A 72,089-nucleotide genomic window follows, 5' to 3' on the forward strand; every position below is an offset into this window, starting at 1 on the left:
GTGGCAGATTTCCAACACTGAGACCTACGGCCCTGACCATAAGGATTGGAAACCCAGCTCAGAGCACGTGTCCTAAACCATCATCTCTTTCCTTTAGCTCATTCTATGAGCTTTTCTAACTACATTAAACAAAAAGAACCACTGCCTTTTACAGTATAATTAGCTATGTAAATTGCCTCAGAGTTGGTAAGGACTTCTTGCGTTCAGATTTGAAATAGGCCATCTGATTGTCTATGTGATTAAATGTATAATGTCATTGAACATGTGACCCTCAGCATGTATCCCTTTCTTTAGACCAAGCTTGTCATCAATGGATATAAATTAAGATCAGTATTCTAAGTACTTTTGGCAAGATATTTTCCAGCTTGGGCTCCCTTTGCCTGGGGAGTATTTAACCACCTAAACTTCTACGATGGGTGCGGTATATAAAAATAGACAGTCACTGGAACAAAGGAATCAAAATGAATATTAGTTCTAGCCTGTCCCAAAGCCAGATTTTTGAAGAAAATAGGAATCGGACAGATTTTACATATACTGTCCCAGTTCATGTGCAATGTACCATCACTTTAAAGTACATCCAAACACAGTGTGTTGAAAGGCTATGAAAATTTTATTAACAAAGAAAATCAGCATGATACACATTGCCTATAAAAACAACCACCTCAAACATATAGGAAACACTGTGTTTTCTGTTCACTGCTTCATCAGTGCCAGGAAAGTGAAACCGCAACACCAAAGTACATACCAATGTTTTTGAAGGGGATAATCATCTGAGATAATAAAGTACTAGAAAATCAGAAGAAACAAGTCAATGTATTCATTTCACAGGCTGAACCAGAGCCTTCATCCAAATGAACATTTCCACTGTGAGTCCATGTACTTGCACATCAGCTCTTTTAAACATTATCCTGAATATACGGTGTCCATCTAAAAACATGATAGAGTTATTTGAGTGTAGTGAGAACTGAGAGTCAACATGATTCATAGAAATTTATGCCTACACAGCAATAGTCCAGAGATAATTCCTACAAAGTGTCAAGGTGTACTTGAGGATAGGATGTGATTGGCTTTTCAGGATTACTTTTAAGTTCCTTTCTGATTATCTTTAAATACTGTTCACTGCTGTCCCTCAGAATTTTCTTTGTTTACCTTCTCCCCTTCCCTTTACTAAAAATCTATAAACATATTCAAGATATGCTACATACAAGAGGGGAAGTACAGGAATAATAAAAGATTCTATTGCTCTGGACATGAATAGAGAACACACATATAATGGGTTCTCGCTGTCAGAGCAGCACATTGATGTGTGAGCTGGAAACCCCTCAAGAGAGGTTGTATAGAGTTTTAATCCAAAGAAGGAGCAAAGCTAGGCCTGTTAGTTGACTACAGTTTCTAGGGCCTGGTGTAGCTATATTTTTAGGCATGGCTCCCAGGAGCTGCCTACACAAATTTGGATGGAGCCAGGGAGGCACAGATGGTGGTCACGTGAAGGCACAGGCCGAATGCGTGGGCTCAGTTACAAAGTCTGTACATTCAGGCTGCTGTATTCCTCCTATTTCAAGTACTGCCAAGTCCAGGCTGTTCCCCCTCTTTCCAAACTCTTGATTCATTTAATTCTCCTGAAGGAGGTGGGAGAAGAGGAGGATTGCACGAATCTTACTGTCTTATGGTTTAGAGGAGACAGTCACCATCTTGGCTTCTTGTCAGATTTTAAATGTAGCATTTTGCTAAGTGTAAAGCTGTGTATCTGTTCCTTTTCTGTTGCAGTTATGGTATCTTCAATATTTGCAAAACATAAACTCAAAATACTTCAAATCAAGCCCAAAGCAGTTTGTTATTCATGCGACACAGTTTTTACACATATCAATACACAGTGAGTTCACAGAACAGGAATCTTCTCTTAGCTTCTTTCTTTCTTTTTCTTTTTCTTTCTCTCTCTCTCTTTTTTTTTTTTTTTTTGGCTCTTTTTACATTTTTTCCTTTCTTTGGGGATTTAACAATGATTGGATTACACAATAGTAAAATCTCCATTTTATATATACATATATATATATTTTTTCCCTCCTGATTATTATCAAGCTTGCTGCCATATCAGTTCTTACTGGTTGCATTATTTAGAAAGGGGAAGCCCATTAGCTAAAGTAGTCTACTATTTGAAATACCCTGTGAATCACTTGTAAAGCATACAGCACCTTAGTGTTGTGTAGAGTTCTAATTTTTAAATAAAAAAATCTGTAATTTTTGCTATAAAATGTTGTTAAAGGTATTCAGGGTGTGCTTCTGGTGGTGCTGGATTCATAGTAATTAGCATTTAAATACTAGTTTTTCACTCTTTAAAGAACAGCCTACAACATTTCAGATTCTCGGTCCTTTTCTTCTTTACATAGAAAACTGTCAAAATAAAAATGGAATCAATTATTGAGAATTTTTTTTAACAGAGCACCAAGTATTTTTCAGGCCATCATCAGGATGCGTGGCATTCTGTCGGTGTAATTTTTGTGTGTGATCAAACATCTGCTCCAGGGTTTTTTCCTCGAAGCTCTCCAATGTGCCTTCCTGGCTTGAGCTACTGGTCAGAAGGCCATTTTTAAAAGGCAAGTCATACATAAAAAGGTTTTAACATCTGTTAATCAGGTGTTCTATCTGGAGGATATAAAAGATGCTTACAATCCTCCAACTAACTCATTTAACATTTTTCTTTTTATTTGGGTATTTACATTGTGTAGGAATCAACACTATTATCACAATCAGTGGAATATTTCATCTATCTTCTAAGGCAAACAAGAAAATGTTTTTTAGGATAGAATTTCATGATTAGTAAAATATATAAGCAATGTGGAAAGGTAAATTAAACTCAATTATCTTGAATTTCTGCTTTCAGCAGAGCGTACTAAGAGAAAGCTTTGACAACATTTATGCTGCACGAATTTGCATTCTGAGCTCCTTCTTTAAAACATTGATATTGTTCCAAATTCAATAATAGCAGTAAGAGAGAAGAGCCCCACCAGAGGGAACTTGTGCTTTTTTATGTCAGTTACTTAAAAACAAAACAAAACAAAAACTACCCAAGTCAATGTGCATGTGCTCAAACAAGAACCTCAAAACATTCGTTTTAGTCTCTAGGTTGACTTTGCATACAAATCAATAGTAGGATTGCATATCGAAAACAGTTTCATGAATGAAACACATTGGCATCACCTAATCTTTCTCCAAAGTATTTAGCTGCCAAGAGAATACTTTACAACATATCACAAATGTGCTATTTGTATAAACATTCCTGTTACAAATGCTCTTTGTTTTTCATTTAAATGAGTATTTTTAACCTGAGCTATTAATAAAAAAATGTTTTTTCTCCCTTGTAAAGCTTGGCTTTCAGAAGAAACAATATTTAAGCCTCTTCTCTTGTGAGAGTCATGTCTCCTAATACTGACTGTGCTACATAAGTACAACCAGGGCTCATTAAGTAGACTTCTGAGCATAATTATAATTAACAATTAGCTAGAAATTGGTTTTAATGATTTGTTTTAGATGATAGAACAGAAGCATAATGTAATTATTTTAAACCGTCTACATCATTAAGAATACCGCTATTACCAACTTTCAATTATTGAGACGCAGACAATCACCCGAAGCGTTTAGTAAGGGATCCGCTTCCAGAGCTTCCAGCCAAGGGAGCTGAGGAGGAGAGGCCGCTGCCCCAGCCCAGGTGCTCATAATTATTTACTCTTTCACAAAGTCTCTTCCTTTTCTATTCTGCTCTTTTAACTTGTTTCATGGCTTGAAGACATCTCCACCAGGGAAAAGAGAGAGTCAGCCTGGTTGTTGAGCGCTGTTGCTACTCCCTGACTTTTCCAAGACTTGGTGAGGCTGTCCTGGTGGGAGGGAGGAGGGCCTGGAAAAGCCTCTACAAAATTTAGCAAGTGGGCCTGAAATGCTCATTCACACCAGCAAACTAGACTAACAGGAAAGATTATAAAAGTAACGGATAAAATGAATATTAGGAATAAACTTCAGACTGTAAAGATAAATCTATGCTATTCATTCCCTATTTCGGGTCCTTTCCATAGCCCGAAGTCCATCTGGATCTTACTTTTCTCATAAGAATTTGTACAAAATACAATAGAAATGTGAAGAAATGTTCTTTCATGTCCTGAAAAATATAAAAATATTCATTTAGTACATTGACTATTAGTTATTGTTAGTTTTTTCTTTCTTCCTTTTCTCTTTTCTTGTCCTCCCTTCCTTTTTTTTATTTTTTATTTTTTTAACCTCAGCTAGTCAGTGTGCTGTTTTCTCTCCCACCTTTGAGGGAGAATGTTAGACCTTCTGCTGCTGGCCTTCAGACGCTGTTAGGGAGTACATCCTGTCACCCACATAAAAGACCTGGTACCTGTGTTTCCACATCACAAAGCAGGCCAACAAGCACACAAGGCCACAGACCAAATTAAGAATCATCTGGGTGAGTAAGAAGAGTTTGAAAGTGCCAGTGATGCTGGTACAGTCAGTCACATCCCGGTACACAAAGGTCCTGCTGAGGGGCTCCGAGGAGGGCAGCTTGCAGTGGCAGGAGTTGGGTGCGGTTCCACAGGTGACCTGGGCGAGCTGTGAATAGTGATGGGCAGCGAACGCTGCGGCCAGGACACAGACCATCAAGCCGAGGGCGCTCAGCAAAAAGTACAACAGCTGCAAGAAAGAAGAAGACCTGTCCAGTTACAAAGTGCGTTGAATGACTATTGAGAAAGCTAATTAATAAAAGCTGTTCTTTTTCTTCTCTCCCCAGAAGTTCCCTGGTAGAGGGCTGTCCCTCCTCAGAAAACGTAGTACCCAAGACATGGAAATGGCTCTGTGTTTATTGGTCAGCGAACAATACTTGAACATGGATCATATTTTTATTTTCCAGAGAGATGTTGGGTGCTTTTCATGACCTGAGCCAACAATATTAGCTTGATGGTGGGATGTCTGTGTATGGATGTTGTAGCAGGCAGCTTAGATAAATCCCAAATACAAGAGCCACTGTAAAAGGCATGCTGTGCTTGTTTTGATCTCAAGAACTGATGATATAAAAATTGAAAAAAGACTAGAAAGTAAAGAACACATTTCTGCAATATAAATACTGAGTCAGCCAAAACCGGCAACGAATGGTGAGCAAGAAACATAGGTTATTAAAAAATATTATATTCAACATACTGTTGCCGAACTGTGTCCATGAATGCCAAGGTCCCCGGGAAGTAGTTGCTGGAAGAAAAAAAATTATGGCTCCAGAAGGTAGGTGACTTGATGTTTACTTCATCACCTACAAGTCTCATCCTAAATCCAACTGTAACTATGTCGTTTCTGAGCATGAAAATAAACTCTAAATTGTCCCTCAGCCACCAAGTTGAACACTGTTGGCCTGCACATTAGCCTTGGGATGGAAAAGTCTTGTTAAAGTTTTAACTCTGCTGTTAAGGAAATGTGGAATCCCAGAACAATTCAAACATTTAGCGTACGCCTGAACTATTTTGATCAAAAATTGTGAGGATTCATTGACCTGCCCACAATAAAAACCATTTCATAGAACAAAAAATGTTCTTGTAATTGATCTCATTAATTGGACACATTTCTCTTAATGGTTCTGCCTACTGAGGGTCTAAATAAGGAAAAGAGTCTCTAGCTTTTGGGACTAGTATACGTAACAAGAGTGCAAGATTTATATTGCTATAGTTAAAACTTGTTCCTTACAAGGAGCAGTTCCGGTGAATGTGAACTCCCCAAAGTAAAATTAGTTCCAATCGTGTCTAGGTTCAAATTAAAGTAGCTCTAGGAATATTTTGCCCTCTCCCCACCTCTAATAATATGTAATTCAAATAAAAAACATACATATATGATTTTGTGGACAAAAGTCCTCCAAATGAGTGATTTTCCACAAGTTAACAATTTCAAGCTTTTCCAAGTCTTAACGATAGAATACTTAAACATTTATTTTTTTCTTTGAGTGGTGTGGGGGGTGTGTGTGCCTATACACACATGTGGTTGCTGGTGCCCTAAGCATGTGCCTGGTTTTGCCCACAAGTTTGACTGCACATCTGAGTGCACAGAAAGACAGTAGGTAACACCATTTTGTCTTACAATGAACGGACAACCAAGGATTGCAGGGAGTCTTTGGATCGTCTCATCAAAGCTATCTTAACCGTATACTCTATTTTTAATCTTCCAATCATTTGAGGAAATATCTCATATAACCCATGTCTTTCCACCTGTGAAACAGTTTATTGAAACATCTCATACCTCAAGGATATAACAAGAGTAACTTATACTAAGCATGTTTAGTATCCCTGGGGGAAAGGGAACGAGATAAATACAAAATTTAAGAAGGCAATATTTAATTTGTGTTATTACAAGCCATTGCCCTGGCCCTACCCCCAAGGTTTTCAGTGGCCATATTTTCTGCAAACACTGGCATGCTTAGGCTAAAAAAGTATGGGTCTATTTTGAGGGGCCGCTGGGGCAGAATATTCTAAATATTCGGGGTTGATCTGGAATACTCGGGCTTGAGGCCTGACTTCAAACTCTTGGTGCCAGAAGCCAAATTAAACTGAGCTGGCCATGCTGGTGTGTGTGCCCATCGGGGCTGCCTTTCCAAAGCCACCCACACAGAACTTGGAATTATTTGCTCTGGGAACATGGGTACATCTACAACTCCACCAGCAGGGAAGGCCCAAATTAAAGGGATAATCTCCCACCCGAGAGTCATCTACTTAGTAGAACGGTCCCAAATGGAGTTTTCTCTGCACATTTTATTGCCATCAATGGATGGAACTGGGGAGTGCATGGGTCTTGTAATAACCTTTCTACCTCCCAGACACACGCACGCATCTTTGGATAGCAGATTTCTACAGCATCCTTTGGGGCAATATCTAGAATTAACTAAAATAATCCCTCACTCTCAATCTGTAAATAATTCAAGTAGTTGCAAAAATATTATTGTCGTAATAATCATCACAAAAATTCATTTGCCAAAATGAGAAAACCGCGTCTATTTTAAAAAGATGAGCTTTGGCACAGGGGTCAAAAGATTTGCCCAAGACATATAATAACCGTATAGCAGTACTGGGGGATGGTTAAGAGCACGGACCAGAGCACCGACTTCCTGAGTTCAAATCCTGGTTCTTTCCTCACTGGCTTTGGATCTTGGGCATAGTAAGCAATCCCATGAGTATCTCTGGGTCTTCATTTGTAAACTTGGAATGATGATCATGATACAGGATTGTTATAAGGATCAAAAGAGTTGATATCTGTAAAGGGCTTAGAATAGTGTTTGATACATAGTAGCACTGTTTTAAGTATTTGCGGAAAAAATAAACAAACTAGTAGAGATGCGAAAAACTGTCCCATCTCAGGACTCAGGCTATCAGCTCCACTGGCTTTGTCTTATTCTCTGTCTTGTGGGAGTAACAATGCAAATTTAGCTTATAGAAAGGATGTAAACATTTACACAAACACGGAGATTGCTCAGTTTTAACTGGGCATCTTAAACGTGCTAGAAGCCAGGGAGAGCGCAATCAAAAGCCACGCCCCTTACCATTTTCAATGGTGCATATCTCACACATTGCAATTCTGCTTCTCCCACTCCACGAAAGCATCCGGCCAAGTAAACAGGAGGGAGCCACAGAATCAAGTTTATTATTCATTTTAAGACATAAATATGTCTTGATCCCCCAAAGTCTGTGGGCTACATCTGCAGCGCTGTAGCATTTTTCCTTCGTGGCTTTAGCTCATCTGACAGCAACGGGCTTCTGGGTTAGAATCTGTAATTTAAAATCAAGCGGCTTGTTTTACCTACCCAGCATGAATAAACTGCCAATGAAAGAGTTTACGATGACCTTGGGAATGCGAGCAAATATATCTTGATAAAAGCCTTGCTGGGCAGCGGGCGGGCGGAGGCTCGGCGGCCCCAGGCGCTTATGTAACCCAACGCCCAGGCGCCGCTGCGCGCGCTCGCTGCCTCTAATTTGTACCCGGCTGCAGCTTCAACGTTCGGTGTGACTCCGGGAGGAGGGCGGTTCGGCTTCGATTTAATTACCTTCCCGGTGGAAGGCAGGAGACGACAGCTGCAGCCTAGGGGCCTCCTGGATGAGGGAGCGAGGCAATTGCGCCTTAAATGAATGCCCTTGTGGGGAATGTGCCCCGGAGTGCTTCTGCAAGCACATGAGCCGGACACGTTTCTGAAAACCATCGAGGTGAGCCCCTAGAAAGGCGGGCCGCAGGAAAGGCAGGAGGCCCAATCCCCGGAGGGATGGCCTGCCAAGCCCAGGGGCAGAACCCCGGGAGAAAGAAGGAACGTGCTGCTGGCGTCCAGCGCCTGCCAACGCACCGGGAGGAGACTGTGCAATCTTGAGATGAAAAGACAAGCCCCCGTGGCTATTGTCTCTTAAGAAAAAGTGCGTGTTTGTGCAGGCTACAGTAAGATGTCATCATCACCTGATTGCTTGCCTTGGCGATCAGCCTCTTCAATAGCAGGAAATAAATTCTCAAAGCTGAGGCCAGGGTTTCAATTCGGGGCACTAAAATATGGTTATGCTAGTGAGAAACACCACCTGAAGATGTATTTCACTCCTTCCCCGTAAAATGGTGTGAAAAGAACAAGGCAAGTCGGCTGTAACCTGTTGTGCCTTTGGGAAACCTTGAGAATGACTGAAGTTCGTTTTCTGACTGAAGATAATATAGCGGGCATCTTAGAGAGCTGGCAGGAAGCATCACCAAAGGTCACATGCAGGAGAGAAGTGCCTCAGTGTTTGTCAATGTCTATCCCAGGTGGGGGGCGGGGGGGGGGAGGGGAAGAAAGCTAATGAGATGTTCCTGGTGGGGAATTCTCAACCTGGCTGACATTGGCAGTGACTTATTTTTTTCCCTCGCTCCTTATTTTACTGGCAGATGTTGAGGCGGCTTTTGGGGCCTCTGTGAAGCTGATGCTTTTGCCTCTTGTTCCTAGGATCATCTGAGGGAGGAAATGAAGGCCTTTCACAGACATTAATGAATCTAATTTAGAGCATTTTTCACCTGGTGAATGAAGTTGTAATTTAACAGACCATTTCGTACTTGGCTTCCTGGCCTTTTTTTTTTTTTTTAAATCATTGCCAAACTTTGCCTTAATAAAACAAACAAACAAACAACAACAAAGAATAAACATGGACTGATGTCTGCTTTATCTGGCCTTCTTTTAAGGAACACCCTCAGAAAAAGTAAAATTTCCAAATGTGGGCATATTCTTACTATCATTTTTTAAATAGCTCCTGTTAATTTTTTCTTAATTAGAAAAGTTACGTCTAACTGAATAACATCTCAAAACTAGAGAAAAAACTACAAAATGCAGCTATAATCCCATCACTCACAGATAACTATTTTTTCCTAAGTACATAGAGCTATTTTCTTTCTGTAGGATCATGCCACACATTTTTGTGTAGCCAGCTTTTTTGTTACTTAATGTAATGTGAACATTTTTATTCTAATAATTACCTTTACAACATTATATATGTATATATATTAATACTTTTCTATGTCAACAGCTTCTAGTTATACTAGAATATACTAACATCTTATTTTCTGCATCTTTGTAATTTCCAAATAATATAGTTAACTTACTTTTGTGCCTTCTGTTTTCCTGTTTTAGTGAACAAAGGACTGTCTAGTTTTTATGTCTTCTCTTGTAGAAGAAAAGTAAATGATATGAGTGGACAAAAGACAAACAAACAAACAAAAACCCCACTACAGAAAGCTTTTTGTTCTCTGCTACAGTAGTTGAAAGAAAATGTAGGAATTTGATTTCTACTAGCTCTGATTGCTAAGTTGGAGGGTGTTCATCTCCCTAAACTCTGAAAGGGTGCACCTTTGGAGTAGATTCTATGTGCAGTGGAAATGCTGTGTGCTTGAATGGGCTCCAACTGAGCACACTGTCTCTAACAGAGAAAAACTGCATGCACGTAAAAGATGCACACATGCTAAACCCCGCACATCCCAGCGCTTGCCCCCTTTGCTCTCAGACGCTTGGCACAGATCATTTGGATGCACCCAATGTACCTTTTCTGTCTCAGCGATCCCACCTACATGAGGAAATGCACTTAGACTGCTTCATTATTAAAATATGTGAAATAACCCCCAAGATATGGAAGTCGGCACTGATATAGGCATCTTTTCCCTGGCAAAGGGTTTGTTGAACTGATGAATTTTCAATATTCCTTTTAAGGACATGGAAAGACAGACTTCATATGCTTCATGCCAACCCAGTTCACAGAAATCAAGACTTTAAAAAAAAATTAGCGTTACATGTGGAGTCTGGATGAATGCCCTCCTAAAATATTTTTTGGCCTGCCTAAAAATGCAATTTCTGGGATAATCAGATATGCAGCCCCTTAAAAAAAGCACTCCTTTATTTTGTACTTGTGTTTCTTTCTATGTGGTGATAAAGGAAAAAGAAAAATGACAACTTACTTTCATAGCAAACTGGATACATGTCTTTTCGTCAACTTGATATGAGACACAAAGCATAAACAAACCGAGATAGGCCACTAAGCAGACCTGCAACGGAGAACAGGCAGGAGAGGATGTGGTCAGGGCAAGCTGAGCATTCGAATGGCATCAATCACAGTGTCTTCCTCCAGTAATACCCTTGTTATCAAGGTGCTCATTTCATTACTTATCTTTATTTGCTATTTTTCTCAGTTTTAAAAATAGTAAAAATCAAATTATTTCAATTTAGCCAGTGTTTATTAAGTCCTTTCGATGTGCCACGTGTTATACAAAATCCTTCAGAGTATCCAATGATGAATAAAAGTTCCTCAGCCTCAATAAGCGTCCAGTCCCGTCCAGGCCGAGATAAGTGCACACACTATTCTGAAGCAAGGCATTATATGTCAGGTGGTATTCAGAGGTGCTCAGAAAGAGGGGGGAAAAAGCATTAAGTTGGGCAATTAAAAAAGGTAGATTTGAAAGGGTCCTTGAAAGGAATGATGATAATAATCGTGATCACTAATGTTTACTGAATACTTACTTTGTGCTGGGGCTCTGGATTTCTTCATATAATTATCACAAACCCTTATTAAGTAGGTGCTATTATGATCTTCATAACATAAACAAAGACACAGAAGCACAAAGCTAGTAAGCAATGGAACCAGCGCTGAAACCAGGTAGCTTGAGTGAGACAGCATGAGCAGCAGTGCAAAGGCAGGGCTGCACGAATTGTGTGGAAAGAACAGCCAGTTTGTACCTGAAATTGAAATAACAAACTATAGAGCTCCCTGGAAAAAAATACTAAAATATAGAACTACCAGAAAAGCCAGGTTGAAAATGTGGCATTGTAGGAGTTACTTAGTAAGTGGAGGGGCTCTCTTGAAAATTTTTTGAGCAGGAAAATGACATGATTCAAGCCACATGCTAGGCCCTGGACCAGTAGCTCAGTTGGTTAGAGCATTGTCCTGATGCACCAAGGTTGCCGGTTAATCCCCGGTCAGGGCACATAAAAGAATCAACTAATGAAAGCATAAGTAAATGGAAAAAACCAATTGGTATTTCTCTCTCTCTTCACTCCACTCCCTCTTCTTCCCCCTCCCCCTCTCTCTCAAATCAGTAAATAAAGAAGTTTCTTCTTTTAAAAGAAAAAAGACATATAATGGTGTGGGGATTGCCAGAGGGAGTAGTGGGGGCTGGGTGGAGGGGAACAAGATAAAAAAATTGGGACAACTGTAATAGCATAAACAATAAAATATTTTTTTTTAAAGACATGTTTCAGGAAAGTAAGCCGCAGTGTCAGATGGGTTGGCAGTGAGAACATCAGGATATTATTTTACTAATCAAAGCAAGATTAACATACCAGGTGGGCCAGTGCTCAGTTGGGGGGAGGCAAAGTCAGAGAAAGAGGCAGAATGGAAAAGTGTAGCCAAAGCAGAATCTGTACATCCTGGCTGTAGCATGGTGGAAGGGAGGACGCTGGAGAGGGAGAGCTAGAAAGCGATTTCCAAGTTTTTGAGCATCAGTGATGGAAAGAGAGGGGATGTGACCAGCTGGAAGAAGGATGGAAGGAGGAATGGCAACTTTGAGGAAAAAAGACACTACGCTGGTTAGTCAAATCAGATTTTCTTCCTTTCTTCTTCTTTTTTTTAACTGTGGTGTAGAGTTTCTAATCAAAGCATATCTATTCACACTCAATTTTGGAAACCCTAAAATGTTGCTAAGTTCCACTTTAAGATAGAAAATGTAAGCAACAATGTTGCATTTTGAGATAAGTACAATTTTCTTGAAGATGTTGGAAGGGTGACTGAGGGTCATCCAGCAAGTCATTAAATGACTGGTTTGGTGATGTTCATCATTCGTGCCCGAGGCCAGCTTCAAACACAAAAGACCATCCCTGCCAGCTAGTAGAGCTTTTTACTTACAAGCAAACATAGTGTTTTAAGGTAACACCTCTATCCTATTCTCCCCTTGATTATAAAATCAGTAAGTTGCTTGTGCCCTTTTGGGTTCCCAAGTCCAGAGCTTGTCAGCTTTCTTCTGGGCCATGAAGCTGAAAGCCAAGCCTTCTTTAGGGGAGGTTATTTGCAAGGTTTTCCCTCAGGACTGCTGCACGGCCTAATAGCAATATGTAGATAGCATTCCCAGTGGAGAGGCTCAGACTGAAAAGATGTGAGCACGGCAGGGACTGGAGAAGTCTGGGTAGAAAGCAAAGCAGATAGGACACAAGGAGGCAGGTTTTCAGCAGAGGACTGGAAGATTTGGAAATAATGATACTGAAGTTGTTTGCGTAGCCCACAACCTGGCTGATGTTTCCAAGTCAGGGATGCATACTTACTCAAAACTCATTTTTAAAAGATACCTAATTGAGGTATAAGCTCGATAAGGACTATAAGGACCTACTATGTGTTCTCACATTAAGAATTTACAGAACAGAAACAATGGAAAAAAGATCTCTTTTTTGTTTATTGGCAACCAACCAGATGGAGGCTTCTAAAGCCGTTTCTATGGGGATTGTTGAACCTCTAAGCACATGCCTGTGCTCCCTGCTAGTGTCCATCTGCAGGTGCACAAGGTCAGGCTCTCTCCCATGTAATTGTCTTTGTCCCCCAAGGCTGCTGTGCTAAAGTTGACAATTGCCAAGACTTTTTTCCTTGTATTTATGAAAGATACATTCCAATTATTGGGCCTCACTGACTAACATCTTAGAAATCCGACTCTGTGCCTTGCTTGAACAAATTTTCCCACTTCAGTAGAAGCTACTCCTTTGTAGCCTTAACCTAGGCTGGTTTCCAGCAAGAAGTCGTACAGGAGCATGTGACCTCATTGTAGAGGATTTCACTTAGTCAACAGACTGAACTTTTTTGAGGACATTCAATAGCCAGACCCTGTGCACGGCTCTGGGAATTGAGAAGTGAAAAAACAGTCTGAGTCTTTGAGAAGCACTAAGTGGGGAAAGAGAGGAGACTGAAGTTACAATACTGTGTAAGTACTAGAACCCTGTTCATTGTAATATACAGAGTGGGTGATTAACCGAAGGATAACTTGGGGGACTTCCAGGAGGAAGATGGGTTGTGAAGGGTAAGAAGAAATGAGCTGGGAGAAGGAGCTGAGGAGAGTAGAGAGAGTGATAATAGATAGAAAAGCATGGAGAAAACACAGGACAAACATTCAAAGACTTCCACAGCTCCAGTTCAGAGGATGAGAGAAGAAGAAGGAAAAGATATGCTCACAGAGATGGACAGGAAGCAGGGCACAGAGGGCTTTTATTTCATTTGGAGCAGGGGGAGGGTGTGACCAACTTTGCCTTTTCAAATGGTCCTTCTGGCTGTGAAGAATGGATTGGGAAGGGAAGACCAGCTAGGAGGTTGCTCATCTATGGAGAAATGATGAGGCCCTAGGTCAGGTAGAAGTAGGGACAGAGAGTGGGTGTGCTTGAGTGGTTCTAGGGGCGGGCGAGACATGAGGGCTAAAGGAAAGGGAGGGGTCAGAAAGGTGCTAGCTACTTGACTTGAGCTGCCAAGTGGATGGTATTTACAATGAATAAGACATGAGATACAAGAGGAGGAGGAGAATTGGGAGTGGAAAAGGATGATGCCCACATGGATTCAGAGCTCAGCCACATGGGCCTAGAACTCAGGAAAGAGGCCTGTGCTGGAGAGAAGCATTCATTAGTCATCAGCATATGTGAAGCAATGGAAATCGTCGGAAAGGCTGCACCATCCAGAGAGTCTAGTGAAGACAGAAAAGGGCCAAGGAAGTTACCCAGTTATGGAGAACCTTTGACTCTTTTCAACAGAAAGCCCCTCAAACACACCTGTTATACTTTTGGTGGTACACCGTGACATGTCTAAATACTATGAAACTGATCATCCTTTTGGACTTCTGAAAGTTTCACTTCTAGGTCTTTGTGTAGGTTATTTTCTATAAAGTCTGATTAATTCAACATATTGCAATTTCTCAGCTTTCTTCTAGGGCTCTACAGGATATAGGAGTGGGTATTTCATTTTCTTACCTACAGCTTTGTGTGATAAAGCAATCCTTCTTTATCAGAGGGTTTGTTGGGGGTTGCAGGTAAGTACCTTCTAGAAGAGTAGTATTTATTGAATACTTAAAAATGAAGTCTTTATGGTCCTGGGGAGGAAATCAGATTTCTCACACCAGACTAAGGGTCTTGTTTCCTGAGATGGCTGGACTTGGATGCACGAGGAAGACAGGGTGTTCTGTCTTCCCAGGCAGGGGAGGGAGAGAGAGCTCATGGGAATGAGCCATGACATCTGCCAGGCCTATCTGGAGCAACGTTCCTGGATTCTGGGCCAGAGCTCCCATTAGGTATGGTGAGGTGAGGCCCATGGAACAGGAAAAAGGCAGTTATGTAAGGTTTCCAAGAAGGCATTTGTTGGACCAGTCCTGGGGCAGACAGGTGGTATCACTGAGCCCAAAGCCAATGTGGACTGGGTGACATTAGGAACACTAGTGCTAGAAGGGTTGCTAGCCTTTAGGAGTTTGCTAAGCTTTAAGTTCATGTACAGATGCATAATTAGGTTGCAAAGAAAAACTTGATGTGTTTTTTAATAGAAAAGAGAAAATGACAATCGCCATCATTTTTAGCCTATTTTTGGCTGCACGTTTCTGACAATTTGTTTAGTGTCAAAACCTAAGTCTCAAATTCTACGTTCTGTCTACAGATATTCTTTGTCTTCTCAGAGTGAAGATTGCATTCTCTCTAGAGTTAGAAAGTTAAACAGATTTGAAATGTTCTCTGAATGTTAAATCCATTTCTAGATGTTCAAGTTCTGAGTCTTGTCACACATTGTCTTTGTTTTCATATTTGGCCTATTGTACCTACAGTGGTGTTTTTGGGGGGTTGGTGTTATGAATAAAAGGTGAATGCTATACCAGCGTCTTGGAGATTTACTTACATATTATTTTTTCTTTTTTCATTTTGGCCAAGCTAGAAGGTATCATCCTTAAATATTTTGTGATATTTTGTGTTATTTACTTCTCTCAGTGTCATATGTATTTATATTCTGGTCTTGTGACATTCACACAACCTCCAATTTATTTGTTTTCTCCTTTTTGTTGTCAACGGAGCTGCTTGACAGGGCTATCTGGGGAATACAACCTTCCCCTGTCAAATGCCTTTCAAGGTTTCTCTCTTTCTTTCTTCACCTCCACCCCTCTCCCCTGCCGTTTCTGTACCTGTTATGTGATTCTATTTCTGTAAGTTAATGAACTTTCATCTTTGTATTTAAAGTGCTTCAATTCAGTCAATATATTAACAAGATGAACTCTCTTCTCATGTTTGCACAACCCATTGATCAACAAGAGATACAGAAGAATTCTAACTGTTTCTCTGGATATTTCTCAAGAGAATTCCTATGGATTTTCATCTATTTAATAGAATTTAAGCTAGACTCGTAGAAATCATTTTCGACAAACTGTAAGTATATTGCCAGCTGTCAGCTGAATGCAGTCTCACTCAGGAGAATTCCTGATTAACATACAGTGTGTCAGAGATTTAAACAATGCACAAAAGAATATTTCATGAGGATCTATTAAAGGCTGTTTATTGGATCAAAAATTCAGAAGGATGGGAGAGAATATTTTAGCATAACTTAAGCATTTTAGTGGATTCCCATTGCCACTGCCTTATGGCCAGACAAAGTCTAGGCCACTGGTTGATAAGCACTTGAAGGGCTTGGTAAAAACTGGCCCCATCCCCCAGAAACTCTGATCCAATAGGTCTAGGGTAGGGACCTAGAATTTGCATTACTAACAAATTCTTGGGTAATGCTGATGCTGCTTGTCCTGAGGCCACACTTTGAGAACCACTAGTCTAAGCTAAAAACAGTCTTCTAAATGCTGACGTGTGGTGTGGGGTTTATTTAAATAGTTAGGGGTCTAGATTAAAACACTGAACAGTGGAGTTTCCTATTGATGAGTTAGTTTCCCCCAAAAGAAATTCAGTCTGTGCTATTGTAGGAGTCCTTAAAATTGGGGAGAACCCTTTGTCTTCATTGTATGACCTCAGCCAAAAGCCTGTAGCCTCTGTGTGTCTGGATGGTGGTTTGGAAAGCATCTCTCAATCATCAGTGTGTGTGTGTGATGGGACACTCTGCTGCTGTTGACAGGCATTGTTCACTCCACCCCAAGCCAAAGCAAAGCAATCACTGCCAAAACTGGACCAGCTGTACAGTGGTGTGCTGGGAAATGTTTAACAGACAGATGCAGGGGCAGGAGCTAGTATTTGTAGCATGGCTGATATCAAGCTACCAACGTCAAGTCACTGAGCACAGACTTGGGAAGAGATGCTCACAATCGGCTTTCACAAACTCATCAGAGATACGGTAGCACACCCCTGCACCTCCACCACATTTTCTACCTCCTCTGAGCCCCTTCTCTTACAGAAGCATCTGGTGCCTAGTGAGATTAGGTTGTGGTTACAGCCATCCCCCCTTATCCACAGGGGATACCTTCCAAGAATCCCAGCGGATGCCTGAAACCATGGGTAGTACCAAACCCTATATATCCTATGTCTTTTCTTATACATCCTTACCTATAATAAAGTTTAATTTTTTAATTAGGTACAATAAGAAATTAATAATATCATAGAACAGTTATAACAACATACTGTAATAAAAGTTATGTGAATGTGGTCCTTCTCTCTCGGCAAACTAGCATGAATTTCTCTTTCCTTCACAATTTTATGGATAGAAGATTTCTTATCATAAATCACAGCAGCCTCAGCATACAATTTCTTTCTTTCCTTAGTAAGTAAAAAACTTACATGTTTTCACTTTGAAGGAAGCACTTTGCAGCGTCTCTTTGGCGTATCTGAATTGCCAGCATCACTGCTCTTGTGTTTTGGGCCATTATTAAGTAAAATAAGGGTCACTTGAATAACAGCAATGCAATACCACAACAGTCGATCTGATAACCCAGACAGCGACTAAGTGACTAATGGGCGGGGAGTGTCTACAGTGTGGAAATGCTGAACAAAGGGATGATTCACATCCCAGGCAGAATGGGGTGGAACGCCATGAGATTTCATCACTCCACTCAGAACTGCACCCAATTTAAAACTTATGAATTGTTTATTTTTGGAATTTCACATTTAATATTTTCAGACTGGCATTGCCCATGGGTAACTGAAACCATGGAAACTGAGACCACAGACAAGAGGACTGCTGTACGGGCCAGGCGTCAAACTAAGCATTCTATGCAGCGCCTCCTATTTGGCCTGCACGGAAGTCCTACGGGGTAATGGCTATTATTAGCCCTACTCTATAGGTGAGGAAACTAAAGCTCAGAAAGGTTTTATGCCCAAGATCACATCGCAAATAGAGGGCTGATAGCTGTACCTGTCAAAGCACAGAGTCTATCTCTTAGCCATTACATGGCCTGGCCGTCTCCCTGGTGGAGTTTTGACAGCATTGTCAGTGATGTGAGAAGTGCGGAGATTTGGAGACTCTTCCGTCATCTGTTCCTCTCCTGCGCTCAATGGCTCGAAGCACCACTCCTGAGACAGAGTGTAAAAAACAGTGTTTGAGGTCCTCACACCTGTCTAAGCTTCAGGAAGGTGACACAGTCTTTGATACTCAGTCTCATCATGTATAAAATGGAGAAAATAATACTTTGCTTATAATTTGTTTTCAGGATCATAAATAGTGGGCCTGTAATTATAGTTGGCATTATTTTTCCCATGTCATATGACCTCAGACTGTGCTAGTATAACTTACTCTGAAATTTGAGCTGAAATAAATAATGAATAAATATATATATAAAAAATAAATAAATAAATATATATTAATAAAAAATAAACGTAGGCTTCTATCACATTTTAAAAATAATCTCATTCTGTTCATTGAACAAATATTCATTGTGTACCTACCACAATGTGCCAGCTTCTATTTGAGGCTCTGTAGATACTACAGGGAACAGAAAAGGCAAAATCACTGCCTTCACAGGGCCAATGCTTTAGAGTGGAGAGGTAGACCATAAACAAGTAAGTAGATACATGTCAGTTGTTGAGAAGAGCTATGGAGAACATGGCATTTATCATCATAGCTTCTTTTTTCCACAAACATGATATATAGTAATTAGGAAAATACAAACAATTAAAATGATATGTCCCTCCTAATAAAATGAATTGGTAATGCCCAGCAGCACCTTAAAAAAAAAAGATGGTGTACTCACAGCTGTTTCTCATGAGAGCTTTGCTGGTTCTGTTATTTCAACAACACATATACACTCTAAGTTATCTAAGATCTACCTGCCCTGAGAGGGAACAGAGGGTAACAATATAAAGTTTTACAGAAAATGGGCCATGTATCAATATACAGAGACTGAGGCAATATATCTTAGCTCTGGCTCTGATAGACCTCAGTTCAAAACCCATCTCCACCACTTTTAGCTGTTGGCTTTGGACAAGTTAACCTCTTTGGGACCCCATTTCATCATGAATGGGATGATAATAACAATACCTAGTTCATATATTGCTGTGAGGATTACATAAGACAGTATGTGTAAAGGGTTTAGGATAGCACCTAGCACATATGAGGCAGTCAATACATATTTGTCAGATGAATAAATGAACCCTTTCATTCAGTGGCTTGGGCTACTTTTGCTTTCATAGCAAGGACCACTTTTCAGAAATCTTTCCAATAATGTTGACATAGTTTGCAAACACTTAAGAGTTATAAAACTTCTTTTTCTATTTCTTTTTCGTTCTGCTACAAGCCCATTTATTATCTACTACCCAGGAAATGCCAATCTTGGTAACCATGCCACGCTGTATATGTTTCTCTGATTACACTATTGTGGTTTTACAAAGACAAGCATTCAATTTCTGGAAAAAAAAAATGCTATTCAGCTGAAAATGTTTTCTGTCCGTAACAGATCCAAAATTAATATTACTTTTCCATTAAAAGCATAATTGTTTCAGCCAAACTAAGTGCACAGACATTAATTCCAAAAGTAATAGACGTGTAAATATAAAGATTCAAAATCAACCACAGAATCTATGGCAGAGCTGACCATCAAGCTAAGGGAAAAGACCAAAAATCTGTCTCTAAACTTTACAAACATTAATGTACAGGCATTAGAACCCAGGACACTAATTATAATTATTTTAAATGTTTTTATTGGTTTTTACTAAACCAAGCTCAAAGTAGTAGCTTATTTTCCACTACAAACAAAACTATAGCTAGCAATAAGTTTTTATAGCTAGCAACTTTTGCTTAGAGTTGTTTTGCTTGGCTTATCATATATCAGGAAGATCTTCATTTTGCCTAGAGCTTCACTGTTTCACTTTTTTATTTTTCTGTTACAGTAAAAATTGCCTATAGGGAGCTCTAGTGCAGAAGTGCTTTCCTCACCCAAGGACTAAGTCCCACTTGGCCAGGGCAGAGTTTGGGTAATGACACGCGCCCCATCCACGCATTTCCACATCTCTCCATGGGTGCCGGAGAGGACGATGTGTAATATTTACTTTGCAAAGATGACCTCAGAGATTTTTTTTTTAAAGCTAATAGAGATCCAGGTGAAAATATGTCAGTGAATTCTAGATGACCAATTCTAGATGATCAGTTCTGTCCCAGATAATTATTTCTTTTCAGTGTCTAAAGAGAAAAGACACATGTTCAACCACAGCTACTTTTATGACACCCATCTACAATGTCTACTCAATCTGTTTTCCCCTTTTATTATTATCACCATCATCCTTTTGCCTGAGGAGTTGATCCCTGACACTTTCCATGTCTGAATTACCATAAATATATGGGCCTTTTCACATATTTTTCACATGAGTATGCAAAGACATACAGATTGATTCAAAATAAATTATTTATGTGATATTAATTGAATTGAAAAACAAAAACAGGCATATTGTTACTTAGAACTTTGCTAAATCCAGATCTGTTTGGAAAATAAATGGTAAAAATAAAATTTCTAAGAATTCATGAGGCAATTCTTAAGGAAATTACTGCTCATGTAATTGCTGGCAATGAGAGTAGATCGACCTGCTCTGTTGCGGTAAAAGCTCTGCTTGGTTGGTAAAGTTAAGGAGCACTTACATACAAGGCTGAAATCCTTTGTGTGGGGAGACACATCCATTCTAATTCAAAGTGGCAGATTTTCTATCCCATAACCAGACATATACAGACTTCCCTCGTGCCTGCAAGGGATTAGTTCTAGGACCCTTGCAGATACCAAAATCTGTAGATGCTCAAGTCCCTTACATAAAACAGCACAGTATTTGCACATAACCTAACACATCCTCCTGTAGGCTTTAAATCATCTGTAGAATACTTGCAATACCTAACCCAATGTAAATGCTATGTAAATAGTTGTTATACTGTATTGTTTAGGGATAATGACAAGAAAAAAGTCTATACATGTTCAGGACAGAAGCAACCATCGTAGGCCTTACTCTATATACACGTCAGCAACGAAGGAATATTTTTCAAATATTTTTGATCTGGTCTATACATATATAATTTTGATTTACATATACATATTATATATTATGTATCTTTTTATATATTATATATATCTTTAATTTTCTTAACCAGTGTTGCACTGTAATTTGCATTGCCCTGTAGTTTACAAGAGCTGTTGTACAAGCACAGAAAGAGTAGGAAAGAAAATGTGCTTGTTAAGTGGCTGCGCTGTTTCTCAGCACACATTCTGCACTGCAGATGTTCACTTATATCTCATATGTTGTTTTATACGATAGTAGAGAACGGTCTTGATGGAACTGATAAAAAGAAGTTGGAACTTGTGGCCAGCAGCCAGATTAAGGAAGTGTGAATCCCCCAAATCCCATGAATACAGTGTGCTTTCCTTGATGTTCCTGCCAAAGTGAAGCTGGAAAGCCGAGGACATCTGCAAGGGATGTAGCAGCACAAACTTGCTACAATTTGTAAGTTCCAAGCCTTTGCTTGAAAATCATTGCGAATAACTCACATTTTAAAATCAATGAATCTCACAACTGTTTCTTCAACTCACAGAAAACTGAGAGGAAAATCTGACAACTATCCTAGTGTATGACTTATCATAGAGACACTCAAGAAGAATTCCTTTGGTTTGGTCTTATTTTAATACTATAACAGATTTGGATATTCATGGTAAGTATCATGTTTTATGGGAACTGCTGGGAATTATTGCAATTACACCCTCAAAAGACAATAAGCACAAACAACAGAATTGTGAAGTAATTAAGATGGTTGTGGATGAAACTGAGCTGGATAGTCATAAGACATGAATTGTGCCTTTGACCTAAAATGTCTTTTAATTCTGTATCCTTCAGTTATAGTACTCCTCCATCAATCATTTTGAAACCAGTAATATTTATTCTTCAAACCCTGCTCAAGGATCTCCTCTATGTAGGGAGACTACCTTTTATGCATTACCCCTTTGTATACAATACCCCATTTATTCCCTAAAACAATGCAAAAAGTAAAAAAATATTACCCCATTCTATAGAAAATTGTGACTCAGGTTAAGAAACTTGCAAATTGATTCAAAGATTTTTTTAAAGCATCAAGAAACTTTATTTCTGCATCATATTAAGCACCAAATGGTGTGAAACCCTTGTTTCTATAAAACAGTTTAAAATGCTCTGAGCTTCTGTAAGTGAAAAGATGGAGCTAAGACCATGGCATAAAAGGAGACCCTTCAAATGACTACACTCCTATGTAACTACAAAGCAACCCACTGGCACTGAACATCATCAAGAAAATGATTCTGTCTCAGCTGATGGTGGGGTGAAGATTTTGAGGGTTTTCTGCTAGTTAAGTAGTCCTGGAACCTCTTCAGACAAGAAAGTAGAAAGTAACATGAAAGCAATCCTGGGGAAGAAACACTGGCTTTTTTTCAACAAATAAGCTGTAGGGGAGAGAGAGGGAGGGAGCGCGAGACGGAGAATAGAAAGGATAGAGAAGGGGTAAATCTTTGAGTAAAGAGGACATAAGAAATAGATGAGCCAATTGCAGTTTTACAGATCTTATTTAGGTCCTGGTTTTGACACGCTATGAAGAAATATTCATGAGTTAATCATGGATATTTGAACACTGATTTGATCCTATTAAGAAATTGTTAACTTGTTAGATGTGATTGGGACTTTGATTACTTTTAGTCTTCATTTTTTGACTTACATAGTGAAATATCTATGGGTGAAATGATACAATATCTGAGATTAACTTCAAAATAATCCACAGTGTAATGTATGGGTATGGATGGAGTGTAGGAGCATACAAGTAAAGCAAGGTTGATCATAAGTTAATAATTATTGAGTGCTTGGTGATGAGAACATGGGGTTAATTATATTATCAACTTTTGTGTAGCTTGAAATTTCCTGAAATAAATAGATTAAGGAAAAAAAAAAAGCGGCTCTTGGCTTATGATACCATGGGACCATGCACACCTAGCAAGACAAACAGTTTAGAGGGGTTATACTATCCAATAGGCTACACAAAATCATCACTTATAAAGCCTCTTGGAAAATGAATTCACAAACCAATTCTAGAGACACATGAAGAAGCATTTCATTAGCAAAGGCCAGCATACAAGCGTGTATACACGTTCTCTCTCTCAGAATTAATGCCACGTGAATTTCAAATGATAAAACCAATAAATGGAGCCTATAAAAAGTATATTCAAACTACAGGCATGAAAGAAGGAATTAAAAACATGAATAAAGAATAGGGTACTTTAAAACACCAGGGATATATTAAAAAAAACAAAATACAAGTTCTAGAAATGAAAAATAAAATCATTGGAGTTAACAACTCAATGGACATGTACAGGCAGATTAAACTCAACTGAAAATGGGAATAGTGAACTAGAAGATAAATCTGAAAAAATAATAAAAAATACAGCACAGAGAAATGGAGAGATGGAAGATAATAAAGAGTTTAAGAAAAGGGAGGATGACGTAAGAAAGTCCAAACATACATCTGACAGCAATTCCAAAGAGGCTAAAGAGAAGAAACTGGTGATGTTTGAAAATACACATATAAGTTTTACAAATATTTCAAATATTCTAAAATCTTTTCAGAATTCATGAAAGACAAAAATCTTAGATTCAGGAAAAGCTAAGTCTCTGGTAAGATAGAAAGAAAATCCATATTTAGACACATTGTAGTTAAACTGTAGAACATTGTAAAATATCAAACAAATGAGGACATGTCTTCCCTCATGTAAAGAAAGTACAAATAAAAAAAATAATTAAAGTATGATTCTTGGAACTTAAAAGCCAACTCTAAAATACACATGACGAAGACTTACCACGGCAATTTTGAAGAAAGGGTGGAGGGGGAATGGAGAGGAGTGGAGGTGGGTTGCTTATGCTATAACTTTTATACAAGGTACATTATAGTGCTGCTTTTTTGTTTTTTTTAATCCTCATCCAAGGACATTTTTTTTTTCATTGCTTTTGGATAGGAGGAAGGGAGAAGAGAAGGGAGAGAAAGAAACATTGATGTGAGAGACAAACTTTGATTGGCTGCCACTGGAATGTGCATATGGCCCCCAGGACTGCACCCGGACCAAGAATCTGAGGTCAGACCACAATCCAGGTATATGTATGACAGAGAATCAAGCTACAACCCCTTGGTTACAAGCAGATGCTCCAACCAACTGAGCCACACCAACCAGGTCTACAGTGCTGTTTCAGTTTAGACAGTGTGATATTGGCACAGTGGTAGACAAAACAATTAAATTGCAGAGAGTCACCAACACAATCCTCAAATCTAATATGGAAATTTTGATAGATTGATAAATGGGAATAGCAGTTCAGTATAGAAATGATCGGTTATGTATTAAATGATACTGGAACAATTAGCAATCCTTAAGAGAAAAAACAAAATATGGACACTACCTCACATCATATGCAAAAAATTAGGCCACCTAGATTAAAAATATAAGTACAAAAGCAAACCTTCAACATTTTTAGAAAATGAAATAAAAATATTTGTATGACCTTGGAACAGGAGAGATTTCTTTAAAATATTTCAAAGTACAGAGCATAAAAAGATTGATAAATATAAATACATTAAAATTAAATCTTTTTCACAACAACAGCACTATAAAGTAAAAGACATGGTACCAACTAAGAAAAGATATTTGCAGTATCTAAAACCCACAAAAGTTAAGTAACAAAGATAACAAATCCTATAACTCCGTAAGTAAGAGATAAATTACCCATAAAAATATTTGTTGAATAAATATAGAAGACAGAATAAAATGACCAATAAACATATAAAATATTTTCAACCTGAGCAGTAGTCACAAAAGCACACATTAAAACAAGATATCATTGTACACAAATAGGCAAAAATTAAAATTTTCTGACATTACGAATCTTGGCAGGAATATGGATCAGTGGGAGCCCTGCCTTGCCGTCGGGGGAGTATGGATTAATACAACTTTGGGTTTGTGGTGCTGATCAGTCAATGTCTAGTAAGTTGAAAGTCCTAGGAATATGCTTTAAAGAAACTTTCAAATATCTGCACAGTGAGCTATGAAACAGAATGTCCGTTGCAAAGCTGTTCATAATTACAAAAAAAATTGAAAACAACATAAATTTTCATCAACAGAATGAATTTTTTTTGTATAGTCTTATAGTGAAATAGAGTATAGCGAAAAATGAATAAATGGTATCCATGTACTATTAGAAATAAATTTCAAAGAGAAAGAGCAAAGCCCAGACTGGTAGAGCTTGGCTGGTTGGGCGTCATCCTGCAAAGCAAAAGGTTGATGATTTGACTCCAATCAGGGCACATGCGAGAGGTAACCAATTAATGTTTCTCTCTTTCTTTTTCTCCTTCCCTTACCCTCACTCTAAGATTATATAAATAAAAATTTTAAAAACCAACAAAAACAATGTGTAAGAATATGATGCTACCATTTAAATACAATTTAAAACATGTAAACTTGTACTAGTTATTGGTTATAGATTAAACCAATTCAAAAGTAAGGAAATATGCACAGGCATGATAAATACTAAATTCAAGATAGTAGATACTTCCAGAGAAAGAGGGTAGGGTAGGGGAAGATGATTAAAAAGGAAACAGGCAACGTTGATGTATCATTTTCTTTCTTTAAAAAGGCATTTATGACAAAATATTAAAACTTGACAAATCTGTGTGTAAGTAGGATGTTGTTTTATTATTCTCTAATAAGCTATTATAGACTTAGACATTTTCATAATTAAAAAATAATCATTCAATTGCCCATACTTGTTCAAACCCTTATAAAAATGAAAACAAAGATCATAACCAAAATTCTCTGAATATGGCTACAGAAAGATAGACCCAGGAGTCTATTCATTTGTTTTATTCCAAAATTGGAGCCTCTCCTACAATTTCAGTCCCTCCTCGCCTTTTCTCATCCTCCCTGGACAGGATTAATTACACCCTCTGTGGTGCTGTTCCCCTCAGGGACCACTGTAGCCCTTGGTTTTTTAAACTGTATAGTAGTTGGTTGTAGGTATGTATCTTCCCCCAGACATTGAGCTTCTGGGGGCACTGGATTGGCATATGAGAAGACAATGGGAAACTGGTTAAGATGTGAAAAGTTTCTGTCTTACTTGTAAATACTCTTTGTCTTTTAAGGTTCTGTTCTGTTTCCTATCAACCAACCTTAACTTGCTCTTGTGGTGATTTATCAGAAACTAATCATCAATAAGTTCTATAAACACCTACTTTGCAAAATAATCCATTTTCAAAACATGTAAGAGAAACCAAGATTGTGTTCCAGAGTTTATCACGAATCAACAGGAAGGGTATAATTGCTCCATATTTGTCAGAAAATAAACAAGCTATAGTTTATTTGTTTCACTGGGATTTTTCAAGTCTTCAGAAGGGAAAGGAATGATGTAAACGTGGATTTAGTCTACTCCAGAGATATAGTTATAGGCTGGATTTTATTACTCAGGCACAATTAAGTAGGTTCTCAAATTAGATCCCTCTTTGATAGGACTTCAGAGATAATTCTACATTAATACCCCTGGTTCATATATCTGAAATAGTACAATAAATAAAAACTTATGAAATATTACAGTATACAGCAGTTATACAATAAATCAGTAAAAATTGAATTATATAACATTGAAACAGGGGTATAAATGACAGAACCATCCTGTTCAACCTTTAAAAAAATATTGTGAAGTGTCTTTCTATTTGAGAGCACTTTTTACCAAAACAAAACAAAATAAGACAAACCCAGAATGTAATGGAATGTTAAGGAATATATAATATTACTTCTCCTTTGAAAAGTATTTTGTTCTTTTCAACATGAGGAGGTCAGTGTCCCCAAGCAGCCTGCAGCCTCTCCAAAGTCTCTCCTCTTTCCTTCCATGGCAACATGGGTTAGCTAGACACTGAGCTTTTTGTGATGTGTGTGTGAGGACAGGGAGACAGGGAGCAAGTCTTCAGGGAGGTCTTGAGGTGGAAAAATTCGTGACGCACTAGATTCGGTGACTGAATGAGAATTATTTATCGAGGGTTTTATAACACAATAGTTTCGGTTACCCTATGTTCATTTTTAAAACTCTTTGGTCTCAAAACTCTTAATTCTGATCGAAACCCTTTAATAGGTGTTCCAATCACAGAAAGATTATGAGATGAAGCCAATTTGTGTGAATTTGATCCTTCTGGTTAAGAATCTGACTAGCTGAAAGCATGAGAGAAATAAATTGATTGAACAAGTAACATGTAAACTAAAAAGGGTGGTCGCACTCTGTCTTGGAGCTGTCTGTAGTCACGGAGACATGATCTTTTCTAGATTATACTGTCTTCACTTTACGGAGTCCGAGTTTGCCCTTTCATTGCCTTGGATGCTCCGCCCTTTCACTGAGATGGGGAGAGGCAGCCTGTGTTCTCCCTAATTGGGCAGCACCCTCCACCCTCCAACAACAATGATCAAGACTGAAACGCTGTTCCCCTTATCTTGGAAAAGGCCTCCTTCATTGCTCTCCTGGCACAGCTAAATGTGAGATAAAGCTCAGCCTGAGCCTAAAAGCCTGATATGTGTGCCACACCTGATACTTGAGAAGGAGCTAGAAAGTTGTTTTGTCTTGGTTTTTTTTTTTTTCCCTCCCCTAGTAATAAAGCTACAATTCTCTCCCTAGTCAGGGTCTTGTTAACACATTCTCAATTCCCTCTCTTTTCTTGTCACCTGTCACTATCTTCCACCTGAGAGAGGCCTTGATAATAACCTACCTCAAACAGGTTTTCGTGGCTCATTACAATGCGTGCTGAATCAAACACTTTTAAAACAACAGCTGAGTGGGATGCCACTAAAACAGTGCCCTTGAGCTTGCATTCTCACAGCCTCTCCCAGCCCCAGGGCACTCCCAGCCAGGGGTGGGGAGGTGCTTATTTCTGCAACAGCAGAAGCAGGCCTCAGCAGAACTTCTTCAGCAGAATCTGAGAAGGCTTAGTTATGAACAGATCCTGTGCTTTCTAATGTCCACTCACTTACTAGCCTTTTGCCAGTGCCCAGTAAAAACAGCACTGAAGTACATTCATGACTGCGTTAGGCAGGGGGCATGGTTCTAACAACACGATTAGCTCAAAGAGCATCAACTTTAAATATGCTCCAAAATCAAACTGGAGACATGATAAGGTGCATCTGGAATGCCGGCCATGGCTGCGTTTGCTACTTGTTTTGGAACTGGGGTTGGACTAGCAATTACAACAGGCATGTTGGACTGCTCTAGGCCTCTGGGATGGTTTGGGTTCATGGAGCACTTGATAGCGTTTAGCAAAACCCAGTTTGGGATATGGAAGCAGGACAAATGGGATCCTACCAGAAGCCCTTGAAGGCCTGTAAAAGGAATCTACCAAGGAGGCGCAGCCTCCTGCTAGAGGGTGTTATATATATCACGAGGCCCGAGGAGGGAACGCCCCAGGGTTTCATGCTGACCCATTCCACAAAACCAAGAATATGACTCTAATTTTCAGACTCACTATCAAAAATGAAAACAGTGGCTGCATATTATAAAGAAGACCAGAGAGGTGGCTTCCCTTGAGCTCAAAAAACACCAAGCATCTGCCCTCTGAGGACAGAGGGCTACTCTCATTGCGGCTAATCTGAGCACGCCCACCAGCACCACTCAGCCAAACACCCTCATTTCCTTGCCTCAGCAGCCAAGGCGTCATCTAGCTAGAACCTGACAGCAAATCACCCTTGGAGCAATAAAGGCAGGCAGAGATTTACTAAATGGTGGTTCCTGAGCTTTAAAGAGCTAATGCAGCAAATAAAATGCCTCAGCTACCCTTAGAATCATTTTACACAAGCTGAATCTACTGTTTTATTTTTACAGAAATTTGACGAAAGAAGCAGTCTATAAACGCAGTGCAACAATCTCCTCCACATGTTTCACCCGGGCGTGAGCACAGAGCCAGCCAGCTCCTTGCACCGTCACGTGTCAGTCTACTGGCTCGGAATTCTCGTCAGAAACATTCACACTTCTAGCTGTTCCATGAAAACCATAGCGCCTTCATGACTAAGCAGACAGACAAGCTTAGGAATCACTGCAGTGCTTGTCTGACTTTATTCCCCAAATGCCTGTGTTTAAGCCCTAACCCCCAGAGTGGCTGACTTCAGACATGGGCTTTTAAGAGGTACTTAAAGTTAAATGAGGTCATAAGGATCGAGTCCTAATCCAACAGGACTGGTGGCCATAGAAGAAGAAGAAGAGAAAGATCTCTCCCTTTTCTCCCAGCACATCCACCAACAAAAAGCCATGTGTGTGCACAGTGAGAAGATAGTCCCCCGCAAGCCAGGAGAGAGCCCTCACCAGAATCTGACCATGTTGGAGCAGACCAAGACAGAAGGTGTAGTTTGGGTATTGCCACATGCGTAGGTATACACGTATGAATCTTAAAATTAACCAGGGTGATCAAGTGAGCTGCCTCGCTCGCGCATCTGAGAGTTACTCCTGCCACATTTTGGATCGAATACTGAGATCTGAGGTGGTACCCAAACCATTTGAAAGATGGGCCCCTGAAAAAGACTTTTATATGGTTTATAATTTAAGTACTATTGCCAACATTCTTCTTTAAAAAAAAACAAACAGTTCACCTTCAGCTATGAACTTATTGTAATGAACTTGGACTTGAATATTCACAAGAAGTAAAAACTACAGCTTCAGGGTTAAAATACAACATCATGAGGTCTCATCCAGCTATAGATTTGATGGGCTCTTTGGATCAGCATTTCTTTAGTTTGCCAGGATTGGGGCCCTAAAAATGAACTGTATTTTGCAGTGAAATGATACCTAATTAAAGTTTAATGATGAGATTCCATTCCTGTCCTACAGCAACATAGAAATATGCAACTGAACTCTTCACATACCCTTGTGTGTAACCTTTAATGCTGATGCTAACCTTTCAGGGAACAACACAGGCAGGTGGACCCAGTTAAGGAATACCCTCCATAGAAATGTCACAGACAAGGCTAAAGGCAAGAAAAAGTCTAGAGAATATCCATTTCCTCAGAAGAAATTCAAAGTGGTCATCATTTTGGCAATCTATGAAACGGTTAGACCAAATATTAGGAAAGCCTATGCCATTGCTTTCTTTGCTGAAGACAGACATCCAGTGTGCATTATATCAGTCTTAATTTGTCCTAATTTATGCTAATTAGGGGAGTGTAAAATAAGTCAAACGATCTCTTTTTCCTCTTTTTTTTTTGTTTTTAATCCTGCAGACATTTTATAACATGATATAAACATCGCCATAATGCTAATCCAATGTGTTCTGAATATTTTTGGAACCCAGGAACCCAAAACACTTCTTATATTACCTCATAGTTCTTTTAAATGTTATCAATAAACTTAAATTTGTCTGCAAACCATAGTTTCAAACTGTAGTTAAAAAAACCACCAGTTCAAACAGAAGCTCTGATAATGACAAATATAAATTAGAGTTCAATTCCACACGTTTGGGGTACCCATTACGTGCCAGGAGATTCACAGTAGCCCCATGGGCATATACTACACTTAGAATAAATTTCTCTATTTTTATTGGGTTACCCACAAATTCTATACACTAGTATTTCTACAATACAAAATAAAATCAAATGATCATCGACATCTCAAAAGTTTCCAGACTGACTTTCTGAGTTGAACATAGCCACACCACTGGATTGAAAATATCGGGAGCTGCTCCTTCTCCTCCTTATTTTAAAATGAAAAAGAAGATTCAGGGATAACATCCTTCTTATGTAAGCCCTCTCATGGCCTGGGTGTATCTGGCTTAGTAAGAGGCTAGCAGCAAGGTGAAAATACATTTCTCCTAATATTCTGAGCATCAAATGATTTTGTTCCGTCGTAATCTTTCTTTTTCTTTGTTCTATAGTCCTAAAAGTTTTTCGGAAAACATATTACCAAAATTTTTACTCTCCCCCCTTATTTTCATATACTTTTTAAATTTTTTTGCCCGATTGAATTACATTCCATTTATACTTACTAGGATTACGTCATGTATAATTTTCCTACCATTATTTATTATAGTAAATTGAGTTAGGGCATGTAGTTATCACCCCCCAGCTCCTAACAATTCTCTGACAGTTGATATAATAAATATTATTTCCCAGAGGTACTGCCATGTGTAACATTAGATTTTTGAAGCATATTAAAGTCCCAATATAAAAGTAATGTATCACTATGTGATATATTCCTAAAATATAATTCCAGATTAAATTTCTCAAATGTCAATACACCTATATAGAAAACTGATACGTGCTATATGTCATATATCTAATTGTGAATTTCAGGTATATTCTGTTTTAAAATAAATAACCACCCAGTTTTCCCTTCCATTAAGTCGAATTAGAAATAGATTTTAAAAGTCTGAATAAACCTGCATTTTTAATTCCTTAGAGTAAGTTAACATATGAAAACTGTTATTCAAATTCTTGACAGGACTCTTGATCATGACAGATTTATACAATGAGTTTTATGAATGACATTAAGGAAAGGAAATATTCTTCCTTTCCTTTTAAGCCCTTTCTTTAAACTTTCTAATGTGATTAATGTAGTATATATATCAGGGTTTTAATTCCAGGTGGGTGGAGTATGGGAGCAATGGAAAGAGAATGAGGAAAGCTAAAAACCACAATAAGGCAAAGACGTCCCCATTTTCCATGGAAATATTACCAATAAGGGCCAAGAGACTAACAAACACTAAGCATCCCCATTGGAGATGAGAAACAAGAGTTTGCTCTTAAATTGACTTCAGAGTAGAGATGCCAAAGCAAATAAATCACTGTAAGTGAAATGCTTTGAAAGGTAAATAGGCTTTAAAAATATTTGTGTAGGTTAAGTTTTCTAATCGGAACTATTCATTACTGTCAGATATTGTAAAGGCACAGGTCCATCAGGATCTCTGGACGTCTCCTGGTATATAACTCATTATTTTTAGACCAATGCCCAGCACAGTGGACACCCCCAACAACTGTTAGTGGATGAAGAAAAGTAAGCCAAAGTTCCAGTATGTTATGTTTCATCAAAACCAAAATTGTGTTCATTTAAGTAAGAAGTAAGTAAAGGCCCCCACATTCTTATATTCCTTCAATCCATACTCATTTTTCATCAGTAAGAATTCCAGAATGATGAGCAACCTTAAATGCCTATTTGATCCAACTACTCAAGCCATTGATAGAATAAAATGCAGAGCAAACTTCTACTACTTAGGAGCCCCTGCCCCTAGCCAAGTTCATCCTCAAAGACCCTGTTTCACTTTGTATTGTCCTTGTGGTATGCTTTACAACCCGTAAGCCATTTATAGAGAATTTTGATAGAAGAACATCACTTTGACAGGTTACTTAGTCTTCATAGTGGCTCCACTGTATTTTTCTCTTACAGGAACCTTTTGTAACTAAAGTAAAAAGACTTCAGTCATTTATCTGATATGAGGAAGTCCTATTTATGGATAGGCAAGAAATAACCTATTTGTTTTCCTAAAGTTTCACTGGACATACACTCTGATCATAGATCACCAATGGCTTCTTCAATCTATAACCAGAAGTTCACTGAATATTCATCAATTCAACCAAACGTTGGTCAACAAGAAGTCACCTCAGTGGACTTGTCCATTTACCAAGATTCAATTGTGGGAATGGCAATGCCCAAATCCCAAGGTAATGAGATAGTAACCCTTGCAAAACAAATAGGTATCATGAGTTAAGAATGCAAGTCTGTCGATGGGGTGAGAGCATAGCCTGGAGACGCTGTTTGAATTCAGCCTGAATTTTGGAAGCAGGTCTGACTTTGCCTTTGCCCCAATGAATGACCTGTACTGCTTTGATCTAGCACGTCCCTTAAACATGGCAAGCTTTCCAGCATTCCCTGGGGGATATGCTAGACTAGAATCACCTATATGCCTAGTGAAAATGAACCCAGTGGGGCCACTTTCCTCAAGTCAATTTTTATAAACTTCCAGAGAAAGTCAGAAAGTACTGGACTAACCTAATACCACTAATATTGCTCATAGTAACTAGGTTGAGAACAGAAAAAGTGGGATGGTCAAATTGATATCCCCTTCAGGGTTCACACTGGTCTGGGAAATACAGCAAGTCCAAAATGACTGTTCTGAAAGACTAGAGATAAAATAGAGCCTCCTCTAATTTGAAGAGTGCCATCACCAACGATTGCTTCACTAATTCCTAATAAAGAGAGATACCTCATTGAATACTTACCGTTAGCCAGCACTGCTCTAAGTATTAGAACATGTCTTAATTTATGGAATCCTCAGGACAATCCTAAGAGGCAGGAATTATTATTATCATTCTGATTTCATCAATGATGAAATGGAAACCTAGGGAGGGTAAGTAACTTGCCCAAAGTTACTCAGAGAACAATGGTCGGGTGAGGGCTCGACAGCAGGTGCAGGGTTTACCCTTCTGCCCCTCGCCATCCTGCCTCCCTGTCATTTCCCATCCCTGAAAGCCTGGCCGAGAGCCGCATGAATAACCACAGACAGTGAGATGAGGACACAAGCCCGGTGTCTGTGGGAGGCAGCGTCACGTTCCCTGCAGCTCTGGCCTGGCGGGGAGAGCTTGTCCTTGCCTGGCTCCTCAGACACCCTCCTCGCTCACCTCAGGGCATCTCCATCAACTGCTCTGCTCTACAGATAAACTCTATGTTTTCTAAAGAAAACCTACGATTGTAAATATTAGTACAGATATCATTACAAACAAACTTCGGGTAGATCCTACGTTATGAACCAGAAAACTGGAAAGAGAGGCATAGCCGTAGATTATACTCTCTGTACCACACTCAGGGAGGGTCTGTGTGATGGTCCTAATAGGGGCGCCTGAAATTTCAGAGTTGCATGATTTGTATGGTTTTGCCTTAAACAGTAAGACAAAAAAAAAAATTCCCATCTAATTTGCTTTATTTGGTACTGGGCTTTTAAAAGTTGAAATTAAAAAAAAATGATGGAAAACACGTTCACAAATGATATTCAAAACCACTGAATGAAGGAGTCTCATTCCTTTTCTCTTTTAATTAGCCTACCCTTAAAGGACAGACTTTCTTTTCCCTCTAGGATCTTGACAGTCACTGGGACAACAAAAATACCTAGTATATCTCAGTGGAAAGCTATTTTTAAAATCACTTGATTTAGAAAACTCCAATCATGATAATTTTGTGGGAATTCTTAGTACACAAATTAAAGGGTTTAAATTACTCCGCAAGAATGTGTGAGTTCAAATAATCTTAATTAGAAAATATCTACCTCGATGCATATTTATCAGGTGTTTCTAACATCTGCCATGACACAAACTTATTTGGAGGGTTGCTTTATGAGTTATAGCTCCTGTGGTCAGCAATAGCAGCAATAGTGCAATATGAGACCAGGAGCCACAAGTGTGATGATTCCAGGCTGGCCTGACTCTGCCGCGTTTCATCTCTGGGCCTTGAGAATGTCATTTAACTTTTCTTAACCTTCTTCCTCATGTCTAACGAGAAAAAACAGTTTCCGCCTCAAAGTGTTGTTTCATGGATCAATGAGATTTTAGGAAACCACAAGGCATTATAATATAGCATAATATTAAAGTTACATTCTATACAAAAATGCCATAATAATCAATGTAGGACATTTCTCATAATTCCTGGCCCTTACTATGCAAGAGTTTGGGGTTTTTTTTTTTAATCCAACTCCACAGCAATATATATTAAAATTACAAACCAAATCCGGTGACTATGTGGCTCAATGAGGAAAATGTTGATGTAGTTTGGTACAAAAAGAAATCAACTTGGTTGATGTGCCAACTCTGCCAACTCATGAGTGAGTCTGCACTCGGTTTTCTCATTTGGAAAGTGGAGTAAAAACTATCCTATAAGGATTATGTGGGGATAAGAAAAAATATATGTAAGGGCTTTAGCAGGACAGGCACACAGTAGGTGCTCAATGAATGGCACCCATTTTACACCAAAGAATCCATTTAATAAAGCCAAGTATGCTGTGTGTCTCAACACTCACTCACAACAGCTGAGCAGTGTTCTGCTTTGAACAGTACATCCATTAGCAGAGTCCCAAATAAACTTCTGCCACAGCCAGAGCCCGGGGTTTATCCCTCTTTAGACTCCAGCCGATTAAGGTTGTCCTTGCTGTATTCGCGTTTCCCGCTATAGACCATTCTTTTGTACAACTTACTGATGAACCTCAAATGTGAAGAATAAAATTAATACTGCCCAATAGGGCAACTCCAAGTACAGGCTTTTCCTAACCTCCTTTTCACTAAGATGGAACTACTTCACTGTTTGCTACTTATTTAGGGACAGGGGTGGGGTCCAGCGACTAGGATAAGGAAAAAGCCAAAGTGAATCTGTTGTTAGGAAGCTGTTCAATTTGACCAAAATGAGCAGCCTTTGACTCGTCGCGCCAGCTCCAGAGCGCGTCAGAGTCAGGCCCATTGGAGGCGTTTGGAACGACAAGCAGGAGAGGGGGCGCGAGTCCTCAGGCGCCCGGCCTGGCCCCCGGGCAAACCGACTGTGCAGGCGTCAGTCACCAAGCAGAGCGCGAGTTAGAGTGGAGCTAGGGAAGGGAGCATGCAGCTGGGTTAGTCGTGACTCGACCATGCGGCTTTGCATTCCTGTTCGGCAAACGCACTTAGGCAAAACAGACTTGATGCTTACAATGATCCCAGCCCAAAATGGAGTGTCTCTGACTAGCAGGGAGGAGCTGATGCTCGCCATGAGAAAGCCCACCACGGTCACAGCGATGCCCAAGGCCAGCTGCAGCAGGGCGAGCAGCAGCGGGAACCGGCAACCGCAGCAAGTCCGGGCTTCCTCCTCCCCGCACTCCTTGGGGGCCCCCTTGCCCTTCTTCGGCCCCATGTCGTCGGGCCCGGTGGCGTCCGTGGCCGGCGGCCCCCCCTGCCTCCGCTGGCCGCGGGGCTGTTTGTCCTTGCCCATGGCGGCTGCGTGGGTGGGTGCGTGTACTGCGCACTGGGCCCCGAGCGCGGCGCTGGGCGGGCTGAGCCTGCCCTGGTATTCGAATTACGGAGGCTGAACAAATATGGAAAACGTTTGGAGCCGACTCGCGGAGCCTCCAAAGGCCACAGGGAGCCCGCAGCAGAGGGGGAGTCGAGGGGGGTCGCCAACTGCCAACACGCTGGGACGCAGCGCCTGCTGGGCCCACGGGCAGGGTTTACCAATCGCCCGTGGGAAGCCGGCGCGCGTCCCTTGGCCTCTTAAATCCTGTGCACTTTAGAACAGGCTCACTGCTCGGTGGGGAAAGGTGGGGGGCGGGGGAGGGGGTGGTGTCTGCTGTTCTCACTCCAAACCCCAGGGTTTTGGGTTTTGTGTTGTTGTTTTTTTTATTTTTTTGGTTTTGTTTCTGTTTTGTGAGAGGTGCAATGCAAGGTGATGAATGTTTAAATCATTTCAGTTTAATTAATAGAGAATTTAATCCAAAATAGGCATTACTGGGCTCCAAGCTGTGAAGTCATTTCCAGAAGCTAAATTGTTTATTTTCCAACAAAGGCATAGGCTCTTCTCTTTCTTTTTAAATCCTGCAATTCAACTAACAAAGGCATTTTTCCCATTGAGATATTTGCTTTTGAAATAACTGTTTGTAGCGATGCTGAGCTAATTGTGAACTCTCTCACATGTATTTGTTTTTAAAAGCTCTTTTAATCGTTTACATGGAGCCCCTAGCCAGTCTTCTGTAATCCTGAAAACAGTGCCTAGTGGGATTATTATGCACCTACCACTCAGTCTACATTTAAGATATTTTTTAAAGCACCTACAATGTGCAACAATATAAGGATGCTCAAGGCAGAATTTGTCCCTGCCCAAAGTCACAGAACTAATCAATAAAACTGATCATTCTTATTCCCACATATTTCTCAGTAGCACTTAGAGCAAATATCAGTGAAACCACTAGGAAATGATCCCTTCACTTCGGAGTATTTATATACTACATTGGTATGGTCATTGAGAAAGTTATATTAAAGAATAAATGGTGTTGCCAGCATGCTAGAATAAAGTCTACTCCTAGATTGTCCTATCTCAGCAAATTTAAAGAACTCCCTGCTGTTTCTTTAGAATTATACACTAATTGTTATCAGCTCTCATTGTAGACAGCCTAGTCTGCACAAAGATACCTTTAAAGTTATAAAATATACTCTTACTTAATGAACGTCAGTGTTTTCCTTCTACCTTCCTTCTGGATCAGTGAGAAAAATATGGTCCATGGAACAAATGCAGTTCAAAACCATGGAAAGCAGAATCCCAACCATGCATCCCAGCATTCCACCTAAAGGGTCAGAGGCAGCCCTGTGTCCTCACAGGAGCTGCAGAAGGGCTGACGCAGGGTCATCTCCAGCTTCGGGCCATTCCGCTATTAGGGTTTCTAGAGAGAACAGTGAAATAAAAGCTGATGTTACACAAGGTACCCACCTGACTTGGGCCTGATTGAGAACAACCTGAGTGACAAAAACAATACTTGTTTTTTCTATGTAAATATACTAAATATTTTTAGGAAGCTAATGGACCGCCTGGAATTATTTGTCATTATAAATAATATAGCTACCAATGACTGACTATTCTGTAACAAACACATGCTAGGTGCTTTACATACCTTAATGGTATTCCTCAGAACTACCTTATAATTGTAGTTTCCACTTTTAAAGATGAAAAAATGAGTATCAGAATTATTAAGTAACCATATTAATAAGGCACTCGCTTAGTTGGGGGTGGAGGGGAAGGTAACCAAATGTGAACTCTTATGGATTACTTGTTTTATTAATTACTTCCTGTAGGCGAACAAGTGGGTAGAGCCTTTAAGTTGTTTGTGATTTTAAACAACTTAATGATCATGGATAGTATTTTATCTGTCACAGAATTAGCTATTAGCCTTGAACCTATAGCTATCTGAGAACTTCACAAAAAATATCTTGATTCCCCACCATAATATATACAATAGTTGCTGGAAGACCATTATTTCTATTATAAATTTATAACCAGATACAGGCTGTATTTGCTGACCATACTGCTGGGCTGTCATTTAGTTAAAAATAAAATATCCCTAGCCTTTTCATCAAAACCTTAAACTAGATGTGAGTTAGAATAGTTCAACAAAATAATAGGATGCTCCTGTAGGTTTGTCTTGTAAGTTTCAGAACTCGTGAGGTTTACAGTTATAAAGCAGTTATACATAAAGTCTTATAACAAAGGCTTACTTTTAATTGTCTAGCTAAGACAAGTTACAAATGAAACTAGTAGCAGCGAGCAACAGCCCAGATAAATTGTAATCCTCTAGTCTGATTACAACTGCCAACTTCAATTTTCAGCTTCCAACGAAGAAGGCGGCAGTATCGGGAGCCTTACACCTGCTCAAGTTCCCGGCCGCAGGCTGCAGTCTGCAAGGGGGCCTGATCTTTGGCAATACCTTGAGATGATATTGATGAGGGTAGTGTTTTCACTTAATTGATACAGGAAAGTAGAAGCAAAGAATGGGGGTGAAGAAAATTGTCAAAAGGTTAGTGATAGAGAGTAATATGGGATCTGAAGGTCCTTAAAGATACAACAAGGAAAGCCCTTCCATTAACATCTTTTCCACTGAGAAAAATCACCGTTTCCAGCTCGTCACATAATTTAACAGAAATGAACACAATTTTTTTTAGTATTCATAAATTATAATGTCTCTATTTTATAGGGTAAGCAATAACCTCTTCAGATATTTATATTACCGGGAAGAAAGGCAGAGTAGAAACAAAGTGTTTTCAGATACTCTATTGGCTGCTCCCATAACTCAAAACTGATAGAAGTTATAAATTAGAAAGTATAGGAGAGTAGTTAATATATATATGGTTTGGGACTATTTTGATCCTCTGGGGAAAATAACAAAATGAAGCTTAGTATTTCTTTTTGCTATATCTCAAATTCAACATTATTTCTTAGTGTTTATTCTTCAGAGGTTTAGAACAGGGACGGTGGCAACTCCTTTTAAAGCTAGTGTCATCAACAAAATGTCCGTGGGAAATCCAACTAAAATAGTCTCCAACGTATTTCTAAACACGTAATCTTAGACTCACCAAGAACAAAAAAAGATTTCATAGAAAAATTATTATAATTCCAAGGACTGTATCAAGTCTCTTTAATGTGTAATTAAATATATCAAAAATGTTCAAATCTGATTTAAAGAAGTATCAAATAGTATACAGAGAGCAAATGAAAACACCTTTGGCCCATATGTCTCACTGGCCTCCATATACAAAATGAGTCTAGAGATGTTGCTCATCATGTGGTGTGTGTGTGTGTGTATGTGTGTGTGCGCATCTTTTCATATGTCTATGGACCATCTGTATGTCCTTTGAGAAATGTCTATTCAGGTCTTTTGCCCATTTTTTAGTTGGATTGTTGGTTTTTTTAGGTGTTGTGTTGTATAAATTACTTACACATTTTGGATATTAACCCTTTATTAGATGTAGCTTTGGCAAATATGTTCTCCCATTCAGTGGGTTGTCTTTTCATTTTGTTGATGATTTTCTTTGCTGTGCAAAAACATTTTAGTTTGACTGTAGCCCCATTTGATTATTTTTTCTTTTGTTTCCCTTACCTGAGGAGATATATGAGAAAAAATATTGCTATGAGAAATGTCCAAGATTTTACTGCCTATGTTTTCTTCTAGGATTTTCATGGTTTCGAGTCTAACATTTAAGTCTTTAATCCATTTTGAGTTTTTTCTTATGTATGGTGTATGAAGGTAGTCTAGTTTCATTTTTTTCTACAAAGCTGTCTAATATTCCCAACACTATTTATTGACTATCTTTACCCCATTGTATGTTTTTGCCTCCTTTTTCAAATATTAATTGACTATAATGGTATGGGTTTATTTCTAGGCTCTCTATCCTGTTTCATTGATCTACGAGTACATGCCTGTTTTTATGCCAGTGCTATGCTTTTTTGATTACTATGGCCTTGTAGTATAGTTTGATATCAGGTAGCATGATTCCTCCAACTTGGTACTTCGTTCTCAAAGTTGCTGTTGCTATTTGGGGTCTTTTGTGGTTCCATATAAATTTTTAAAATATTTCTTGCAGTCCCATGAAATACGCCATTGGTATCTTGATAGGAATAGCATTCAGTCTATAGATTGCTTTGGATACTATGGACATCTTAATGATATTAATCTTCCTATTCATGAACACAGTATATGCCTCCATTTATTTGAATCTTCATCAACTTCTTTCTTCAGCATCTTATAATTATCTGAGTACAATTCTTTTAAATCTTTGGTTAAATTTGTTCCTAGGTATTTTATTCTTTTTGAAGCAATTGTGAATGGGATTGTTTTCTTAGTTTCCCTTTCTGATAGTTCATTATTGGTGTATAAACATGCAACTGATTTCTGGATATTAATTTTGTATCCTGCTACTTTACTGAATTCATTTATCAGTTCAAGTAGTTGTTTTTTTTTTGTTTTTTGGTTGTTTTTTTTTTGGTGGAATCTTTAAAGTTCTCTATATCATGTGTCATGTCATCTGCAAATAATGACGGTTTTACTTCTTCCTTTATAGTTTGGATGCATTTTATTTCTTCTTCTTGTCTGATTGCTGTGGCTAGGACTTCCAGTACTATGTTGAATGAGAGAGGTGAAAACAGACATACCTGTCTAGTTCCCAGTCTTAAGGAAATGCTTGTAGTTTTTGCCCATCGAGTATGATGTTGGCAGTGGGTTTGTCATATATGGCCTTTATTATGTTGCAGTATGTTCCCTCTACTTCCACTTTGCTGAGAGATTTTATTATAAATGGGTGCTGGATTATATCAAATGCTTTCTCTGCACCTATCAATATGATCATGTGTTTTTTATCCTTTATTTTGTTTATGTGACATATCACATTTATTGATTTGCAGATATTGTACCAACCTCGCATGCCTTGCAAATAAAATATTTGCATGGTTTGCAAATATTTTATTGAGGATTTTAGTATGTATGTTCATCGGAGATACTGGCCTATAATTTTCTTTCTTTGTAGAGCCTTTATCTGGTTTTGGAATTAGTATAATGCTGGTCTTAAAAAACGAGTTTGGGATTTTTTCCCTCCTCTTGAATTTTTTGAAATAGTTTGAGGACAGGAGTTCATTCTTCTTTGAATGTTTGGCAAAATTCACCTGTTGGGAGGTGTTTGTTTGTTTTTTTATTACTGCTTCAATTTCACTAGTTTTAATCTACATAATTCCATTTATATAAAAAAATGCAAAGCTTATCTATGATCATTGAATTTAAGAAATGATTTGCCTTTGGGATGAGAGAACTGACTAGGAAGGGGGAGGGGGACTCCCTGGGGTGATGGAAGTCTTCTGTATCTTGCCTTGGGTGGTGGTTATATGGGTATAAACAATTGTGAGAACTCATTAAACAACATTGAAGGTCTGTGCATGTTTACTGCATGTAATGATACCTCAATTTTAAAAATGTAATAAAGAGAAATACAAAGAGTCACTGTGTATCCATAACTAATTAGCAACAGAAAAAGTAAAGTTTGGGTTTTTAAAATTTAAATTACTGTACCAAACTCTCTCCATTTCTCTCCTGCCTTTCTGGCTCCTCTGTATTAATGATCTATTGCTGTATAACAAATCACACCAAAACATAGTAGTTTGGAACAACAAGAATATTTATTTCATGGTTTCTGTGAGTTAAATATTCAAACAGGGCAAAGCAAGAATGGTTTGTTTCTTCACATTTTCTGGGGTCATAGCTGAAGTACTTGGAATCTTCTTTGGGCAGGAAGATCTACTTTCACAGTGGCCCACAAATCTCCTCGGCAAGTTGATTCCTTTCCATGTGGCATATCCGTGCGTTGGCCTCTCCACAGGCCAGTTTAGCGTCCTCACAACATGGTATCCGACTTCAGTCAGAACGAGAGATTGAGCGATTGAGAAAACAAGGTAAAAGCTATCCTTTTCATGACGCAGCTTCAGAAGTCACTTAGCAACACTTGAGCCACATTTTATTTTTTAGAAGGGAGTCAGTAAGTCCAGTCCACATTCAAGACAAGAAAAATTAACTGTTTACTGAGATAGAGTATCAAAGAATCAAAAGCCTATTTTATACCCACCAGACCTCCTCCTCAAGTTTCTCCATGGACTGTACTTTCTTTGCTGATCTCTTAGATGTTGGTATTCCTCAGGGGTCCTTTCTTGGTGCCCTTCCTTCTTACACTATGCATTCCATGGCCTCAACGCAGACTCCCAAAACTGTCTAAAGAGCCCAGACTTCTTTCCTTAGCTTTAGGTCTGCAGATGTAACTACTTACTCACATCTCCATTTAAGTGTCCCCAATGTACCTCTAATTTACCCTGTCATTAAACACTAGAGAAATAAGATAAAGATGAAGCTTTCACAGACTTTAGGGGCAAGAGGGCCATTGGTTTCCTTTGCCAAGAGGACTCCATATAGCAGTTTTAAGATTCCAGTAAGTTTAAGAAGACAAAGGGAGAAAAGGGTATAAAGAAAACTGGGGGGGAAAAACATCTTTGCTATGAAAGAAAGAAAGAAAAAGCTATAGCTAAAGGGACAGTATAAAATCAAAGAGAAGCTTGCCTCTTGTTTTGGGCAATTGATCAGATAAATTCCTTGAAGTGGGAGTATTAGTCAGAAGGAAAGTCCCTTCGTAGACTGAGATGGAGGAAAGAATGAAAGGGCAGGTAAAAGGCAGCTGCGTGTCCAGGAGTGGGAGGGACGCAGCTAAAGAAATGTGTATCTTCTGGCCTCCTCTGGGCTGTGTATATAATGAATGTAGTTTTAATGTTTTTATTCTAGATGATGTAGATTTTTAAATATAGAGCCATTCTACTTCTACATCTTATTCCACAGCACATTTTATTGTTATATCTCTTAAGTATCGATGAATAGATGAATTTTAATGAAAATACAGCATTTTATGAAAAATCTGACAGGAAAAAACATAATTTTTTTTGTAAATTAAAATAAAAATGTCTAGACTGTGTGTATATATGTGTGTGTGTATATACATATGTATTTATGTCAAAGTACTCTTGCACATTATGTCTTTAAAGCTAACCAAAACCCAATAAAGTTGAAATTTCTTCAGACTGGTTAAGTTACTTGCCTAAGGCTACATTTTTTCTTCTTGATCTAAGTCTAGCAGTCTTTCTATTTATATTTTAGCTGAATGACTTGGATTTTTAGCTTTCTTGAGGTATAACTAATACATACAAAATAATGCACAAACACTTCATGATAAATTGGATATTATATGGTATAGGGAAATACCATCAGCATGTTGCACCTACAGGCAATCATATATGTTAAGGGCATGCAGTGCTATGTGTGCAGATGTCCCTGCCAAGTCCTAGGGATGTGAGAACAGATGCTGTCCAGAGTTTAGACCAGTGATTTTCAACTACTGCACTGACAGCATTTTTAAAATATGCAATAGTACCTGACTGTTTGGTCAGGGGCACTGACCTCTTTTCCCTTAGATTGTCAAATAAAAACATGACAGCAGCCAACACAACAATAGCCATCTGGTGTGAATGAGTCAAAGTTATACTTATTTTTTGTCAGATCAGCAAAAAGAATATTTTTGTTGTGTTGCAGAATTTTAGTAATTAATTTATGTGTGCCATGAGATGAAAAAGGTTGAAAATCACTGGTCTACACCACCATTAGCACCATGAGGGCAGACAGCAGGCTTTCTTAGTCACTATTGGTCCTACGGTACAAAGGACAGTGTACAGTTCTAATAAATATTTATAAGTCATAAATACAGTTTGCATACAAGATTCATGAGGATTTAGATGTTTCCTTAAAAATCCCAGAATTGTATATTTTCTTTGTACATTTTTATTTTGTTTTAATAGTCGTCTTTAGGAATAACACAGCTGAGATACTTTAGATGAATTGTAATCAGTTTTTCTAAATAACATTAAAAACACCACATAATTATTTTTTATATCCTCTGTGTTGTAAGCAAACTATATGATTTTTACTCTGACCACTGATCTTCCTCTTTAGTTAGAAAAAGTGAGTCATTGTCTGACTCTAAACATGTTGCTATCTTTTATCATTTTTATAATAATGTAAGATTTCATAGACTTATAACCCTTTGAACCTGGTTCCATATACAGCCACTAGCACATTAAAAGCAGCTTTGACCCTAAGACAAAATCCTGTAGGCCATGTTCCTTCCCTCCAACCATTCTTCCATGACTCCTCCCTCACCTTCACATAGCTATGAGTGCAAATGCTGACTCAGACAGACCGACTTCTAACCTCGGTGCTGACTCATTCCAGCTGTGTGATGTGGACAAGTTCCTGCACCTCTCTCAGCCTCAATTTCCTCTCTGTAAAATGCGAATATTAAAAGTACTTACCTCTGAAGGTTGCCACGAAGTATACATATAACAGTTTGTGGAAACTCAGAGAATATTTCCTGGCATGGGTAAGTAATCAATAATTGTTCGCTCTTATCCTAACCCTGTCCTCCTTTCTTATTCCTTTCTTCCCCTCGTGTGTTATCTTTCTCTGAAATTTCTCCTTGGCAATCCGTTTTCATTGTTCCTCCTTCTCTACTCTCCACGGAGAAGTATAAGCGTCCTTTTTACTCAATGCCTGTTATCTCTGAAGTTCAGCTATGGGATTAGTGCTTTCCCTCACATAATTCTTCTCACCATCACTCTCTGTACTCTCACCCATGTCTGTAATTCTGGGACTTTTCATGAATGACCCTTAGAGAAAGATGACTCATACCCATCTCTCCTTCTTCTAGTGTTTTTTATTTCTTTTGAGTGACCCATCTGAACTTCGACCCCATCCTCTGCTTCAGGGAAACGACTAGAGTCACATGCTATCTGTTGCCACCCCAAGGCAATCAAAAAAGGACTGTCATTTTATTTTGTAATCTTTTAGTAAGCATCCTGTGAAGGCTGCCTCAAAATAGGTAGGGAATTTACACTTGACTTCCCCAATCGATTTCAAATTATTTCACAAAAAAATCACTGAATTGCTGGTACTTTAAAAACAATGTTTTGATAATCTAATAGTAAGCTATCTTAGTTAAAGTTTAACAGGAAAACATTCACATTTCTCAAATGTTATACTCGCTAAAATATCACACATGGTATAGCAGGTGTCTTTGTTTTGGGCCTAAAATCCCTCTCTGTTTTGGGGAGTGACCCCTCACCACCCCAACATGGTCTTGTGTGACTGCTGCCCATGCCATGACCATAGGAGTGGGCCTTTGGGCCTGGTCTGGCTAGTCGTGGTGCCCCTGCCCCCTGCCCCCTGCCCTGGGTTTAACGGTCAGGCACATGAAGGGCAGGGCCAGGGCAGGGCGGGTCAGAATCCTTCCATCAGGCCTGAAAAGGAAGGAGGGCTCCCTGAGGTAGGGTTTCTTTCTCACAGCTTGGAGGGGGTCTTTCTATGACAGGTGAGAATAAGGTCAATGAGCAAAGAGGCTAGAATAGTCAAAAAGATGGAAAGCAGGTGGGGGAGAGGTTACATGCCATTTTTTGAGCCTCAGAAGACAAGGATGCCTGCAGCAAGTTCATTCTTGAACATCACGAGGCAGGAGATTGTCTTGTTCACTTCATTCTCACTCTTGGCAGACACTAGGTGCTCCATCAATATTTGTTGAATGTTTAAAAAAAATAAATAAGTCAATAGATATTCCTTTGGTTTAAACAAGCTATTTCTAGCCCTCAAAACTGAACATACCCTGACTAATACATCCAACCAGGTAAACCTCAGTGTTGCTCAGAAGCATCCTCATCTCTGCTGTTACAGATCTGCAGTGGTATAAGGAAATGTACAAAGTGACAAGAGAGCCATGAGTTTATTTCCAAAAAGAAATACTAAAATAACACATTTTCTGTCAAACTGTGTAGGAAGATACAAAACCATTGTAGGGCAGGATAGATATACTATAAGGTGTTTATTTATAAAAGTTGTAATTTGGCATATGGGGAAATGCAAAGTGCTCTTTTATAATCTATACCAACTTTAGCTTAACTGTATTTGTTCTACTAGAGCATCATGCTCAATTAGTTATTTCTACCTGGAACTCCTGCTGCTCTTTTATTAGCCTAAATCATAAAACTAAGTAGTAAGTTAAAAGATACTTGCATGCACTGACTTTTAGCCAGGAATGCAGGTCGGAATCAGCTGTAGTGCATTTAAAACATGTTTTCTTTTAGACATACACACCCTTAGATTCATTGCAGCATTATTGACAATACCCAAGTATGGATGCAACCTAGATGTCCATTGGTAGATGAGTGGGTAAAGAAGATGTAGTGCGTGTATGTGTGTGTGTGTGTGTGTGTGTGTATTTTATATATATATATATATATATATATATATATATATATATATATATAAAAAACACAGAATATTACTCAACCATAAAAAAGAATAAAATATTGCCATTTGCAACAACATGGATGGACCTAGAGGTTATTATGCTAAGTGAAATAAGTCAGACAGAAAAAAATAAAACATGCATCATATGATTTCACTTATATGCAGAATCTAAAAAATAAAATAAGCAAACAAAACAAAAACAAACTCATAGATACAGAGAATATTTTGATGAATGACAAATAGGATGGGGTTTGGGTGATGGATGAAAGAGGGGAAGGGATTAAGATGTACAAATTGCCAGTTATAAAAATAGCCATGGGGACAGAAAGTACAGTGTATGGAATACAGTCAATAACATTATAATGGCTATTATGTGGTCTGATGGGTACTAGACTTACTGGAATGATCATTTTGTAAGTTAAATAAATGTCTAATTACTATGTTGTACACCTGAAACTAATAAAATATTGCGTGCCAACTGTAATTTTAAGAAATTTTCCAAAAAAACATATTTTCTTTTGCATCCCTGATTTAGCTTTTTTCAGAGTGGAGTCTGAGTATTTACTATGTTGGGGATGTTCCCTTCTGATTAAGTCCTATGCTTAAAACCACCCCAAGCTAAGTTCAACATTCTTACCATCCTTTAAAGCAGTAGGAAGCATTCCTTTACCAAACACTAACCATAACTTTATCTTTTTTTTTTACAGATACACAGAGAGGTGTAATAAAATGTTACACCTGTGAGGACAGAATTGCGTGTAAGGTAGAGCAAGGCATGCAAGGCAAAGTGACTTTACTACAGCGTATCGTAATCTACTATGGCATGACACAATCTACTACAGTGTGTCACAATCTAAGGCACTCAGACTGTGCAATTGGGAAATGTGGGGAGTCACAGAGTGACTGTCTATGCCTTGTGGCTATTCATCTATGAGGGGACTCTGGAATGTGTCAGGTCAGACCTACCGACTCAGACTTGCCTCACTGTGTCACCCAGCCAACAGCTCCTTCCTGTGCCTAGTCCTTGGGGACGATCCTCCTTCGTTTCACTTTTTTTGTTCATCTTGCCCAGGGTAGTAAGGGTATAATAGCCCAACCTCTCTCAGCTCCCTGAGTACGGAAGAACCAAGAACTTGCTGGTGTTCCTGAACCCCATGCCTGTCAATCATTTGCAACTTTCTTCAACATCTATTTTTTACTTAGCCATATTTGTTATTGATAAGTAATCTGCAATAAATAATTCATCATTTACTTTTCAAAAAGTGTATTTTTCAACATCATGCATTGTGTGTAAGTCCAAGCAATGTTTTAAGTTTTGTTCCTAAAAGCCTTAATAATCCATATTTTAAGTAAAAATAATTTACTATTCTTATATGCCCTGTTTAGAGAAAGCAGGGAAAGTAACACAAGAGAAGAAAAGGGAAGAAATGTGAAATGTTCATTGAAGCAAGTTGCTTGAGTTTTAATAAGAATGAAACTAGCACCTAGGAAAAACTTACCAATATGTTAGAAGCAGTTGTTTGGGGGCAGTGAGATATGGGTGATATGTTCTTCTGCTTTTCTGTTCTAAAGGGCGCATTACATTATAATATTAAAACACACATACACACAAACCCTTAGCTTTCAAAAGGACTTTACTCTGCCTTGGCTGGTGTGACTTAGTGAACTGAGAGCCAGCCTGCAAACCAAAGTGCTGCAGGTTCAATTCCCAGTCAGGGCACATGCCTGGGTGGCAGGTCAGGTCCCCAGGAGGGGGCACGTGAGAGGCAACCACACATTGATGTTTCTCTCCCTCTCTTTCTCTCGCCCTTTCTCTGAAAATAAGTAAAATCTTTAAAATACAGATATATACAAAAGGATCTCACTCCAATTATTTCACGTTGCATTTTTGCTCCCTTTTCATGAGATAAAATACTTCTATTAATTTACTAATTTCTACAATAGTCTCTCTACTGTGGGTGCTCACCTAGATATGAATTGTGCCATTCAATTGTCTATATATTTGCCAATGATGGTCTTTTGTCAGATTTCCAGTGTATACTAGCTTTCAAAGTGACAGCTGACTTGTCACTCTTCTCCAACATCCAGAGCGTCCACACCTCCAGTCACAGGGCACACATCCTCTGTATAAGCACAAAGTTTACTTTAAAGGTCTACCTCAAACCCACGTTCTCTATGAAGATTTTCCTAGCTGTCCAAGCCACTAAACTACTTTTTTTGAACTTCTATAATAGTATATGTAAAATGTAAATTTTATTTATATAATCATACATTATGTAATTTTTTATACAATAGAGTTTACCTATAAAGCACTCTTGGTTACTTACTGTGTGCTAGGAACTGCATTAGCATAGAGGGAATTGAATAGGACAGATTGCAGAATAAAGTGTAATAAATAACAGCACTTTATAAATATGCATCGTGCTTTTTAAATTCAGAAAGTATGTCTCTGCCCATCCAGATTGTCATCTGCAGGATACAGAGCAGTAATCTGCCCATTTTCCACTCTACACCTTGACTGTACCCCCAAGAAGGTGCTACGGGCCTGTTAGAATCCAGAGTACCCACTGGCTTTGGCTGGAAGCAGGACAGTCTTGCTTGCTCCTTCTCCAGGTTTTCGCCTATAAGCAAAGGTAGCAGGCTGAGTTAGGGGCTGCTTCATTCGGAGGCTTATTTATGGCCCCTCGACGCTCTTAGTTGATTCTATGTTCCTTTTTGTAGTTTCCTCCTTCATGCTGTCATCTAGAGTGCAGTATGATTGGGAGGATGACCAGGAGTTGTGACATGGCCCAGGATGGGTACCATCCCGGGCTTTGTAAACCAGCTGAGAATCACACTGCAACCTGCCATGGTGCCTGGCGCCAAAGTCCAGTTATCAACTTCCCACATTCCCTAAGTGTTTATATGCCTCAGGAAGCTCATGGGGAAGGGTGGCTGTGGTTTGGAGTAGATCTGAGTATTCTGTGCCTCCCTTTCATTATACTATCAACCATGTCTGCAGTTTCTAACACTGGCCAATTTGAGTACAGATTGGACCTTAGATTTATTTTAAAGTCACCTAAACAATAAACATAGCACTTGCTCATTTAAAAAGATACTAAAAAGTTGGTAGGTGGAGAAATGTACATTGATCTAGATCTTCATATATTAATTGAATTTAGTTTCAATTACAAGATATGACTAAGATATTTTTAAAAGAAAATTTTGTCAGGAGAACGGATGGGTATAACATACAAGATAAAGACATATATTTCTGAAAGTATGGGGTGTTATAAGAGGCCAGTGGTTCTTTGGTTGTATATCAGAATTATCAATAATGTTCTATTTAAATGCTTATGCAGGGGTGTCCAACCTGAGGCCCATGGGCCACATGTGGTCTGGGATGGCTATGAATGTGGCCCAATACAAAATTGTAAATCTTAAAACCTTCTTCTTTTTATTTTTTGCTCATCAGTTTTCTTAGTGTTTGTGTATTTAATGTGTGGCCCAAGACAACCCTTCTTCTTCCAGTGTGGCCCAGAGACGCCAAAAGATTTGACACCCCTGATTCTTAGGCATTCCCAGCAAGATTCTAATTCAGGGAGTGAGTTGGCATACAGCATCTATGCTTTTCAAAGTCTCCATGAATGATTTTGGTGCATGGCTATGATTATTATTGTCCAAAAGAGAAGTAAAATATATAAATAAGTAAGAAAGTAAATAAATCAATCAATCCAGACACCACCTGATGCACCTGAAATGAGCCTGGTCTTCCACCTTTGTCAATTAAAAGAAGTTAAGCTTAGCAGAGCTGTCATTGCTCAGACATTTCAATCTTTACTTCAGGAAATGTCATCAAAGATGATTTATGAGCCACCCCAAATAATCATCATTATTACTTATGTAAACCTAGCCTGTTATTTTTATTTTCTTAAATATTGATCACCAAACTAAGACAGAATTTTAGAGTCAGAGGGAATCATGGTGTCCCTCTACTCTTGTTACCTGCACCCCAGAGTGAATGCACAATAGCCTCGATTGACTAAATGAATGAATGAATGATTCTCCTTCCTCATTGTTGCAGATGAAGCTCGGATTAGTTGTGCCACTTGCCCACACTCTTACTACTACTAGCTGATGGCACTGTTTGGACTCAAGTAGTTTAACCCATTATTACTACTAGACACCCCCATCTAAAGCCACATGATTTAGTCACCTCCAAGTGACCATCAATTGTTCAATAAGGCAAGTCCATTCCTTAAGTATGCTATTAGCTTCCATGCAGAATATAAAACATAATGTAGCACACAGAGTTTAAAAGCAATTCTCAAAAAATAATTTAAAATGCTCAGAGCAACAGCAGCACCACCTGAGTGGAATGACTTCCAAAATGGCTACTTTGAAAAGGACACATTTATTTCTACATGTGAGTTCTGGATTCTTAAAATTCAATCTTTGATTTCATATTTCTAAGTTGTACAATATTACCCTGCAATAAAAGGTGTTATAAGGAGAGGCATCAATGTGCCAGATTTAGTTTACTAGTTTCCTTCAGACCATTATCTCTCTGAACAAGTTTGGCTTAGACCACCCTACAAAGAAAAAGGAAAAAGTACTAAATGTTCCTCTGTAATTGCTGTCTCTGTTTCTACAACCATACCTTTTTAGATAAGATTGCCTGATTGCCTTTTGTAAACTTTCCCGTAGAATCTAGAGAGACTGTGGTTTTAGAATGCATTCTCACTAAAACCCTTTTTAAGCCACCATTGAGAAAACAATTACAAAAAGGAAAGAGCGCTAGAGGACTACCATTGTTGACTAACCTCCCTTCAACAATCAGAATGTTGGGGTAGCACTTTAGTCCTAAATAATAATTTTGTTTTACAACCTAACTTTTGTTACTATCATGTCTTCACATAAAAGATAAAACAGAATTTGGCTAAACAAAGAAGTGGATAAAATTAAAGTGGATAAAACAAAGTGGATAAAATTAAAGTTTGGCATTATAGTGCCAAACTATATTGACAACAGCTTTTTTTTTTGGATTAAAAAAGAAAAATGCATGCTGAAATCTAAGCAAGGAAAAAGATCTTCACAGAGATCAAGTTTTTTACTGATATGACCAAAGTGAGAAAAGAAACAAATCCTCCTTAAATGAAAGTATAACTTACGTGAGATTCTGTGCAGTGTAAGAGAATCATTCTGTTTTCTGTTAAGGCTCCCTCTTACCCGCAAACAATATCTTCCTTGGAACACAACCAAACTGGTATGGATTATGGTGGGTACATCAGTGTGTACATCTAAATGGACTGGCCGACAATAGGGATTGCTCATCACTTGGAAATTTTTAATTCACCTCTCTAATTCATCCTCCAGTCAATATCTTCAACTATGTGAGCGATGCTATATGATTCTAGATGAAAAGACAAAAAAATCTGATTTAATTTCCATTCCTCTCAAAAGATCTCAAATTCTTTTCAAGTTTTGGTGTATCTTAAATAATGTTTCTTTCACTCCAGAATATATGTCTGGGCTACAACTGCTTAGTTATTTAACTATGAGCTTGAAAGATAAATTTTAGATTCAAGAAAAATATGCTCTGTACCAAGAAAGCCCAGGGGATAGTTAAGGGGAAAAAGTTGAATTTCTTAAATTTAGTGGCTTAGTTTATATTTTGTAAGTAATCGTGGGGCTTTCGGGGCTGGTGTGGAAGGTGAATTAGAAAGTCCCTTCCCTTGTTATTGCCTCTGACTGGGTTCTGCAAGCACCCTAGTGTCTGAAGGTGTCAGAACACTCCGTTCATTTTGCCAAGAAAAGAAATCTCACCACTATGTGCACAGTTGCATGGATGACTATTCAGCACCTCCAACTCAGATTCATGGCTAATGATCTAGATCCTGAATTTTCAAAGGCCAATTGTTCGGCCTCCTTCTTGCATGCTGCCATTCCTTTTTAACAGTTTCATCATTTGTTCACACCTCTGGGAGAAGAAGTAAAGAAAGAAGATGAAACATAAATTCATCAACTTTTTTCAACTAAGTCCTTAATCTTGCCAAGATCTCTAATTACAAGAGAGCTTGTGGGAGAGCTCTGTTAAAAAAACAAAATTTAACTGAGTAAATTTAAAAATCTAATTGGCTTTAATTAAATGATTCATGAATTAAACTGCATCTCATCTAGCAAGTGGAGAGATACTCCAAGGGATTAAACAAGATGAGAGGCTTTTGTAGAAAGAATTGGGGGCCGAGGAACTCAACAGCAAGAGAAAAGTATAAGTTCATTGGAGGAAAGTTAAGAGTTCAGGTGAAGATGGTTTCTCATTGGCTGAGTTGTGGTATTTCCATTGGCTGGGCTTGTTGCTGGGCAAGGGGAAAACCTTCCTCCTGCCGGAGTGGTAAAGTAGCTGCACTTCTTGATTGGGAATACAAGGTATGTCTCCTCCTGTTGGGCTCTACAACTGCGGTCTTCCTGTTAGGAGTAATTGACAGCTTTCTGTTTTGGGTAACTGACCCTGAGTGGTAGGCATGAGAGCCCCCTCTACAGGCCTTCCCTACTCCAATTTTAGGTTTCCTTTACTAACTTTCCCAGCATGGAACACTCAAGGGGAGCAATCTTTTCCTGTGCCATCAGAAAGCATAACACAGGGCGTGCATTGTCACATCAGGACAAACTGTGATCTTTTCATACAAAAAGACAGCAGCCTAAGGAAATACTTACTATAGTACTGCAATAAACAAACAAATACATAGATAATGAATAATAAATAAATGCCTGGCTAAATCAGGATCCGCCCATCAGAAAGTTTCAATTACTCAAGTGCTGCGTGTCAGCAGAGAGACTACAACACCGTGTGTGTCTGGGTGACAAGTTTGTAGAGAGCCTAAGAGGAGCAGAAAGCTGAATTTCGTCCATTGTTTCCTTCAACAGATAGCCTTAAACTGAGGAGATAAAAATGTTAAATTAAAAAATGTTTTCGTTCTTGAAGTCTTTTGTATGGTTTGCTGGGACCATTTTATAGGGCCTCTTTGGGGGCATTTGGAATGTAAGGCCATACAGTGAGGCCAGTATTTCTGATGCAGTCACCAGAAACTGAAAACACACCCATGCAGAGCCTTTGTTTACTGGTGGCAGTTTAAGGAACGGGTAGTCAACAAGCAAAATGGTGAAGCGCATGAGGTTTTTCTTGCTTGGCACAGGCTCACCTCACTTTTGAATCCACCTCTAGCCTGATAGTATCATGCCCCCTGCCCCACTCCCCAGCAAAACAGGATAGGGCAATCCAGCAATGTGAGTGATAAGCTCAACTTCTTCCACTCCTTCCCATTGGCCTCAGTATAAAAGTGCAAACTCCTGAGCATGACTCCCCTGTTGGCCCCTCCACCCTTACCTCCTCCACTGTCCCATATCCAGCCACACGGGATTCCGGCCCTTTCTCAGGAACTGCTCCCTTCTTACTGGTGGGCCTTTGAACACTCTGTTCTCCAGGCTGGGAACACTCTTCTCTCCTCTCCCCCAGCTGTCTCCCAGGAAGCCTGCCTTGACCCCATGGCCTTAGCCAGCTCTGCCCCTCAAGCGCTTTCCTAGAGCACCTATGCTCCTTCCTGAAAGTCCCCGGGTCTTCGTGGGTTCTTGGTGTGATGTTGTGTCCCTCCTCAGCTATAAGCCTGTGAGTCTCTGAGCTCCTATCAGACATGTTTATGGCTACATCCCTGGCACAGCCTGGCCCAGGGTGAATGACAAATAGTATTTGATGAGTGAATAATTTAATGAATTAGTCTAGTCCAGGTATCTATCCTAATATCATATCTTTAGAGGCTCTAATATTTCTTATACTCCTCAGAAGGTTCTCAGGTTTTCGCCCCACACAAGTTGCTACCAGGAGAACAGCCCAGGGGCCAACCTTGCTGGAGACGACCATGGAAGACGCTGTGACCCAAAGGGCACAACTGAGCTTCTGTGTCTCCGCAGCTGAGATGTTTGCCTGCATCTGAGCCAGGCCCACTCTGTTTCTTTTCCTTTTCCTCTGTCCCCTAACTCCTCCCATATTTTAGACCCCAAAATTCCAACTAAAGAATTCAGAATTCATTCTTACTCTGCTGATTAATTTGCTTCTCGTCCCACATCTCCCACTTAAATTGGGCTTTACCCTGAATCTGGGTAGTTAGTATTCAGCTAACCTTGCACAGCCCTTCTTAATTTGCCCCATCCTAGACTTCAGATTTTCATCCTTATAATGATTGTTAACATTTACATAGCACTTAACATACACTAAGCACGCACTTGCACAAATATTTAATGCTTACAACACCACAATTAGAAAGGTACTATCATTATTTTCATTGTACAGATGAGGAAACGGAAGCACAGAAAACTAAAGTTACCTGCCCAAAGCAGCCAGCCAGAGAGAGAACTTAAACCCACCTGGTCTGGCTCCACCATCCATGTTCTTAACTACTATACTTCATTGTCTCTCATGTATCCGGGATGCCTATTGTTGCCATGACCACATCATTCTGCAGTCCTCACTCTTAGGGCCTACTAAGTGTGCATCAAAGCACATGACCTTGCATTTCATGCCGTCAAGTAATTGGGCAATTGTTTAATAGCTAACCCAGGAGATTTGATTCATAGACCAGTCCACTAAGCCCTGGGGCCTTTTTCAAATAATTACTTAGACCAATCAGATTCCTTTCTTGAAAGTCTGGAATTGGGAAACAAGCAACTAGACCTGGTATTATATTGGATGTCAGAGATGACCAGTCCTGATATACATAATATATATAGAATTGAATGGCACATGTTGGGTCTTGTGCAAGATGAGTAAGGGGAGAGCTGGTTAAAGCAGGTTAGAGCATATAGTTAGAAACAGAAGTAAGAAAGACCATGTGCCACTTGGGAATCTAGGGAGACTTAAGTCCAGCTCCTAATTCTCCTAGTTCCCAGTTTCTGGGATTTCTGTTCCTTGCAACCCATTGCCACAAGACTTCTGGCCCCCAAGGGTTCCAATCGGCTCTTCCAGGTGGGCCCATGACTAGAGGAGAATACATGGAGCCCTCGTATGAGAGGGGAAACTATAGGTGGTGCTGAGTGGGTTGAGGTCACGTGTGATCTCTGGGGAGCATCCATCACCTTCACTGTCCCTCTCCCAGAATTATCCTGACTGAGCAGTCACTGGACAGTATTACTGCTCAAAGCCATGGATTGGGGGCGCAGACAAAGGCACCCAACTGTATAGCATTTAGCTGAGTACCCAGAGCCATGTTGCACCCAAACCCACATGACAGGGCTTCATGAGCCTAGGCTGCACTAGCAAGCCAGCTGAAAATGAAGTTCTGGTATTCCATAATTCTCAGAGAGTCACTGAAAGACAGAAAGGAATAATACTAATGTAATAATGGCATTAAACTATGCTATATTTCACAAAGCGCTTTTACTTAAATTATCTCATTGGATCCCTGCCACAGCCTTATATCCATTCAGTCACTGAGCTTTGCTAGTTTCGTATCCTGAGCCTTTAAAAATTCTAACTCCCTTTGCTGTATTTTTATTCTCTTAAGAATAAAGTCCAACATAAAGAGCCTTGCAAAGTCACACTAAAAATTTGGACTTTATTCTTAAAGTAATCAAAATTTCTGGCCAAGATTTGAGCAGGAAAGTATGTGTTTAGATTTATATTTTGAAAGCATCACTTGTCTGCTGTGTGGATAATGGACTGAAGGAGGAAAATAATGGGGGTGGGGCATCAGGATAGGGCCGATGTCTTCACCCAGGAGACAGATGGTGGCTTGACCAAGGCAGTAGAATTGGGGATGAGGGCAGAAAGAAAATAGTGCCCAATAATCTGACTGAAAACAACTGGGGAGATGGTGTTTCCATGATAAAGGATAAAGTATCTACTTCCAATAAAGATCTAGATCATGCAACTTCAACTATTTGGGGAGGAATATCTACTTTTAATCTGCACAAGCACCTAAGAATACAACAATAGGGGTGATAAATAAGATTTTTGATAAGAAAATTATTTTTTTAATTTATACTTTTAAACTTATTTATTTATTTATTTTTAGAGAGAGGGGAAGGGAGAGAAAAGGAGCGAGAGAAAAGAAGCATCAATGAGGGGTTGCCTCTTGTACACCCTTAACTAGGGACCTGGCTGGCAGCCCAGGCATGTACCCTGACTGGGAATTGAACCAATGACCCTTTGGATTGTAGGCCGGCATGCTTGCGAACTGAGCCCTTGAGCCACACCAGCCAGGGCTGATAAGGACATTGCTGAATAGAGTTGCCCAGTGCAGAAAGATGCATAATGGAATCTAGGATGCTGACTTTAAAATACACTGCCTGAACATCCTTATCTAGAGTTTGCCTTAATTCCAGCATTAAATTGAACAAAACTTTGATATCACCATAAGAATTTTGAGAGCCTTATAAAAGTGATGGGGCCATGATTCATAGTCTACCTTTCATTTATTATTAAATGTGATTCATATATCCCAATAATTCTATGGTCAATCTAATGATTATGAGTCTTTTACCTATAAAAAGGATGAAACAGAAACTGAATAAATTATTTCATTAGAACAATGTAGGTTAAAATATCCAAATGAAGAGAGGGAGAAAGACAGAGAGCTAAAAGAATTTCTACACCTGAAATAATTTTTACAACTTAAGAAATTTAAAGTACATTTCTTATACTCAGAATATAATTCACTTTTGAGAACCCATGAAAATTACAGCTTTTATAATTTTTAACTTTAAGAAATAACCTCTGTGGTTTCTGGTGGCTGCCCACTGGGCAGAGGACTTCAGATCTCGTTCTCCCAGCCCTTCAACCCTCCCCCGAAGGCCCTCAATAAAATGGTTTGGTCCCTGGAAAAAGAAAAAGGAAGACAAAGAAGAAAGAAATGACTTCTGTGAATTATATAGAACTGTATTCCCCACAATAACTAACATTTCAAGTACTCTGCCTCATTGACAGGTAGGTTTGAAATGCTGAGGCATCACCTCAGCCTTCTGCATGGCTCTCTAAGCTAACCAAACTAGGTATGCTACTAATTAATATGATTTTCATTATTGTTTAAAAATAAAAATTCACAAGAAGACCACAAAAAGTAAAATTACCTAAATGGTAAGAAAATGAAAAGAGGAGCCATAGACTGGGAGAAAATATTTGCAAATCACATACTGATAAAAGTCTTGTACCCAGAATATAGAAAGGACTCTCAAATTCAATAATAAAAAACAAATAACCTAACAAAATGGGTAAAATATTTAGATAGACACTTCACAAAATAAGATATATGTATGGCAAATAAGCACCTGAAAAGATGTAGTGTCACGAGGTAAATGCAAATTAAAACCCCAAGATACATCACTACACACCAATTAGGATGGCTACAATTAAAAAGACTGAGCATTCCACGGGATGACAAGAATGGGGAGGAACTGGAAATCTCATACACTGTTGTTAGGCCTGAAAAATAGCACAAGTTTCTTAAAAAGTTAAATATATGTCTACCATATGATCCAGCCCAAGAGAAATGAAAGCTTATGTCCATACAAAAATGTGTATGCAAATGCTCATGGCAACTTTATTTATAATAGTCCTAAAGTGGAAACAACCATAGAGCAGAACTGCAAAATAATTATTCCAAAAGGAAATAGCCAGACAGAAAATGTACACATGGTGTTATGAAATCCTAGAAAAAAATACAAACCAAACTATAGTGGCAGAAAGCAGATCAGTGGTTTCCTGGAGACGGTAGCAGAGCTGAGGAGGGGCAGGGGAGAGGGACTGCTAAGAGACAGGAGGAATTTTTAGAGTGATGGATATGTTCATTATCTTGATTGTGGTGATGATTTCATGGGTGTATACATAGTCAAAACTTATTAAATTGTACACTTTAAATATGTGCGATTTATTATATGTCAATCATACCTCAATAAAACTGTTAACAATGACAACATAGGCAGATGTGATCAGTATTTGTAGTTTAAGTAGAGCCTGAAGAACAATCAATATTTAACCAGAGAGTATTTAAAGATCAGGTGTGGAGAATAAATTAGTGATGATGCTGTGAAAATATGAGTTCAACCTTCAGATAATGTCTAACATTTTTCGTTGTGACTGCAAGAAGTTTTCTGATTTATTGTATTTTTCTTCATCTTTACTCAGTTGTAAACAAGGTGTATATATTTTCTTGGTGCCCAAATGAAACCCTGGCCATTTCCTCACAAGGATATTTTTAACCATGAGAGCTCTGCCTGCCATGTCCTACCATTGTTTGGCTTAAAGAAACTTGTGAACTTCATACAGATATCCACACACATCACATATTGCATTTGAGATTTTTGAGATGTTTGTAAATGAGTTTTTCCTTGTCTACCAGTTTTAAGGTATTAAATAAATCTTCATTCTTTATTTATCCTTGAAGACACCATATGTGTTTAATTATCCACATATGTGAGCCACACTCAAGATAATAACAAACAAAAAGAAATAAGAAAAATGATTGGGGAAATATATTTTAATGAGATTTAGCTTTCAAATTTCTTGAAAAGTAAATTTGAAGATAGAATGGCTAGTCCATCAATCCTTAAAACAGCTTTCTAAGGGAAATACTGTGAGCTTCTAATACAAAATAATACTTAAGTGTATGTATTTGCCTATCATTCCCAAGACCCTATTGAATTGGCCATAAAGAAGTAGGAAAAAAAAAACAGAATAAAACAGAATAAGCCTATAAGAGTAAAGAAAAAAGGGAAGGAGTCATCAGCATATGAAAGACATCAATAAATATCTGGACATTGGGAAGAGAAAGGGAATATGTTGGCAGGAGTAGTAACTCTGGCCAAAAGATGAGTTTTGAGTCAGGATTCCAAGTAGAGCTATAGTTAGACTCTGGGCTCTGAATCTGAAGGTATGGGAGGCAAAGTTCAGAGGTGGACTTGGAAACTGGGGACTTAACTAAAGATCTCTTTGGAGAACAGTTGTACCCACCATCCTTATCTTCACCTCTACTCTTCAGTGCAGAACAACACCCTCACATTCCACCCGGGAATTTATCCCCACATGCTTTTCTAAAGAAATGAAGCAAACTAAGATTCCTAGGATGGCAGATGGGAGTAAAGGTTCCCCAGTTCTGGAAGTTGGAAGTCACTGGAAGTCTACCATTTATCCTGTCCCTTTGTCTAAGTCTGAGCAGGTAAGCGAGGATGACAGAATGTACGAGTAAAGTCAACAGCACAAATCAACAGAAGGATGCAAATGTACAGCACTCAGAAGGAACAGGGAGAATCTGGGCATCAGAAGAGAAGTAGCCTAACATTTTAATCAATGTCCTCAGGGCTATCAATGAAGATATTACATCCATGACATAAGAATCGGAAGCTATCAAAACAGGAGTTTCAGAAAGAGAATAAGAGAAAGAGATCTTTGAAAAGAAAATAGGTTCCTTATAACAAAATAATGAAAAAGCAGGATATTTTTGAGCATATGCTCAAAACACGTTTTGCCTTTTAGGCCAGAAACCTTCTCCTTCAAGTGACACAAAGCTCTTACCTGGCTTTGAGCCTGTAGATGACATGCAATGAGCAGGATTTACAAAGTCATAGCAATGTCAATACTGTTCATTGATCATCCAATCAACATATAAACATTGAACTGATATACTTTACACTGAAGTAAGCAGGACCTATTACTCATCAGATACTATGAAACTCTCACTACTTTGGCAATTTCACATGCTTTTATCTCGTTGGTCTTCACCTAGGCAGAAGGTAGGTGCTGCTATCCTCATGCCTCAGTAGAAGCCAAGACTTGGTGCTGCTGGGTGGTTTCCCCCAGGCACAGAGGTGATGAGTGGCAGAGAGAGGGCCTGAACTGTAGTGGTCTGACACCAACTCCAATAGCCTTTCCTCTGCTCCAGCAGTTCTCAAAAGTTTGGTTTCAGCACTTCTTTATATTTTTAAAAATTATTAAGAAGCCCAAAGACATTTTGTTTATGTGGATCATTAAAAGTGAACACTGAGATCTTTTAAAATATTTACTCATCAATTTTAAAACAAAATTAAAAACTCATATAACAAATATTTTAATAAAAATAACTTTAAAAATATTTTAATAAAAAATAATGTCTAAAGGTAGCAGAAACAGGGGCATTGTTTTAAATATTTGTACATCTTTGGATTGTACAAATCCAGAGCAACTAGATTCTTATAACTGCTCCAGCATTTATTGTGCTGTGGTAGCATACATCAGGTAGCCTCTGGGAAGATCCTATTGTCCACATAAATAGGGAAAATAATATCCTAGTATAATTTTAAAAATGGTTTTGTCTTTGTAACCCCCCTGAAAGGGTATAAGGGACCTCCAGGGTCTCCAAACTATACTCTGGATTCCACTCCTTCAGGAAGCTTTCCATAGTCTCCCTGGTTAGAATTCAATCATCTTCAATGTTGGTTCCACAGTTCATTCCTTAAACCTCAAGTCAATTCCAATTTTATTGTTTGTATAATAATTGTTGAAAATTCATCTCTTGTACTAAGCTCTTAAACCTGTCTGTGTTCTAGCCTACCTCTAGTGCCTACTACAGTGTTGTATATCTAAGAAATAATAAATGTGGAATACCTATATGGAATCCAGAAATGTACCACAGCAACTCAGAAACAATATGATCTACAGTGCTCTGCTAAAGAAGTAGGGCAACCAAACTAGACTACAGCAAATTTCTCAAATATGAACGTCCTTTTGTTCAACATCATTTCATTGTAACATTGATGAGGTGCCATAGGAAGGAACTTAATTCTTTTTTATATCAACTAGCCTATGGTAAAATTGGTTTCTTTTTATGTCATTTAACTTAAAGTCACAGAACCTATTGACAATGTTAAGTGGAGATCTACTGTACAGTGACATTGTTAAGAGAAACTAATAAATTAAGTTGGATGGGTTTAAATCTCACCTCTGCCATTTACTGGCTGTGTGAAAATGTTTCTACATTTTCAGTTTCCTCATCTGTAAAATAAGAATAAAAATAATATCTATTTGTAGAGTTACTATGATGATGAAATGTGATAATTTCTATGAAGTATATTACAATTACATATAATGCTAGACAGGTGATGAGCACTTACATTTATTATTACTTCTGTTGTTGAATGGGCAAAGCTGTCTTCCTTTCAATCTCCCATATGGCTAAGTAAGTGGGGCTAAAGTGAGGGGCAGGGAATACCTAACTTGGAAGAGAAACATGTTCAACAGGTATTTATTCAATGAATTCCAAACTAAATATCAGATTCTGAATTGAAGCAAATTTCCTTGAACTTACTTGGAAATGGCAAATCATAGATCACAGAGAAAAATTAGAGTAATGACAATAGACGATTAGAAAACAAGAGGTGAAGCATACAATTCAGGGATGCTTGTATAGGATCTTTTATAGTGCTTTGATACTTTGAAAGGATTACTAAACAAGTAGTAATCATTCCACTTGTTTAGATCTTAGTAAATACATGAGGACTCTTAAAATAGCACTATATTTTGAAGTCTGCTTTTAATGTCATTGGACGAAGATGGTTTATTAATGGTGTAGAATATTTCTTACTTAGAGCAACTGGAATTAATGCCATACATTTGAAGACAAGGTTCTTAGTGCAGCTTTATCCTAGATTTATAGCATTATACTGAAAATAATTTATTCCAGTCAGTCCCCTTTAACTCCTAATTTTAATAATTTATAGTAATGGTGAATATACACTCACATTCTGTACACTCAGATATACAAAGAAATGCAGTTTCTTTATTTCATTACAATTTTTCAGATTTTTGCATGCATCCCACAGTGTTGGGGCATTGGTGGAGTGTGTGGGGTGGCTACTGGGTACATGTTTTAATCTGCAGATGTTAATCCTGTCCAATCATTTGTAGTCTTTTCAGATAACTCCCCTCCTTGGATGACCTAAGATAAGTGCTCAGGCATTCAGAAGTGAGCTCTCTCCTTCTGCGTGTAGGAATGGGGCCTGAGGCTACTGCATCCTTAGTAGAAGCCTAGGAGAGATGCAGGGGGCCAGGGGCTGCTTCTTGGACTCCTGACTGCCTAGGTGTGACAGATGTGACAGATGCGATCTGGCTTTTGAAGGACCACTGAGGTTTGTGGTCCACATCATTCACCGCTATCTTCACATTCTTTAGCCTCTCCTTTCTGTCCCTACACCTCTGCTGGCCTATGAGCTCTTTCTGCACCTCTGTGACCCCTCACTGAAGGTCCCCTTTATGGTCATATATGTGGGCAGGAGGAACCAGTTACTCATCTTTCAACCCACACAGCCAGCCCCACACCATTTCCCTCACACCAGTTTGCATGTGCATCAAGGCAAAGGCTGGAGCTTTTCCCGGGAGCCACAGCCTCTCCCGCCATACCCTCAGAAAAGCAAGGCTTGAATTAGCCCAAATGTCCTTCGCCTTCCACGCATCTATCCACGCAGGTGTTTCTAAAACCTTACTCAGTGACCTTTCAACGTCACATGGGGCACTGCGGTGAGAGTTCGATACCTGATCTCCTCAAACTCCTGGTCTTCCTTCCCTTGGACTAGGCTCTATATCATAATTTCTTTTCTTTTTTTGTCAGCCATCAAAATACCTCAGCTGTTTTAAGGAGAAGGGCTGAAGAAATGTATGATTTGAATTCTCATGGCTTAGTCTTGACTGCTAAAAAAAATGAGACAAGTCTTCCTTTCTGTGCAAAATCTGGCTTAAATGAATATTGCCTTTTGAAACTCTTATTTTGGTCTCAGAGGTTAAATACCAGCCCTTCTTCACCCTTGTATGCCTTTTATAATATTCTCAAATCCTCTCAAGGCAAATGGGTGCTTTTTGGAAGGATTAAAAATATGACAAAATCTCTTAAGTAGTGTATTTCAAAAATATCCCACATTATGAGTGATTGTCATTACTCTAAAGTCAGGCAATTTTAATGAGCAACATTAATTTGCATATTAGCTGAGAGCCTTCCAACTGCTTTTGAAAGGTGGAAACAAAGTGTAAAAAAAAAAAATTATTACTAGAAAGCAGAACCAGATCTTTAGGGATTTCAAAACTAAAGAAATGCTTGCTGAATATTGGAATACTTTTCAAGGGTTCCCCTAGAATTCCATAATTTCAATCAGTTGAATAGATAACTGATGTTAGGTGATCCATCACTATGTTAAGTTATTATTATCAAAACTAGGCTTATAGTCTTTCTTTTAAAAATCTAGCTTGCTTTCTTTGTCTTTTAATCTTGTTAATGATACTACATTTCTCCCCGCAGATCTAAGGCACAAACTGTGCCCTCAGAAAAATTTCTCTGTAAATTCCTTATAAAATCAATCACTAAATCGTATGTACTTTTCCTTTGACATGTGTCTCGTGTTCCTCTTGCTCCTCTCTTCTCCTGTCCCCCTGCCTGACCCCTGAATCACGGCCATGGCAGTTAACACCCCACCCCTCCCTCACCACTCTCATTCTGCCCCGTGGAACACCACGCCATCTCCAGTTATTTCTTGACCCTGATAGCGCTGGCGCTCAGTAAATATTCGATTTAATTCGGTTTCCCAGTCCCCACACAGAAGTGTCTGACCAGCATAAGAACTGTATCCAGAGGTAAAGAGAGAGGTCTGTCCGCAATGTCGATGCCATTTCGTTCATGCGGCGCAGCCATCGGGGCTGGCCCATCACTCCCACCAGGTCGCCCCAAAACTGCCGTGACCGCCTCAGAACACTGGGTTGGGTGGATCACTCTTTGGATCATTCTGGCATTTTTTAAGCTTCTCTTCATCTTTCTGTGGATGCCTTACGGGCATAATAGTTCCTTAGTGCCTTTGCCGTCCGTGTTTTGTGCCAGTCATATAGTTAATCCTAAGAATATGTTGCCCTTATTATCAATTTCATTTTACTATGTCTTGAAATATTGAAAAAGCAAGATTAAGGATCAGTGATACTATTAAAGACTACAGTGTCATTTAATTAGTGGTCATTTTTCTGACCAAAGGGAGGGGAGAAGGGACAGAGTGTTCAGTATCTAGACTCCAGAACTAATTCCGCTTCAGAAAAACGTTCACTCAACCTTGCTCAGGGGTGAGTTCTACGGTCGTGGCGAAGGACACAGAATACCGCTTAAATCTCTTCAGAGAAGGGGTGGCAATTTGCGCAGATGGTACAACTGTTGGTAAATGAGCTTGATTATGTATTTTGAATGAAGGGAAGTCTTTCATGCCCACTGGCTCCGTTGGTGGGGGAGGTAGAAAGCAGGAAAGATTTTAAATGGAATCTTGCTCTTTTCTTTTATAACAAGCAACATGGTAAAGGAGGGAATAGAGACAGAAACCGCTGGAGCAGAACGAGCTGCAGGCCTGTGTCAGGGGTCCTCTGTCAGCCCCACCAGGCAGCTTCAGAGAGGCCTTTCACTGGTTTTTTGTGAACTATAATGCTTCTTCCCACCTTCCTTAGTATGATTTTTAATATATAAATAACAAACATCTTACAGAAAAAAAATAAAAATTGAGATTTAAAAACATCAACAAAATCTATCACCTTTACCCAGTCACTAGAAACCATTTCTACGTTGTTATTTCTCTCATGTATATGGTATATGGCTCAGTAATATTCTAGCCTCTAATAAATGTTGGTTGGATAGCTGAAAGTAATTGTGTGATTAAAGGCTATAGGTACACAAGTTTGTGCTCTGATTTTTTTCCACTTTAATTAACAAAATCATTTTATTGTCAGGTGGTAGATAATCATTGCTTTCATTTTGTGGTGTTGACAAGTTCCATTGAGTGGTTATGACACAATTTACTTAGTAATACCTACTTACTTAGGGAACATTTTTCTCAGTTCTTCTCTTATAGATAACACTATGAGGACAAGCTCATTCCATATTTTGTGGTCCACTTCTTGATAGATTCTCTAGATCATGGGTAGGCAAACCTTTCCTGTAAAGGGACAGATAGTGAATATTTCTGGCTCGGCAGACCATGGGGTCCATGCCTCAGCTAGGCAGCTCTGCTGATGTAGTAGAAAAACAGTCATAAATGAACAAGCATGTCTATGTTCAAATAAAACTTTATGTGCAATGAAATTTGAATTTATTTGGTTTTCAAGGGGTCATGAAATGTTATCCTTTTTTGACTTTGTTTCAACCATGGACAAAAATGTTAAAACCATTTTCAGTCCACAAGCTGTACAAAAGTTGGCAGCAGGCTAGGTCTGGCCGGCCAGCCCCAGTTTGCAATGGAGCCCAGGGGTTGCTGGGTCAAATGATGCACAATCAGTTGAGTCCTTGCTGGCAATTTTGATGGTTACCTTCAACCGTATTTCTTGGCTGTTAAATTTCTGAGTTCAGGCATTTAAATAGTCAGTGTTTTCATCCTGGACCACGTAACTATCAAGGGGCTATGCAAAAGAACTGCCCTTGCAGTTTATAACCTCTGGCCATTGGCCATTTTCTTAAAATTGACTTAGAGTGACAAGGCTCTAGGAGATGTCATCTGACCCACCCTTCTGTGGTGGCCACCTGAAGCATGAAAAGCCCTAGTTAAAAAGTGTCAGAAAGAGCACTCCAGGGTTTCATCATCCAACTTTAATCCTCCCAATTCAAACACAGTTCATTCTAATTCTTCAGTCAAGCCTGAGAACACCTGGCCAGTCGCCACCTCCAAACACAAAGGCAATTATTAAGTTAATCCTTCTGCATTTCTTTCTCTATCCTGGGTTGATAATGATGAACAAGAACTATTTCCTTTTGTGGATTGTGTAACTGAAGCACAAAAGTGCCTTTTCTCTGATAGGATGGTGACTCAGAGAAAAGGAAAACCATGCTCCCTGCCTGCAGGGCTAGCTGTCATGATCATAAATTAATATTTATTAAACATCTACTAGTTGCATTCTCCTCTGTGAAACACAATGGCAATTAGTCACATTCATTACTATATATTTTAATTTTTTTTCATTTTCTTAACTTGCATCCTGGATGATTAGATTGCTTAAGGATGTAAGTACAAAATCGAAAATATGCAATTAGGATACCCAACAAGGCAGCAGCAGTTAAAACATGGTATATTGAAATATCAGCTTTACAGTTAGGATTCTCCACATCTCAAAGGGGCAGATTCATAAGATGTTCTGAAGCCAGAGGACTTGGTCAGACCAGGGAGGACAGAAACCCCTATAATGAGGAAACCCTTTCCCCAGGTTCCTACAGGTGGCATTTGAGACCCAGGATTTGCAGGTAGCTCATCTCCTCTGCCAGAGCCTTTCTAAATTATTTCCTATGTTTGAGATACGAAGAAAGTGCACTTCTTGTTCTTATTCCAACAAGAAGCTAATTTTTTTAAAATAAAAATACTCATTCAAGAACTCTTGTTTATATCTTCCTCCACCCGCATGCTTTATGTATTTTTATGGGATGTTTGTATAAAACAAGTAATCAATTACATATGAGGAAAAGGGCCATTTTTCTGTATTAGAATGTCATAGACTCTAAGGCCAAGGTAGCTCATGGCTAAGGATCACTAATAGGTAGAGTGGTATTCCACAGTCTACAGGGTAAGGTTTTGGGGTTTGGGGGGCATTGCTTGTCATTATCTTTATAAATAAAAGAAGAGAAGAAATCAAACTTGGGCTTAGTAAGTATGTGACTGGTTCTAAGTCATATAGGCTGTTTATATTGCAGAGAAAAGAGGTAAATCCAAAATTGCTTTGATCAGATTTGTTCAATGGTCTTACAAAACAGGATGAAATGTAATACAGGTAAGTATAAAATGATATACCTGCAGGGAAAAGAAAAAGCAACCAAGAATATATATGCAGTATAGGAAAGGACCAATTAGACCTCAATACAGTAGAAAAGAACCAGGGCTCAGATTCAACAATAAACTGAATCAAATCAGTAACAGAGTGTTCCTGGAAGATAAGAGGACATCAATTTAGGTATTTTGATGTTTGCCACCACATCATAGGTTCAGGTGCATAAAAAGCATTCTTTATGAAATAGCAGGATTCTACAAAAGCACCTAAGAATTCCCTGGAGATTCTTTAAAACAAAGACTCTAGCTCCCAACACTGAAAATGTAAGATAGAACATTCCTGAGAAGGTTCCCAAGAACCTGCATTATAAAGGAGCTGGCACCATGACCCCCAGCAGGTAGCTCTCTGGAGTGCATGCTGGGATCTGGAGGGGGATGCATTCTTTCTAGTCACTCGGTGTGCAGGTCAGGTATTTACCGTTGGCGTGTGACCTGCTTCATGGGCTTTGTGCAGACCCGAGGATGAAGAGAAGCCACGTTCCTGTGTGGGCCATCCAGTTCTGTTTTTCATTTCTTTAAAAAATATAGCTAGTAAAACAACTGCTCAAATGGTATGCACTATGACTTGAACATTCATCTGTTCTCTAAGTGTCTTGAAAGCAGGGACTGTTTTTATTCACCCTGGTGGCCTTAGCACTTAGCACGGTAGAGCTCAATCATATTATTTATTTCAGAATGCTAGGCACAATTTTACTGATTTTTTTAATGTTATGATATGACATATGGCATAAACATGTCTTTCTTTAAAGAAATACAAATCTCTGAGTAAGAGAAGTTCCACTTACATTCAAGTTTTATCACTTTGAATGGACAAACTTTTTCTTACTTATTCTTGTGCTTGACATTCACCCAATTTTACCAGTTCTGGCTCAGGGCTTCAGAGCCATTTCAGATTACATTAACAGTGGCTTACAATTTATCGTAGAGAAGGTATTAATTGCCTTCTTAAAAACAGCGCTGTGTTTACTCCCCTGCCTCCATTCAGGTTTAAACCTGTCTCCTCTCAAGAAAAGACACTTTCAGTTTCTTCATGCTGTGATGCTGCTGTGGGACTTTTACTTCTGGCTTCTCAGATCGCAGGTCTCACGCTTTCTTCCTCTCCGGGTTAGCGGGCGCCCTCCCCGCTCCCCACCCGCCCCGTCTCTCTCACACACGCACACTCACACACAGACACTGAACTGTACAATATTTGATTCTGAGTAATTCTCTTCTTCTCTTGCCCACTCTAGTTAAACAACCCCTTTTTTATAAACCCCATTTATCAACTTCATTTCGGTATTACTTTGTATATTATTTTTCAGATAACACATTAACTCATCCCCCCAAGTTTTCACATGATTTTGAAGTTGTAACGTAGTGGGATTTCTCCTTTTCTGACATGAACATTTTCCTGTTCCAAGCAAAATTCTTTCAAATCGAGTCCTATTGTGGTTTCCTCATAAAGGCAATTTTTGAATATGGTTTAAATTTGAGCTTTGGTGAACTGTTGCATTCAGTAAGTTGTTGTGGCACACTTCAGAAAAAATTATATCCCTTGGAGAAAGATTAGTGATGTTGGGGGGCTGTTTCATCTTTAGACCAGAATGCCGAGAATATAGACTTTCTTCAGCTATATGAAGAACTTTGGGGGGAAGAAATGCCATGTTACTAGTTATCCATGTATAATCTTATCTATAAATAAGATAAATAAAATAAAAATTAATAAAATAAATAAGGGCTTAACTTAAAGCAAGAGAGTCACAAGTTTAATAGCAGAAAGAACCGGCTGCAACAGCCCCCTGAGGATGAGAAGAGCAAACTCAAGGGAAAACTTTGGATTTTCACTTGTCCAGAGCAGGACCTGGCTGAGAGGTTCTCATGAAGCCTCTCTGAACTGAATGAATTATAAAAAGAAAGCGCAACTACATGGATGACTATGTGGATGATTTTTCTCAAGTTAAAACAAAACAAAACAAAAAGGAGCATTTGATATCAACTGCGTACAAGATCATCAAATGAGATAACAACAGGTGTCCAAAGAGCAAATGAGGTAATGACCAAAATGACTGGCCAGTGATTTGTTACACAAAAGGACGACAAAGGTTTGGATAAGCAAATAGGCACTGAAAACATACGCTTGTTCACTTATTCATCAACAATATGTGCTTACTATATGCCAAATGCTATCCTAAGCACTTGAACAAAATAGAGAGTCCTATAATTGATGTGCAATTAGAGGGACGCCAACAATAAATAATAAATATAATAAGCAAATCATAAAGTATGTTAAGAAGTGATAAATAATGAGAAAGATAAAGGGGATCCACCTAATGAGGATGAGGGGTGCATGAGTGGGTGCTAAATTGCAGTGTTAGAGTGGCCAGGGCAGGCCTCACTGAGAACAAAGATTTGAGCAAAGACTTACAGTGGAGAGAGGAAGTGAGCCCAGAAGCTGTCGTGGGGAAGGACTACTTGGGGGAGACCAAACAAGAGCTAAAGCAAAGGCCCTGCACAAGGCACCTAATGGGCACAAATAACAGGAAGGAGGCCACAGGCTGCAAGGGAAGAAGGGAAGAGAGGCAGAGGATGCGGCTGGAGGTAAGGGGGCTGGGGGACAGATCATGAAGGGCTATGCAGATCTTGGTCAACACTTTGACTTTTACTGTGAGTGAAATGGGAGCCATGGCTAGGGTTGAGGCAGAGAAGTGACAGGCTATGACCTTTATCCTAAACTGCTCACTCCAATGGCTGTGCTGGAAATAGGTTGGAGAAGGAAAGAGCAGAAGCAGAGGAACCTTCCTGAGGCTTTTGCAGGATGAGAGGTGACAGTGGCTCTGACCGGAGCGGTAGCAGTAGAGGTGGTCAGTGAGGGGGAACCAGGCAGATAGCAGGTTATAAAAAGAAAGAAAAATGGTTGAAGAGCTGCCACAGACAAATCATACCCATAAAGAAAAAAAAAATCACACATCGCCTTTTTCACCAAGGAAACAAAGTAAACCACTATATTTGTATTGGTTATAGTCAATGCTTCTGCTTGCATTTCTCAGAATGACTGACAGCATTGGCTGTAAAGATGAGTTTGCTCTGGCAGTTATTGTTGAGTAGCAGAATCATTTCTCTTACAACATAACACACCCGATGGTATGTGTGTGTTTAGATTGCAGTGATTACTCGGGTCTGCAAACAATGCAACCTTAACTTAGAAAGTAAATTGGCAGTTCATCTGAAAATAAAAGCCCCTTTGCGGGGCAGGGCTAACTGAGGAATATAAAACAAGTGTCCATTTGTACATAAGGGAATTGTTCTGTTTTCTTTATCTTGATCAAATATTGAATATCACGGACTGTCCAAGACATACATTACACTCTTGGGTTCTCTCTTTCAAAATGGAATTCCACGTATCCTCTGCAGCCCCACGATCCATCCACCACAGTGGCTGTCCCACCCCCTAAGCAGGTCTGGTTTCACTTCCCTCCCTTTCTGCACCCCAGGCCCCTAGGCCCAGATAGATTTCCCTGCCCTGCCATCATGGAAAAGATTCTTGCTGCAGGGAAAATGTTCATTCGGATCTGCAGAATCATCTACAGTTGCTCATCAGGGGACGGATGTCAGAGCCAATCCCTTCATCGCCCAGAGCCTGTCAGAGGGGATCCCTTCTCTAGCAAGGGACCCTCATCAAGGGCCGTCCATTCAGTGAGAGGGTTCTGCATCTCAGGCACTGTGCGGTTGCTGAGGATACCACTCAGGAAACACTTGTTGCTGGAAGGTTAGAAAATGGTCAACATCTGTCCCTCTGGGATTCTGTCCTCTGGATGAGAATATTCAAAGACCACATCTATTCCTATTCTGACATTCACCCATCAGCCCTTTCTCCATCTGTGGACATGATCAACTTCATGAGTGAGTACAGAATGAACCCTGCTTCTTGAAACCTGAGCCACCCTAGAATAGCTCTTGCAGTTTTTTGGAAAAACAGAATCAAAAGTGACTCAGCTGGGCATTAACCAATGTGATGCTCTACCTGCTCCATGAGATCCCTACCTGAGTGCCCACACCCACCCACCTTTTCAGGCAGACCCTGAGGCACAATGCCTGATGCCATGTTCCTCTGGTGGCCAGACTCTAGCCTGGTCACGTTGCCTAGGCTTCTGCCCTGCCTATCCCAGTTTTCTCATTTTTACTAGCCATTATTTCTAGAGTATTAGCAGAACTCCTGCCTAAATGACTCAGTCTATTCTTTGGACAGAGAATTAACTATGGGGCCTCTGTTGCCCTACAAGACCTCACCCCCATACCAGGGCATGTTCCAGCAGGGGCAGGCCTCTTGGCCCAGTATCCTCTGTCCATCTGTCCATCACACCCCATGAGCTGGTTCTACACTCCAGCCAGCACCACCTCCTCTCCCTACCCAGTACGACCAGGGTTGAGGGCAAGCAGCCTCCGGCCATGGGGCAGTATTGCCTTTCCTAACTCCAGAGCTGTTCACGTGGTTGTTGTATCTACGAAGAGTCTTAATTAAAGGCAAAGGAGACTGTGGCCCAACCTAGGTCCTGGCAGGCTATCCTTGGTCTTCTCACTTGGAATGGAAGACATCCTGATCTCAGAGATCTCTCCCTGTGCCTCTGAGCTTGACCACACTATGGCGGGAGAGGTGTCAATGTCATGTCCATGGTATGAGGACAATCTTTCAACAGCATTCAACTGGGATTCAGAAAACCTTGTTTTAAAGGGGCCACTATGTGGCAGTGGAAAAGTCAGGGGGTCCTAGACACAAAAACTACATGGAATCCTCATGGTCCATTGGATAATCATGAGTATATCCAATGTGAATTTTTGTGGACCAAAATAAGTTGATTCTATTCTAAATGGGCCAAAGATAGTTCACTGCGTTTTACTTAGACATGCTTAAGAGTAAAGCAAAGACTCCAGGGTCTGGGAGTGGGGGTA

General features: G+C 39.2%; 1 protein-coding gene across 1 annotated transcript; it reads right to left on the minus strand.

Annotated features, from left to right (window-relative positions):
- Positions 1–591: 591 nt before the first annotated feature.
- SSPN (sarcospan) lies at positions 592–35,943 on the minus strand. Its single transcript, XM_054591315.1, has 3 exons — positions 35,636–35,943; positions 10,468–10,554; positions 592–4,683 (listed from the first exon to the last, which is right to left on the minus strand). The coding sequence occupies exons 1-3, from the start codon at positions 35,912–35,914 to the stop codon at positions 4,318–4,320; spliced, it is 732 nt and encodes a 243-aa protein (XP_054447290.1). The 5' UTR covers positions 35,915–35,943; the 3' UTR covers positions 592–4,317.
- Positions 35,944–72,089: the final 36,146 nt, after the last annotated feature.

The sequence above is a fragment of the Pteronotus mesoamericanus genome, unplaced genomic scaffold, assembly GCF_021234165.1.
Source record: "Pteronotus mesoamericanus isolate MK-2021 breed Mesoamerican mustached bat unplaced genomic scaffold, CSHL_Meso_final scaffold_21, whole genome shotgun sequence".
In the NCBI taxonomy this organism is placed as follows: domain Eukaryota; kingdom Metazoa; phylum Chordata; class Mammalia; order Chiroptera; family Mormoopidae; genus Pteronotus; species Pteronotus mesoamericanus.

Excerpts from the sequence above, each read along its gene's own strand:
- SSPN (XM_054591315.1), bottom strand. The coding sequence starts at position 35,914 with ATGGGCAAGGACAAACAGCCCCGCGGCCAGCGGAGGCAGGGGGGGCCG. Across the intron at positions 10,555-35,635 it reads CATTTTGGGCTGGGATCATT|GTCTGCTTAGTGGCCTATCT; the intron begins GTAAGCATCAAG and ends TCTCCGTTGCAG. Across the intron at positions 4,684-10,467 it reads GTATCCAGTTTGCTATGAAA|CTGTTGTACTTTTTGCTGAG; the intron begins GTAAGTTGTCAT and ends TCTTTCTTGCAG.